The sequence below is a fragment of the Symphalangus syndactylus genome, chromosome 14 (genome assembly GCF_028878055.3).
Source record: "Symphalangus syndactylus isolate Jambi chromosome 14, NHGRI_mSymSyn1-v2.1_pri, whole genome shotgun sequence".
NCBI lineage: Eukaryota > Metazoa > Chordata > Mammalia > Primates > Hylobatidae > Symphalangus > Symphalangus syndactylus.
Genome location: NC_072436.2, coordinates 99,019,289 through 99,091,377, shown reverse-complemented (window position 1 = coordinate 99,091,377; position 72,089 = coordinate 99,019,289). Strand labels below are relative to the sequence as shown.

Here is a 72,089-nt window from a genome sequence, read left to right as displayed (position 1 = left end):
AGAAAAGGAGGAAAGAAAGAGAGAAAGAGCAAGAAGGAAAGATATGCAGCATATTTTCTTCCCAGCAGCACAAACCTACATCACTGTCTTTTTTTTTTTTCTACCAGAGAAATCAGAGCTCAGATCATTTGAGGCAGGGGAGTCAATGTCAAATGCTTTCTATTTACAGACAGAGAAATTGAGACTCAGAGAGGTTAAGGGATTTGGAAAGGTCACATGGCAGGTTTTCTCTACCTGATAACTCTTTCTCTCTCTCCTTCCCCCTCTCTCCATCTCCCTCTGACATCCCTTTTGAGACAATAACTGATGTGATTCCTAATCTACACTAAATGAACTATTCCTTAGCAACTATCTTCATCAGACTACAGGTCCCTGCTTCCAGCCATTCTACGAAAGAACTAGCAGTTATAAAATCCAGGCTTATCAGAACAAAACACACCAAACAGAACACAGCAAGGTTTCTAAACAGAGATTTAAGGTGCTTGCACAATATCCTGAAAAAAAAAAAAAATCTAAGCCTGAAAAAAGTAGACCAAATGCAAATAATAACCTAAATAATAAAACACTGAGGCTGTCTCCTGCAGCTTTCTGCCATGAAATGATTCATCCTGAGAAAGGGCTAGGAATGTCCCTGCAGGGCTCCACAGGCTGGGCCACATCTCATTTACCTTAACTCCTCCAAATCCTAGTTACCCTTTAAAACCTCCCAGCTTCTTATGACAGTTCTTACTCTTTTTTCCACCCACTGCAGGTTTTGGAAGCTGACTCTTTGCCAGCACTGTGACGTTTTAGCCCAAAGACTTCTTGGAACCTAAGACCTCATGGGGAAGAGTGTGGAATTCAGAATGTAGAGTGACAGTGGCTTCTGACCTTTTAGTCTGACCATAGCTGAGGAACACAGCTTTGGCTGGGGTCCCACTCTTCAGGAAGCACATGAACGAACTGGACAGCAGAAGATAAGTCCAGTGGAGATAACGCACCTCATCATGTAAAGGGCAACTGGTTAGAGAAGTCTTAGGGAGGAATATGAAAGCTGTTTTCAACAATCTGAAAGCCCAGTAAGATTTTCAGGTTCCAGAAACATTACACACTGAGCTAACATACGTAGCAAAAAAAAAAAAAAAAGAAAAAAAATTGTAAATATAGCTAAGCTCATAAAAATCAAGTAAAATTGGCCGGGTGTGGTGGTTCACACCCGTAATCCCAGCACTCTGGGAGGCCAAGGCAGGTAGATCACTTGAGGCCAGGAGTTCAAGACCAGCCTGGCCAACATGGTGAAACCTCATCTCTACTAAAAATACAAAAAAATTAGCCAGATGTGGTGGAGCACACCTGTAATCCCAGCTACTCAGGAGGCTAAGGCACAAGAATCGCTTGAACCCAGGAGGTGGAGGTTGCAGTGAACCAAGATCATGCCACTGCACTCCAGCCTGAGCAACAGAGCAAGACTCTGTCTCCAAATAAATAAATAAAGTAAAATCTCTAGGTGCCAGAAATTAAAAAGAAAACTCCTAGTCAGAGTGGAAAACCTTAGCTGATGTCTTGATGGTCCAAGATTATATTTATCCGAATATAGGTCCTAATGTCTAGAGGCTAGAGTTTGGATGGCCCACGAAACTTCAAATCCATACCAAACACAAGTGTGTTCTACAAATTTACACTGCTTACCTGTTACATTGGTCAGGGTTCTCCAGAGAAATAGAACCAATAGGACAAAGAGATGAGGGGAGGGAGAGGTGGGGGTAGAAGGATGGGGAGAGAGATTGATTTTAAGAGATTAGCTCATGCAATTGTCGGGGCTGGCAAATCCACAATCTTCAGGACAAGCCATCAAATTAGAGACCCAGGGAAGAGATAATATCATAGCTCAAGTCCAAAGGCAGCCTAGAGACAGAATTCCTTCTTTTCCTTTTCAGGCCTTCAAGTGACTGGATGAGGCTCATCCACATTATGGTTGGTAATCTGCTCTACTCAATGCCAACGGATTTAAATGTTAATCACACCTTTAAAAAATTGTCTTCACAGCAACACCTAGCTAGGTGTTTGACCAAAAACTGGGTACCATGGCCTAGCCAAGTTGATGCATAAAATTAGCCCTCACAACCTAGTGTTTGAATCCCAAATCAAAAAATTCTTCTTATATTCTTAATATAAGAATTTGTCCGTAACAGTCTCCCTGGGGCACATAGAGAAATTCTAGAAGAATAGAAAACTTCTCTACAGAAGATCCTCTCTATCCCAAGGGGGAAAGCAGCTAAAGATGAATTCACAACCAAAAATTACAACCCACCTGAGGAAAGGAACCATAAAAAAGATTAGAAGATGAATAAGAGGATTATCACCTCAAGAATTTAAAATAAAATGATCTGAAATAAAGAATAGAAACCATAAAGTACAAATAGAATATTGTTTCTAAAAAAAGATAAACTTGAAAAAGTAACTTCTAGATCTTCTGTAAATAAAAGATACAGTCAAAGGATCAATTAAATAGCAGATTAGACAAAACTGAAGGAGAGGCTTAGTAAACCAAAAATGGATCTTGGAAAATTTTCCAGAATGTAACATTAAACAATTAAAAAAGAAGAAAATAGAGGACATAAAGGATAGAATGTGAAGGTCCAACCTACATCTAATATGAATGCTAGAGGGATAAATTGGACAGAAGGAAGGGGAAGAAATATTCAGAGGTAATGGCTGAGAATCCTTACATTAATGAAAAGTGTAGAGCTTCAACTGAAGAAGCTCTTGGAATTCTGAGCAAGATAAATAAGTAGAAAATTACACCGAGGCTCATTATAGTGAAACTTCAGAATATGACTGACAGAAAAATTATAAAAGCATCAGGAGGCCGGGTGTGGTGGCTCACACCTGTAATCTCAGCACTTTGGGAGGCTGAAGCAGGTGGATCATGAGGTCAGGAGATTAAGACCATCCTGGCTAACACGGTGAAACCCTGTCTCTACTAAAAATACAAAAAATTAGCCAGGCATGGTGGCGGATGCCTATAGTCCTAGCTACTCAGGAGGCTGAGGCAAGAGAATGGTGTGAACCCGGGAGGCAAAGCTTGCAATGAGCCGAGACCATGCCACTGCACTCCACTCCAGCCTGGGCGACAGAGTGAGACTCCGTCTCAAAAAAAAAAAAGCATCAGGAATTAAAGAGAGATCATTCATAAGAAAAAAAAATAGACTGAGCATCAGCAAACAGAGACCAATAGAATAATTTTTCTGTGCTGAAAAAAAAAAACAACTATCATTGTAGAATGCCTAGCCAAGGCCAACTATCATTCAAGAGTGGGGATTTTTTAAAAATCACATCTTCAAAAAAAGACAAGAGAATTTATCACTTCTAGAAGAAAATTGAGCTGAGAGGAAGGAATAGGGTGGAAGAATCAGTGGTAAGTGAAGAAATGGATGAACATGTGGGTAAATCTAAACAAGAATTGACTGCAAAATAGCAATAAAATACTATTTTCTGATTTTTGTGGCATTTAAAGACAAAGTGGGGCTGAGCACAGTGGCTCATGCCTGTAATCCCAACACTTTGGGAGGCCAAAGGAGGAGGATCACTTGAGGCCAAAAGTTGGAGAACAGCCCTGGCAACATAACAAGACCCTGTCACTACAAAAATAAAAAAATGAAAATAACAAAATTAGCCAGGTGTGGTGGTGTGTGCCTGTAGTCCCAGCTACTCAGGAGGCTGAGGCAGGAGGATCACTTGAGCCCAGGAATTCGAGGCTGCAATGAACTATGATCGTGCCACTGCAAACCAGCCTGGGCAACAGAACAAGACCCTATCTCATAAATCAAAACAAACAAACAAGACAAAGTGGACCTAAAATGCTAAATACTAATAACATAAAACTTAGGATGGAGTAATTAGAATAAGAGCATCCTAAGGATATACAGAGTCTAATTAATTGTAAAACTGTTATAGTAATATGCATGAATTATATATACTTACAGCAGCTCACACAGTATATAGTCTCTCTTTAATAGAATCTTGATTTTTCACCAGGCAGCACAGTGCCCAACTAAAAATACACACCTTCCCAGATTCCCTTGAGGCTGAGGTAGCAATGTATTGCAGTTCTGGACAATGAAATAAAAACAGAAGCCTACTGGTTGACTTCCAGAAAGAATGCTTTGCCCTTTACCCATTACCCTTTCCTCTTCTTTCTACCTAAAATAAGGACAAAATGCTTGGAGGAACAACAGACACCCTGCGACCATGAAGACAGGACAAAGTCACACACTAAGAGTAAGAGAAAAGGATAATTAAATTCAAAAAAAAACCTGGGTGCTTGATGATATCCTTAAAGATGTGTACTAGCTCTGAACTTTTTACTCCAGTCTTCTCGTTTCAAAATCAACCCCCAGATGTTTAATCCACTGTTTTCTATGATGTGCAGCCAAGTGTAAACCTAAATTGCACAGTGTGATATAGTAAAAATAAGTATTTGATCTTTGTCCCTCCTGACACACATCTCCTAAAATTCTTAGCATCTATGGAGTGGTGAGTATCTTTTGTATGTTAAGAAGAGGACTGGTAGTTGAGAGCATGTGGATAGATTCAGGAGTCTTGGTCACCTGAAAGACCAAGGCATGATTAGAGGTTTGAAACTTTCAGCCCCACTCCACCCACAGCCTCCAGGGAGGAGAGAGGGGCTGAAGGTTGAGTTCAACCACCAATGGCCAATGATTTCATTAATCCTGCCTACATCATGAAACTCCCATTAAAAACTCCTACACGAAGGGGTTCAGTGAGTTTCAGAGTTGGCAAACGCATCCATGTGCTGGGAAGGTGGCAGACCCCGACTTCACATGGACAGAAGTCTTGTGCTTGGGACCCTGCTGGACATTGTCCTTTGTGCCTCTTCATCTGGCCATTCATCTGCTCCTCTACCCAAAAGAAAACTAACAGTCAGCAAAGTATCTTCCAGAGTCCTGTGAGCCCTTCCAGACAATTACTGAACCTGAAATGGGAGGGTGGTGGGAACCCACAACTTTGTAGCCAAGTCAGACAGAAGTGGTAGTATCTTGGGCACCCAATTTGTAATAGGCATCTGAAGTGAAGGGAGGCTTGTGAGACTGAGCCTGTAAACCTGTGGAGTCTGACATTAACTTCAGTCAGTAAGTGTCAGAATTGAACTGAATTGTAGGACACCCAGCTGGTGCCCAGAGAGTTGGAAACAGTTGTGAGCATGGGGAAAAAAAACCACCCATTTGGTGTCAGAAGTGTTCTAAGTAAAAACAGTTTAAAATTGGTAGCATTCACAGAATGTTAAAAAATTTAGGGATAACCACTCAAAGGAGAGAATTCAAATGTATGTAACTGTTAAAACAGTAAGAGAAAAAAATAGAAAATTGTCAATATACTAACAGAAAGAAAAAAGAAACAAAAGAAGCTAAGAGATTAAAACAAAAACATTAAGATATCAGTATATACCAGTCATAATTGTGTTCTAATAATAAATGTAGTAAATGTAAAGAATTAAAATTACTTGTTAAAGGAAACACCAAGATCAAATAAGAAATTCGGCCTTTTGTTTTCTCTAGTAAACTCACTTAAAACATAATAACACAGAATTATTGAAATGAGATCAGAAAAAATATACCAAGTGATCATTATCCAAAAAAAGTGATAGTAAGTAAAGTATCTTCCAAAGTTCTGTGAGCCTTTCTAGCCAATTATTGAACCTGAAATGGGAGGGTGGTAGGAACCCACAACTTTGAAGCCAAGCGGTGAAACAATAATAAAGTCAGAAAAAATAAAGAAAACAATTACAAAATGATAAAAAGAAGAATTCTCCAGAATTTATCCAGAAAAATAAAACAACCCTAAACATGAATATACCTAATAACATAGCCAAAAATAAAAGAAAAACTAACAGATTTACCACCATGGTGAGGGATTTCCAGGGGGATGGGAACAGGCTTATTGTCCTGGGTAGATGTGAAAGTAGGCTGAGACAAGTGAGTGGAAGTTATGAAGGGGAAGGACTTTGACTCAATCTGTGGAGGGACTTCTATAACTTTCAGAGCTGTCCAAAATTGAAATTGGCTGCCTTGGGAGGGAGGGAGAATTCCAAAAACATGGTTTTCTAAGTACAATCTGTATGGCTACTCAATGAGACTATTATCCAAATATTCAAATATCAGACACTTAGCCCCATGAGGGCAGGAACCATGACGCTTTGTCCACCACTATGTACTTGTTGTCTGAAGCAGAGCCTGGCACAGAACAGGTGTTCTTAAGTGTCCACTGTACGAATTTACTATCCAGACAAGAAAATGGAGAAAACCACCTCTAGAGAGTGGCTTCTAATTCAGTGATTCAGTGATTCTTATCTACCCCTTCCTCTGCTGTTTGTCCTCATTCCAGTCTGAGGCCCAGGGTCACCACAAACCCAGGAGACCTGAGGCCAGGCCTGAGAGGCACAAGCAGGCTGAGGAATGGACAGAAGAGCAACAGAGAAGCCTAGAGGATGAAAGCCAACTCTGCAAAGAGCTTCCAGGAGTTTTCCTGCCACAGAAATTCCACTTGGCCACAGAAATGGCCCTGGCCCTGGGCCTGGAGAGAGGTGGCGATGAGCTGCTCGTGGCAATGACTTTCAGTCAACATGTCTTGCCTGTGCTTCCAAGGGTGGAGATGCGACTGTGAGTAGGTCACTGGGTCAGGCAGGTCACAAACCAAGCTCCTCCTACACAGTGAGTTCACGGAGACAGAGAGAAGGAAGGGAAGGAGGTTCTCAGCTCTACTGATTCCTTAGGTCAAGGAAGGACAGGGTCCCTGTACTTGGGGACCCTCCAGTCTGATGGGAAGATACAAGTCAACCCTCTTATAGCCGTAGAATGAATGCCACCTACAGCTCCTCCCTTCAGGAAGGAAATCCAGTCTGATGGAAGAGACCTGGCCCCTGTTGTATCATTCTTGCCTTCTCACCTATGTCACACAACAAAGTGAAGGAGGTGGCAGGCCCAGGGATAGGTCCATTTCTGTGGTGAATGGAGGCTTTCAGGGAACATTCCCACAGCCCTGCTGTCAAGGGCCCCTTCCCCTTCCTCCCTCCCCGCCACGATGCCTTACCCACTGGAATGAATCCTGAGCTCTGAGCCTATTCCTAACAGGAATGCTGACCCCTTTGTCACATCCCGCTTTCCTTCCAACTCTGTTTTTTGTTCTTTTTCCCATCCAGACTCCCCCTCCCCGACTTGCCATTTCCCAAGCTCACCCCGGGGAGACCAGACTCAACGGCCCACTGGTGATCTTGTTTTACATGAGACATTTCCAAAAAAGACCAAAAAATCCTTTCCAGGAAAATGCCATTTTTAAAATTCAGCTCCAGACACTGAGGCAACATTAGGAAAACAAAGGACTTGGCAGAAAGGTTTTCTGCATGGAGACTTTCTCTTGAAAATACCTTTTCCAAATTGCCTCCAGTGGGGATGACTCCAAGGGTCACTTCTGGAGCACCCAGGCAATTGCAGACAGAGTGACTTCTGGTTGGTACACTGTCCCAGGTCTTTCCTTACCTGATACCACCCTGGGATCTTCCAGGCTTAAACAAGGAGCCCCTTCCAAGGGTCCCCAAAGGAAGCAGCTGTCTCTGAGGGTCAAGAAATAATGCTGCTTCCTTCCTCCAGAGGGGACTCCTCAGCCCCTCTCTTGCCACCATCACTAAGCGGGGGGGGGCCCAGGTTAGGAGCTGGAGGGACATAGTGTGCTTAGTGGAGAGCTTGTCTTCTCTTATCATCCAAGTGAGAGGAATACACAGCTTCCCCTGGGGCACACATGGTGGTGTTCCCCTTTTTTGCATGTATCAGGTATAATTAATCAGGTTGACATCACATATGTAATAATAATGGCCATTATTTATTAAACACTCCCAATGTGTCCACCAGTAACCTATTCTTTATGTTTGTTTTACCTCATTTAATCCTGGTAACAATTGTCATGGACTGAATTGTATCTACCCACTCCCCACCACTCAACAAGACTCATATGTTGAAGTCCTAACCCCCAGTACCTCTGAATGACTGTGTTTGGAGATACATCCTTAAAACAGGTAATTAAGTTAAAGTGAATCCTAATTAGGGTGGGCCCTAATCCAATAGGATTGGTGTCCTTATAGAAGAGGAAATGTGAACATCGTTAGGCACATGGTGGGAGGCAAGGACATAGCGAGAAGGCAGCCATCCGCAAGCCAAGGAGAGGGGCCTCAGAAGAAACCAAACCTGCCAGTACCTTGATACTGGACTTCCTGCCTCCAGAACTATGAGAAAATTAATTTCTGTTGTTTAAGCCATCCAGTCCACAGTATTTTGTTATGGCAGCCTTAGCAAACTAATACAACACCCATACAATCAATCTTACCATTTTACAGAGGACAAAACAGTCTCGAGAGGGTATATAACTTTCCTAGCTAGCACATAGCAGAGCTGAAAATGCATAATCAACTGCGTGACTCTGGAACACAAGCTCTTAGAATTGGATCCTCTGCTTCTCCTCTGTGTTCTACTATGCATGTGCATGATCCATTTACTTATTGCTACAAAACAAACCATCCACAACTTACTGGCTGAAAACAACAACACTTATTTTGCTCATGAATCAGCAATTTAGGCAGGGCTTGTTGAAAACAGCTCGTCCCTGCTCCACTTGGTATCAGCTGGGACAACTTCAAGGATGATCTGACAATTGATGCTGGCTGTTAGCTGGGACCTTAGGTGGGGCTGCTGGTCCAAAATTTCATGTGGACTCTCTAGGTAGCCTGAGCTTCCTCCTAACATAGCAACTGGTTTCAAAGGCAAGCATCCCGGGAGACACAGCCAGGCAGAAGCTTCTCTAAACAGCCTGAGCAGACACACAGGATCACTTTCGCCACATTCTCTTCCTTAGAAGCAAGTCACTGAGGCTGGTCCATGTTCAAGGGGAGAGGAATTCAATGCTACCTCTTAGTGGGAGGAACATCAAGGAATTTGCAGACATGTTTCAAAACCATTACAATGCATGTGCCATTGACATGCTTGAACATATCTTATATCAAGTGTTTATTTACCAGCAGCACAGTATCATTGAAAGGACATCAGACTGGAAGTCCAAAGTCCTGAACAAGAGCCTATCAGCTGTGTGGGGCTGGAATTTCAACACCCATCTATGAAAAAAGCAGTACCTGCTTGTTCACTCCGTTCAGTCACCCTCCTGTGGGTGGAAATGAGGTCACTTAACCCCATTCCAGTCTCTAAAACAAATACTAATCCCAGTCAGAAGGTTAGTTAGAATGCTGCTCCTGGGGCACTTTATTTGACTCTCAGTTATGATAGCCTGGGTTCTCCCTGTCTCTGTGCCTGAGCCCCTGTCTTAGAAATGTAGCAGTCTATGTGTGGAGCACATCCTCAGGACTAGGCACTGTCACTGGTGCTTTATGTTTGCTACCTCATTCAGCTATTTCAACCCTATGAAGGAGGTTTCTTTATGCCCATTTGACAAATGAAGAAACTGAAGTTCAGGACAGGTAAGTTATTTGCCCAAAAGTTAGTAAAGGGCAGAGCCAGAACTATGAGTTGTGCTGTGGCCAGCTCTGTCTCCTCCAGGATCTGCTGTCCTGCCCCTGGACTGCCTGCCAGGATATCTGATGGCTTCTGGGTTGTCTGTACCTCTGCTGCTCTTGCCTTTTAGGGCCTCACCATACTTCTTGTTGAACCTTATCCCTGTCCCCTTCATGAACGACTCACTGGACTTCTACCATCCTGCGTTCATCCTCCTGATCTAACTCCATATCCCTGCCCTCTGCATCTGCCCCAGCCTATGGTGCCCAACTGCACAGTGTCCCGGCATGGCTAGAGAGCAAGATCAAGCAAGAGAGCATCACCAGTGAAAAACAAAAGCTCTGGAGTCAGACCAATCTAGATCCAAATGGTGGAGTGAGCTCCACCGTTTCTTATTTGTGTATAAAAATAATGACACCCATGTTGCCTCGTTGTGAGGATTCTCAGTGAGTTAATACAAGTATAGGGCTTCGCATAGTGCCTGGCACCTAGCAAATGCTTAGTAAATATTAGTTATCTTTGCTGTTATTATCAATAATGCTTGTAAAAGATCCGCTAGAGAGCCTAGCATATGGTAGGCATTCAAAAAATGATAGCTGTTAATCTCATTGTTTAAGTCCTGGAAAAGCTACAGGAATTCAAAGAAGGGCCAGATAACAAGGTAGCAGAGACAGAAAACAGGCTGCCCAAGTAACTGCGCAGATCTGCAGATCTGTCTAATCCTAGAGCTTGGGTATGACTGGCGTTGATTAAGTGGAAACGCCTCCCTACAGAACTCCCATCTTCTTCTGCCTCGATTAGGAGATGACAAGAGCTTCCTGAGCTTGGAAGCCCTTGGGAAGAGGAATTTCAACAAGGAAAATCAGAAACACCCTGTCTGTGCTACAACTGCCCAGGATCCTCTGCTGTGGCAACATATATCACTGGCCACCCCATTGTGCCGTGTTCATCTAGTTGTCCTATAGGTCTGTGGTTTCACAGGCTTCATCTGAGCCTGCAAGTTCTCAGAAAGTGGATGAATGTGGTCAGAATATGTTTCAGCCTCCCAGCCTCAAACCCACTCCAGGTTGAGATGTCAACAAAAACAGCAAGCAGGTGGGTAGAAAGCAACCATCAGATTTATAAAAGAGCCATCAGATAACCACACACACACACTCACACTTGTGAGCATTTGAGAGCTGCAGTGCTGTTGCCCTCTTTCATCTTATTTTTCCTGCTGCTACCTTCCCAGGATCCTCACAACTAGATCCACCAATGCTCACAGCTCCTGAGTCAATGCTAACTGAGCTGGAGGGTATGTAAAGTTAGAGCAGATACAACGGCTTGGAATAATGTCACCAGCTCAGTTACAACTACTTGGCTCCTGTGTTCCTCCTGATTTTCCTTCAAGCCAGATGATCAATGAGGTGACAGGTATTTCCCCCAGACCACTCTCATTTCCCTTTTCCAATCATACATGGATCTGGTGCCCTCAGGAATGACCTCTAAGAACCCACATTCCTGCACCATGTTGCCTCTGAGCCTGAGCTCTCCTCTCCCCTCTCCTGGGCCCATTGTGATACAATCAGGCTCTTCTGTCCCTACTTTTGCCTAGGACCCAGTTCTCCGCGTATAAGTCAGGCATTGCTGTGATAATACTATGTAATAAACAATCCAGTAATCTTAGTGGCTTATAAAAACAAACATTTATTTTCCTCACTCACAATCTGTGGGTTGGATAGAAGGGCTGTGATTCAGGTGGTGAGTTGGGTACAGATCAGTTCCATATCTCTCTCCTGGAAGCAGCAGCTACCTGGGACAGGCTCTTCTCATTACATATGGAAGCAGCACACAAAGGAGCTAGTGGAAGCTTTCCATGACTCTTAAGGCCTCAATTCAGAACTGTCTCGTTGTCACATCCATCCATATTTCCATTAGCCAAAGCAAGGTAACTGGCCAAGCCCACAGTTGACGGCATGGGAATATAGGCTCTACCTCCTCTAGTAGGGTGTATGCAAAGCCATATGGCAAAGGGCATGGGTATATAATTCTATTGCAGGGAGGGAGTGGAGAATTGGAAATAATCATTCAGTCTCCAACATTTCTTAACCTAGAACTCAGTTACAAGCTCACCTGAGGGAATATACATCTTTTACTTGCCTGCTGGGCCTTCTGCCCCTGATCCCAGCCCGCTGGCCTAGGATGTGACTCTGAGTGAAGAGGCCTCTCACATGGAGACCCCACCCACTTGGCTGCCAGTCCTTGGCTGTCACCAGCATCATTTACTCTGATCCACCTACCTGACTGTTCCTCTGGAATTCTTGAAGAAGCCTACCAGCCTAATTAGCTCCTCAGCCCTTATCTATACTGGCCTCAGGAGGGGCTAGAACCAAGAACTCGAAAACTGGAAAACCACTGGGGAACCAAGCAGTTTCTCCCACTCTCTCACTCTGCACTTCTGCTTCCTTCTCACTGTGGGCATCAGCTTTCTCTGCTCCTCAATGGATAGTGGAATAGGGCCTGCTCTAGGCCTGGAGCCACTTTTGGCACCATCACCAGGATAAACAGAATTCCAGTGTCCCATTTCCAGAGTCCCAGAGAAAGACCCCAGTCAACCATGGCTGGTATCATGACATAGAAACATGGTTGCCCACCCCTCTAGATGGAGGAGAAAAGAAGTGTGAGCTGCCAGACGGTAAGAAAAGCATGGAAACCAGAGGTTTCAGGCTGTAGTCTTCTGAGCTGACTCTGGCCAGAGATGTGTTTTGTTTGGCCCAAGGGATTTTTTTAATGTTTCGAATTACTTGACAAAAGTTAGAAATTGAGAGTTCACATATGAATCCAAATACTTTTTTCTTAAAAAAAAAAAACTGAAAGGTCTCAATTGGAAAGGAGTGTGAGGGGCCTTATGGGTCCTGATGCTGTTCTGTTCCCCGATCTATGATCTATTCATGAAAAATTTATCAAGCCATATACTTAAAATAGATCCACTTTTCTATTTGTACATTACACCTTATTTAAGTTTTAAGAATTTAGAAGGTCTATAATGATATCACATTCCAGCAAGGAATAAGTCCTCTGGAGCTGAGTAGTTTTCCATACCACCATACCCCTCACTACTCCCCATTCTCTTCCTATCACTGAGGCCGAGGGTCAGTAGTCACTCATCATCGTCCTAGACTATGATTTTCTTATAACAGAGTTGGGAAGAAAGTAACTTTTATATGGACATTCATATATATATCCATAACTCAAGCAAAAGGACAGACACAAAAGAGCATCAAAGAGAGCTATGTGTTTGCATGTTTGCAAAAAAAAATAGCTTTTTATTTTTGGAGAAGTTAAAAACATTCTTCCAAGTTTGACATGCAAATGAAATGTGTCAGTATCAAAAGAATTCAAACAAAAAAGCTGTGAGGCTGGTAGGGAAACTTAACGATCTAAAATAAAGGACTGACATTTTAACATGTTTTATTTTTCAAAGCAAATAAAACAAATGACACAACTGTGAAATGAAGTTATGGAGGAGAAAATATTGCTCATGCATTGAAACCTTTTATGAATGGTGAGTTTACAAAAGAGAATCTACTGAGGATAGAGAAATTCATACCTTGAACAAAAACAAGTATTTGCAAATGGAAGACTAAACAGAAACGCTGGTTGCTCAACAAGATGACGACATGGCTGAGAACTTACAGGACAGGTTGTGTGAAAAAGTTAAATCATTTGTGGCATTTCCTAGTGAAGCTTATGAGAGCCCAGTTAAAATAATACCACCCAGTCAGCTATATTTATTTATGGTTCCAAAGAGATTTCAATGTGATTGGAGAACTTTTGGGCATGGTGTCCATCACAGGCACAATTTCAGGAAATTACTTAGCTTTGTGTGTTGAGAAGCCTTGAAAAATTTAAAGCAGACAGGTCAAAATTAGTAAGCCTGGTTACAAAACAGAGCTCCTGAGATGATCAGCATTAACACTGACCCTGTTATGAATCTTAAATCTAAGGTGGCCAATTTTGCACAATTATGGAAACTTAATAATTCACCAGGAATTGCCTTGTGCTAAAAAGTTAAAATAGAACACATATCACGGGCCTAGTGAATGGGACTTACTCCCATGGCTAAAAGCATAAAGAGTTCAGTGCTTTGCCCGATAAAGTGGCTATGCACTAGTCATAACATTCGTCTGTTCTAATAAATAAAGGGTAGTTAGTGTGTAATGTCGGAGTCTTTCATGGGTGGGAGAGGAGGAACAGCTGAAAAGTTATTAACTTGTTCATATCATCCAACAAAAATACCCCAGCTCACCAGCAAAGATTGGATCAAAGTATATGCCTTTTCAGTAAATATTGCAAGCCATCTAACCCTTTTGGGTATCTCTTTAAGAATCATCACAAATATGCAAATGGACTATTCAGTTTTCTCATTCTTAGTGAAATTATATCTTAGGGAAACTCATTTGGCAAAGAATCATCTGGCTTATTTTCCTATGCTGAAATCAGTTTTCAAAAATGAAAGAGGTCTCTTCAACTGCTCTCTAAAAAGTGTGGAGCTGAAGACAGGATAAGATTCCAAAAAGTTCCTAATTTTATGAAAACGATCTTTCTCAATATTGTGCCATAAATGCAATTTTTTGAACGCACCTTTCTCAATATTGTAATATAAATGGAACTTTTTGAACCACAATTCATTCCCTAAAACTAAATTTTGCAACATTAGAATGCCAGAATTCTACAAATATCTCAGGAGTGGTTACCCTAAATATAAAAACCATCATACAAATATTCTATCAATGCTCAGCCATGAACAGCTGTTTTCCATTATGAAACTAAATAAAACGATTGCTCTCAGTTAAAAGATTCAAGGTTGAATTCTATACAGCACATCACAACATGAAATGCAAGACTCAACATTGACATGTTGGGGTAAAAGAAAAAGTGTCACATTTCTGGTTCTAAAGCAAAGAAGTAATGAGGTATGAAAGAAAAAAATTAATAATTACATATTTCTTTTTTTAATGTTACGTTTTTCAATTTCAAACTTAATATATAATCTCCAACATCATACATGTTTATATTATATTATGTACTTATGCCCTAGTCAAGTAAAAATGAAAGTTTGATTACATTTCTGGCTGTTGATTTTTCTTAAACCCAATCCACTTTACTCATTTTTGTTGCCATTCTGAATTCTGTAAGAATCTGAGTTTACAACCTCTGGTGTACACTCTACATGTATGTTATTTTCTAGGAAAAAAAATTCTCATTGAAAAATAACACATGCTCAGTTGCTCAATGATGAAAACAGAAAATCTAGAATAGAAAGAGAAGACTGTCTTACCATATGACCATATGAGAGTGTTTATCCAAAAAATTCATTTATAGAATATATAATTTTTTTTGAGACAGAGTCTCACTCTTATCACCCGGGCTGAAGTGCAGTGGTGCAATCTCAGCTCACTGCAACCTCTGCCTCCAGGGTTCAAGTGATTCTCCTGCCTCAGCTTCCTGAGTAGCTGAGATTACAGGCACACGCCACCACGCCCAGCTAATTTTTTTCTATTTTTAGTAGAGACAAGGTTTCACCATGTTGGCCAGGCTGGTCTGGAACTCCTGACCTCAGGTGATCTGCCCACCTTGACCTCCCAAACTGTTGGGATTACAGGAATGAGCCACTGCGCCTGGCCTAGAATATGTAAATGTTTAATTAAACATGCTATAACACTATACAGAAAGTTTCACAGATTTCTAGTTTTAAGTGTGCTAGGAGTAGAAATGTTAGTGATAAAGTTATCCTATAATGTACTTGTAATATAACTATCTTAGCTTCTTTGCTATTATTGCATATGTATGTTATTTCCCATTTTTAAATCATTAGTCTTGATATCTAGCCTGGCTCCATCTCCATCTTTTTCTTTCCTGTAGCCATGTTATGACTCAAAGTCTTGTGCCCAGTAACTGAGTTTCTTTCCACTTACACCTTCCAGTAAAGGCTGGCATTGGTTCAAGTTGGAGTTTGGTAATCCTCTGAGGGAACTGAAAATGGTTCAAACATGTGGGCCCTTCTTGAGCCCAACCTCCTCTAGCACTTCCATTTTTCTGGATCCTTAGTTCTTGTTGCTCAGAGAGTGACAGGTTTATTCTGTTTGATGAGAGGGGTCTCTGACTGGTTCATTCACCTATATGGACCTCCTTGAAGGGAAAACAGAGCTATTCCAGCAAGATAAAATCTAATCTAAGTCAGGAATTCTTAAATATGGTTACAGAGAGCACCTCATTGAGGTTTAGACCAACAGCCAACTGCAGCCTAACCAGCCCAGATATCACTGTATTTTCCTTGAGCTTTTATCTCCTGACTGCCCCCATCGCCAACCCCCTGCTCACCATTATTTGTACTCATCATATATGTCTAGAAATCCTCGTGGTCCTAAAAGAAATAGAGGTATAGATAGGAGGCCTCCAATCTGATGAGGGAGGCAATCCCATTTGGGGAGGCAGTCCCATTTGTGTAATTACGAAGTCATTTACATCCATGGGGATCCCTAGTTTGACAGGGAGGTAGGCCCCACCATTAGGGAGCCTCAGGTGTGATGAAAGAAATCCAGTTTGCTGTGGTGATCAAAGGCTCTCAGAGAACTTGCTGATGGCTTCAAGTGGGCAGGTCAGCCTGTGGAAATAAGCAAGAATTTGCAAAGGGAGAGAGAAGACCTTCAGACTAACTGCTCAGGCTGGGGCTCCAGGACTGCAGAATGGAAAGATGAAGAAAAATATATCTTATCTCAGCTGAACAAAGGATGTCATGAGCTTACCAGGGCAAAACTCTGTAGAATTATCTTTTCTAAAAAATGATAGACCAGGCATGGTGGCTCACATGTGTAATCCCAGCACTTCGGGAGGCTGAGGCAGGTGGACCTCTTGAGCCTGGGAGTTCAAGACCAGCTTGGGCAACACGACAAAACCCTATCTCTACCAAAAACAAATACAAAATTTAGTGGGCATGGTGACGTGCGGCTGCACTCCCAGCTACTCAAGAGGCCAAGGTGGGAAGATCGCTTGAGCCCGAGAGGTGGAGGTTGCCATAAGCCGAGGTTGTGCCATGGCACTCCAGCCTGGGCAACAGAGTGAAACCTTGTCTTGAAAAAAAATTAAAGAGATTAAATAAATAATTAAAAAATGATAAAGATCCGAATTAAATAGCGTAACAGTACGTTTTTAAGTGAAAGAAAAGTCAAGACTGTCCCATGGCAAAAGAGCAGATGCATTCACCTTCTGTTACTCTTGAGACTTTACCAAAATACATTTTAAAAGGTATAAATCCTTAATGGGGAAGAAAATGGAAGGAGTCCTTCAGCAGAAGACAAGTTTCAACCCATTTCTAGAAATCTTAAAACCAATAAGAGAGAATTAGCTGACAAAGCAAAGTAGCTGGCAGAATAGAAATCCTGATCTCCTAGAAGCTTCCTAGAAGGAGCTGTAGCTGCCCCACCTGGCCCTACCCTGGAGAGGGTCTGACTCAAAGACAATAGACAAGGTGGGTGATGAAAGTGAGAATAAGTGGGAGATTAATTCAAAATACGTATACAGCATGGTAAGGGCACTCTAACCACATCCACGACCTCAGCTGTCAGAATGGTTTGCAACCAGGCTCTGAATGCTAAGGCCAGAGATGGGAGAGGCAAAGAGAGAAAAGGACAGAGGGGAGGGGAAGAAGGGAAGAAGTCTCCTCCAAGGAAATTTCATCGTCTTGGAGAATAGGGACAACAAGGGTTATTGGTGGTACACCAGAGTAAAGAAAGCCCCAATATCCTGGCTTTCAGAAGCCCACAGCAAGATGGCCAGCCCCTCAGCCCCAGCCCCTATCTTCCTCTCACCAAAGCCTTCCAGTGACCACCCATAAACACAGAGCTCTCAAATATATTTCCCAGTCCCTCATTCTCAACAACCCAGGACCCCAGACACTGAGGAAAGCCTGCAACATAAAAGAGCTATAGAGAGCTAGCTCCTCATCCATCAGAGCCAAAATCAGCAGATAATGCCTGAACTGGATAAATGAAGGAAGAATGGTATACACACATTATTTAGATATGCTTTAGAACTAAAAACAGAAACAGATCAAAGCAGATGTCTCTTAGTAGCAGAACAGGAGGTGGAGGGGTGGGATTGGAAGGGAAGGCGACTGTTGCTTTGCATTATAAGCTCTTCAGTAGTATTTGGTTTGATTTTTTTAACTTTTAAAATATTTTTAAGGAAAGGTCACACTGTAAAACTATTGCCAAAAAAGGAATCATGAAAATAACTCATTGCTATATAATCTTAACTTTTTGTTCCTGAGTTTTTTCAAGCAACCAGTGCAAACAGAGATTCTCTAGCAGTTTCTTCATGCATGTCCATATCAGGCAGTAAGTGCCTTATGTTTTAAGGAATTGTTATAGAGAAGGAACCAGATTAAATTACCCCTAAAGTTTTCCTTTTTGTTTGCCAGTTAAATCAAGGAGAAAGACTAAGATCTACTGGAGAGGATGTGGAGAAATAGGAACACTTTTACACTGTTGGTGGGACTGTAAACTAGTTCAACCATTGTGGAAGTCAGTGTGGCGATTCCTCAGGGATCTAGAACTAGAAATACCATTTGACCCAGCCATCCCATTACTGGGTATATACCCAAAGGACTATAAATCATGCTGCTATAAAGACACATGCACACGTATGTTTATTGCGGCACTATTCACAATAGCAAAGACTTGGAACCAACCCAAATGTCCAACAATGATAGACTGGATTAAGAAAATGTGGCACATATACACCATGGAATACTATGCAGCCATAAAAAAGGATGAGTTCATATCCTTTGTAGGGACATGGATGAAACTGGAAAACATCATTCTCAGTAAACTATCGCAAGGACAAAAAACCAAACACCACATGTTCTCACTCATAGGTGGGAATTGAACAATGAGAACTCATGGACACAGGAAGGGGAACATCACACTCCGGGGACTGTTGTGGGGTGGGGGGAGCGGGGAGGGACAGCATTAGGAGATATACCTCATGCTAAACGACGAGTTAATGGGTGCAGGAAATCAACGTGGCACATGGATACATATGTAACAAACCTGCACATTGTGCACATGTACCCTAAAACCTAAAGTGTAATAAAAAAAAAAAAAAAGATCTAAAAGATCAGGTAAGTCTTCCATCGCCTCCAATATTTCTTGAGCATACACTGTGTATTAAGCAATGTTCTAGATGCTGGAAGACCAGGACAAGTTACTGTCCCAGAACTAACATTCTAGTGGGAAATAAGAGGCAGAAGACTATAGACAAAAAACAAGGCAATACTAGATAGTATCAAGAGTTAAGCCGAGGATTGAACTGGTTTAGTGACAGAAAATGGTTTAGTGTAGATGATCAGGTTGGTTGGCCTCTTTGAAGGATAACAGTGACATTTAAGCTGAAGTCTAAATGAAAGGAAAGAACCAGGTTTATAGAGACTGGAGTGGGAGGGTGAGTGGTATTTCAAGTAGAAAAGTTCCAAGTGGGCCAGGCGCAGTGCCTCACACCTATAAGCTCAACACTAAGGTGTCTGCATAAAGCCTTGGGATTATAGATAAAATGTTATCTCAGGAGTTTGAGATCAGCCTGGGCAACATAGCGAGACCCCATCTCTACTAAAAATTTAAAAATTAGCTGGCTGTGGTGGTGCGTGCCTGTAGTCCCAGCTACTCGGGAGGCTGAGGTGGGAGGATCACTTGAGCCCTGGGAGGTGGAGGCTGCAGTAAGTTGTGATTGCACCACTGCACTCCAGCCTGGGTGACAGAGAGAGACCCTGTCTCGAAGGAAAAAAAAAAAAAATCCAAGTGAAAGTGCTCCTGCAAGTGAAAGAAGGAAAAACCTCCATTTCCTATGATACGTATTTATGTATTCTAAGAACTGAAAGAAGGCCATCATGACTGACCTTAGCAGGTAAGAGGGTATGAGAAGGAATAATGATAAGGTAGATAATACAAAGACCAGATCATGTTGAGTTTCTAAGCCATAGCAAGGAGCTGGGTTTTATTATAAACATAACAAAGTCTTTGAAGACATTTACACCACAGAGGGACTTGATCTGATCTGTTTTTAAACTATTTCTGGGATGGTTTCAGTCCAGTTATTTGATATGTCTTTAATGATTAAGCAAATAAAGAGGGTTAAGGTAAACTCAAATCAAGTTAGAATGACTTCTGTGTTAGGAAGACAAGATTTCATTCATTCATCATTCATTCATTTGGAACTATTTCTTGATCATTTGCTAGTTGCCCAGCATTATGCTCAGAGTCAGAGATAATACAAGTCTTTGTCCTCAAGGAGGTTGCAGGGACAACTGGCATGGAAAAATCTTATTGAATCTGATACTCAGCTGGGATAAAGTTTGGGATGAGGAGATGCAAGATTTTCCTTCTCTAAGAAAGTTATCAGGCCATCTGGATTTGATAGGACTCAAGAAGGGATGCCTCCTTTCTCTGTCCTCAAGAAAAAAATGTAGTAAGCTTGCAAAGATGACCTCCCTCTATCCATGACTTTTGATACACCCTCCTACCCTGACTCAGGACTGGCCTTGTGACTCGCTTTGGCTGATGGAACAATGGCAAACGTTACCTAAACAGAGACTTGAAAAGCACTTGCACATTGAGGCTTGCTCTTTTTTGATACTCTTGGGAAACTTACAGCTACTGCCCTGTGAACAAGCCCAGGCTAGCCTGAACAATGAGAACATGTGGCCAAGTGTTCTCCGTTACTCCAGCTGACATAGAGCCAACCACCAGACGCGAGTGTGAGGCCACTCTAGACTGTCCATCCCCAACCAGGACAGTCTGCACCAGACAATCTACCTAGCCTATCCCCAGAATAGTAAGAAACAGTATTCTGTTAAGTCAGTACATTTTGGGAGTAGTTTGTTATACAGCAAAAGCTAGCTGATACAAGAATGCAGAAAAGCCCATTCATTTCTCCCAAAAAAAGTTTCTCAAATCACGTATTTCAGGCAAAGACTGGCTCCTCTTTGTCAATGACTTCTGAAAACTGTCCGTTTTTTTTTTCTAACATTTCATAACATCTATTGATTCTTCCTTTGGACACTCACCTACCTTAGGAGAAAAAAAAAAAACTGACAGCTCTGGCCAAGATCAGAGCTGGTCCTATCAGAGGTATGTACAAATGAATTAGAACAGGTACAGCGGAACCCAAGATAAGCATGTGATGGCAAAGTGAGAGGGGCTGCACTGCAAATGTTGAACTGGGATAGACAAGAGTATAACAAGGAAGACACCAGGGCAGAAAACACCCTAAGCAGCTTTGCTCTGAACTCTCCCCTCTGCAAGAACTCTTCACCCAGCCCAGGGATCGGCAACTCAATGGAGAGCCGGTAAGCACAGTAAGAGTTTACAGCTTCCTTCCTCAAAAGCTTCCAAGATAAACAAAATAAACACCAGTTGGTCTCAGCTGGTTGCACGTTGGCCTGCCTGGAGGAGGGGGATGCCAGAGATAGCTTCTTGAGGTTGCTTCCAGCATTGCATTCTAGGAAATAGACAATTACGAACAACATGGATTTTATTATCGTGACATCTCTAAGGTCTCTGCATAAAGCCTATATTTAAAAATATAAACATGTAAGTGAAAAAATGTCAGGGGAATAAATATTTGTCTTAAAAGAAACCATCTGTTTCAAATTTTTATTTAAAAAAAAACCCAACATGTGTTTTATTTTAAATTTGTATGTGTGTTGTTATCCTTAGGTTAAGTATTAGGTAAATAGACAGAAGCATTGAGAATCCATTTTCCAGCAAATTTTGGTTAGAAATCCTCACACACGTGACTCGGGAGATAATTTGGGGGCTAATTGGAGCTTTGTGGGCAGCCAACTCTTTGCAGACCTCTCCCCGCATGCAGTCCCTGTTTGATAGGGATGAGGATTTCCCTGGCACTAGGGTTTGTTTTGGACAAGACGGCATTTTACACCTCTGGGACTCAGTCAACACAACACAACACAACGCAGGCTGCTCCGAGGCCAACCCCGTTGCACACCCAGATGTGGGTGCAGCCAGCGGGGCAGAACCACAGAGCCCACTTCTGTTTGGGCCTGAGTTGTGGCCACAAAGCTCAGTCCATTTGGGTAAAAATCCTGTTTGATGGTGGTAGCTAGGTGGCAGGGGTGGAGTGTCAGGAAAATCTTCCCAAGGAAATGACTGAGCTGGTACTGGTGGGTGAACAGGGGAGAGGCATGGAAGAGGTCAGTCCTGAAAGAGGGTGCAGCATGGAATAATGCTGGGGTCTGGGGTATTTGGGGAAAGGCATCAAGCTCGGTGACTGCGGAGAAGGACATGAGATGGAGAGTGGCAGCAGATGAAGCTGAGTGGTGGCTGGAAACAGGAAACGGCTCTCACTTTTTTGACTGTTCTTCATCACTTCCCCATTGGTTCCAGGCAATTCTGGTGGGGCCGTCAAGCTCTCCATTCAGAGCACCATCCCACCCCACCCCTGACACAGCCATCGGCCCAAGAGTGCTCATGGCCTGGTTAGGGCCACACGGAGCCATCTTCATGGAGATTAGTGGGGATCTGCGAGAAACTGCTTTCCCTTTCCTTCTGCGATCATGGGCTAAAAGCATCCAGTAAGGCATCTTTCTCTTTCCCACAAACTTCTGAAGAGTTCCTGTTTGTGGATTAAGACTAGCATAGTAAAAGCAAAGGGGAGGGAAAGGGGGAGGGAGAAAAGGAGGGGGAGTGGGGGAGGGATTAATATTATTTGAGGTCCTAAGTCTAGCTTCGCCTAACCAGGATGTTTCTGGTTTTACTAAAGCTGGTCAGGATTGGTTTTCCAAGAAATGATTGACTAACACAGTTGGAGTCAAAGTTAAACTTGCAATAAAAGGCAGACAACTTTACCTACAGGCAACAGTCCAGGGGTTTCCTGCAGTTGAAAGAGATAACTACTCACCAAAATATATGCTCCCACCTCCTAACTAGGAAATAGATGCCCAGCTAAGAATTACATTACCAGCCCCAGACCCTCCCTTGCAACTATATGTGGCCTGTGACTTTCACTCACCAGTGGAATGTGAGCAGACGTTCTGAGTCATTTCCAGACCAAGACTTTAAAAGTGGCCCTGCCTTCTCTATACTCTCTTTACCCTTCTGCCTGCATAGGGAGGATGATGAGAGGTCCTGCAGGATAATGACACTACAGCACAATTTCCATCAAAAAGGAAATAAACTTCTTTTGCATTTGAGCCGTTAATACGGTATTGGATCTAGTCATTACAGCAGCCAGGGTTAGCCTAGATGAAGTGGTACATCCCCTTCAACATTCTGGAAGCTGCTTGCAGTTCCAGAAGCCCACTGCCTACTAAATCGCTCTCCATTGCCAATTATCCAGAGCAGTGACCCCTACTGCTGAAATCCACCACCACAAAATCTGTTAGTTTCATGTATTTATTGGGCACCTACTACATTCTAGGTTAGGTAGTAGTGTTTGTGGTTATGATGATGAATTAGATAAGCCACATTTCTCCGACTTTAAGTCACCATCAATTGTGAGACATATTATTTTATGTACCACTAAAACAAAAATTATGGAACACTGAGAAATATATTGCCAATTAAACTATGATGACAGGCCATCAAAAGCTATAGTGATTTCAGAAATGTAAACGTGGAGGGAAAATAGATATCTTAAAACTGATAAAATACAGTATTTCTTACCTTCAGGTAGCTGAAGGTCTTGTGGAATAGGCAGATAAGCAAATAAATATAAACCACACATACAAATACTTTAGCAAGTATATAGATGGTTCATCTAGAAAGAAGTAATCAACTTGGCTTTAGAAATGGAGACAGCTTCACAAGGTGATGTTTGCACTGAATTTTGAAAGAGGAAGAGGGAAGGCAATTGCCAGGACAGGTTTTCCCCTTTGCAAGCAGGTCTTCTAGGTTCCCTCTCCACACCTTCAGAGAGGCATACATGCATCCCCAGGAACTATGATGGTTTAGCAGAAACTCAAAACACTATAGCAATAAATTCCAACCAGACGGCTTCATTTTCTGGATAAATGGAAGCTAATCCTTTAGGTGCCAAGACATCATTTTAATGGGATATTTTTTAATGGAAAACCTTCCAAAGTGTACCATAGTAAACCTTTGGCATCTGCAAGGAATACATCAGGGGGTCTTGGTGACCCTCCAAATTCACAAATACAGCTAAACCTGGACAGACTCCTGGCTTGCTCAAGGATCACATTTACAGGAAAAGCCACAGGTGTCCACTGTGTAGCCTGGCACCACACACCATCCCCCCTTCCCCTGACTCTACACTTTTGCCTCTTGCTTGATGAGCAATTATATGTAACCGGTATATTGACCACGCATGACTTATGATGTAATCAAAGCACAATTTTATTTTCATCTCCCATTATCCCTTTAAACCTGATTCCACATGGGTAGTCTTTCTCTATTGCTGAATAAAACCTCCTGCAGGTCCAGAAGATCCTGCATGGGGTTTTATTCAGCAGTAGAGAAAGATGGAACTTTTTGGTTCAGTCCTGTGTCATTGACACGCTAAGTCACTTGAAGTGAAAAACAACAGTCCCAATGTGGTGACCTGAATGGCCATTCTGTGCAATAATTAAACTTTCCTACTTAATTGAACAACATGCCCTCCTCCCTACCCACAGCCGCACTTTGCTTTAGGCTGGAAGCCTGTGGTGAGAAGGGAGGAGGGAGTTGGCCTGTCTGCCTCCTGTCTTTTAATCACACACAGACCCCGTGGGGAGGGAGTCACAGCACTGTAACAGCTCTCAGCAGAGAAATCTCATTTCTAATCCATTCTCCCTTTTCAGTGCCTCAACCATTTTATTTTCTCAAGGGGGATACAGCAGTGTCAAGTTCACTTTCCTTTGTACATTCTGCAAGTGGTGATCTAACTTTGTCATTTCACAACTGTTGTACCTTAGTGTCTCTGTCCACTTTCTTAACATCCCATGAAATATATTATGATGGACTGAATGTTTGTGTTCCCTCAAAATTTATATGTTGAACTCCAATGAGATGGTATTTGGAGATGGGGCCTTTGGGAGGTAATTAGGGTTAAATGGGGGTGGGGCTCTTGTGATGGGATTAGTACCCTTATAAAGGATCCCTCCCTCCCTCTCTCCCTCCCATGTGAGCACACAGTGAGAATGTGGTCACCTGCAGTACAGGAGAGGACTCTCACCAGAGCCAGACCAGGCCAGCACCCTGACCTCGGTCTTCCAGCCTCCTACACAGTGAGAACATCGATTTCTGTTGTTAGACATCCAGTCTATCATAGTTTATTATGGCAACCACAGGTGACTAATACAATTACTAAGCAGAGCCTGCAGTGAAATAATTTTACAGATCTTTCTCTCTATTCTTTCTCTAGTTTTTGTGCTGGGCACATAGTAGGCATTCAAAAATATTTATTAAATGAATAAGTGAACGTATGGCACAATGGCAGAATCACTCACTTCAAAAGTCCAAGCCACTGCAAAATGCCACATTCCATTCTCTGCATGTGTGTGTGATTTTATTTGTTTTTAAATATGTAAGTAATACATAGGCTGGGCACAGTGGCTCACACTTGTAATTCCAGCACTTTGGGAGGCCAAGGCAGGAGGATTGCTCAAGCTCAGGAGTTGAAGACCAGCCTCGGCAGCATGGCAAAACCCCACATCTACAAAAAAATACCAAAAAATTAGCCAGGTGTGGTGGTGTGCGCTTGTAGTTCCAGCTACTCAGGAGGCTGAGGTGGGAGGATCACTTGAGCCCAGGAAGCTAAGAGAGCAGTAAACTGTAATCACATCACCGCACTGCAGCCTGGGCAATAAGCCAGATCCCATCTCAAAAAAAAGTAATACATGAACACATTCTTGTGTGTTTTAAGTTAAACAACATACAAGCAATACACTAATCCATTCTTGTATATGTGTGCATGTGTGTTAAGTTAAACAACATAGAACTAGGTAGAAGAAAGTTCCCATTGACCAGTATCTTCCCCAGACCACCATACTTCCCTACCAAGAAAGGACACACATACAGTTAATGTGACCTGTTTCTTATAGACCTTTGTCTTTGCAGCTCTGTGCCTGTAGACCTGTATTACATGGTGTCATGCCAGGTGTGTGGTACTGCAACTTGCACTTTGCACTTCCTCTTATATCTCACAGATATCTCTATGCCAGTGTTTCCCCCATTCTTTCAAGTGCAGAGACAAACCATGGTTATTTAAATCTATCCACATGGATGGCTATTTCAGGTGTTTCTACATTTCCTCTCATATAACATTGCAAAATATATCCTTTCCCATGCCTCCTGGGCACCTGTACGAGTGCTTCACTAAGACCAACATTTCTAAGTTAATACCTAGCTTTAGATGATTTGCGCATTGACATTTTTGATAGCTTCTGCCACGTGGCCATCCTGGAGGCAGGGTCAGTTTACTCTTTACCAAGAATTGTCCCCACCTCATGGGATATTTTAAACCTTCCTAAATTCTTACCAATCTGTTATTAGGAAAACATCTCATTGTTAACTTTCAGTTCACCAATCACTAGTCATCTGTTTCTACTATGACTTGCCCATTGCTATTCTGTGTCTGCTCTTTTAATCTGGTTGGTTGTCTTAACTGTCCATTTCTAGAAACTCATTTTGTAATTATTATTCCTTTGTCTGTTATATATGTTACAAATGCTCTCTTCCAGATACTCATTTGTCTTGTAATTTTGTTTGTGGTGTCTTTTTTTGTACAGAAGTTTTTATTTTTCTGTAGTCAAAAATAACAAGTATTTCTTTTGTGGTTTCCTTTGCTACTTCCAAGATTAATGCAATATTCATCTATATTTTCTTCAGATCTTTTGAAGTTGTTTTTTAAATTTAGCACTTTATTCCATCTGGAATGCATTTTTATGTACGAGAAAATAGGAAGCCAACTATTTTTTCTAAATTTCCAGTAGTCCCAATCTCATTTATGGAATAACCTATCCTTTCCTCCACTTATTGGCAATGCCACATTTATCATATACTAAATTGCTATATGTACATACATGAGTAATATTTCACTCTAATTTATCCAAAACATCTCTTCTTTAATTCTTTCACTAGCACCAGGAGTTGGCTTTTAGGGAGGATCTATTTCTCACATACACACGTACATAGAAAATTGTTTTTACTTCCATGATGAAAGACAGAATGCAAGTGCTGGAGGCCATTAATAAGGGGTTCTTTCCCCACCCTGGGTTTGCACTGTTACCAAATCAAATCCATGTTGCAGTGGAGTGTCAAATTCTTACACGTCAAGGAGCATGCAAGCTTCAGATGCAGCTATCCCACCTCGGACTACTATTACACTCAACTCTAAGAGCATATTGGATGATGTGCAACAGTTGTTGACCTGAAGTGAACCCTGACTCAGGCCGCTACTTAGAACTTGGACCATTAATGTCTGCCCAGAACCAGTTCTGAAAAATAGCAGTGATCATTCATGTCAGTAGCATTTGGCTTCTAACTATAAAACATGTCCAGACACGTATTACAGGGATGTGTTCTGGAATCATTTCTTTCTAGGTTGTCTCCTAATGATGTTTTGGACATCCTGGATGCCAATCCCGACCCCCGCTGCAAAGCAAAAAGACAGACGTTCTTGTATAGAGAGATGACGCCTTATTATCTTAAATTAGAAGTGACCTGAAAATAAATTTGCCATGTTAGCCAATTATTTTCAGACGGAAAGCCCATAGATCTGTCCTAAAACTAAATATGTTATCTCTGATAGGCTCCACATTTTAACTGATTTATAAATAATGACCCAATACAAGTTACTTCATTCAGTTACTTGGCACTAACATAGAGTTTGTCTTGGATGGGATCCTGACAGTAGCATTGCCCAAAGCCAGGCATTCTTGGGTGCTTTGCCAAGATTTTATTTGGCTGTGGCAAGGGTCTAATTAATACCAATCTTAAATATTCTGAGGCATGGGCACTACTTCAGCCATGTTAAATGAGGTAGACTTTGGGAGCCTTATTTGCTCATTCATTTACACACTGGAGTGGACCAAAGCAACTTCAGAAGAGAATCCTTGTCTTGCTGGTGGACACTGATGGAGGGCTCAGCTCCCAAAGGCATATCAACCTCACCCCAGCTTGATTGTCATATGCACAACTTGATTGATGTGGTACTCAAATGGCAACAAAGAACATCATCCTTCGAGTTCATCTAGAGAGTACGGTTGTATGCCCCACTACTAAATATTTATGTAAAAGCCCTGCTTAAAAATAACACTATTTCAGAGAAGACCACTTGAAGAACAAGCAGTTCATCTGTTCTTCCAGATTTTCTAACACCAATCCCTGGATCCCACCAGAGCAAGGGAAACATGGATACCTGGAGTACATCATATCGGCCCCAGAAGAATTACTGTTGCTGAACTGTTTTTGGTGTGATGTAATCAGCGTTTTTTAAAATGTCATTACAAGAAACAGTCCCACGAAAAGCATCATTATATATGGGGCCACATCACAGTGCTATCACAGGGTTTTCAATACCCTCAGGGGTAATTCCATCTGAATTTAGTACTAAAAATAGTAGCATTTCTTCTGGGCAACTCGCTTACCTATCTGTGGCATGGTTTTCTAGAGGGTGCTCTGAGGAACAATGGGATAAAAGGTAGTTAATTTCTGTCCCATGAAAGGGGCATTCCATAATCAAAAATAATTTTAAATCTCTAGGGAAAAAACAGTCATTGTTTGGTTATTTACCATAGGACTTCTCTGAGTTGCTAATATGCATTATGTAATATTACTAAGTGTAATGTTTACTTGGGGACTAGGGATATTCATAACAAACCACCATCTTTGTGTTGGGCCCTAACCATTGAAGCTGACCTAAGTATCTCTATGCCAAAATTGGCCTTCTCTCCCCAACCCTGAGACCCCTAACTTGTCCCGGCCAGTTCCCCTTCAGCCTGGTACTGAGGTCTTAGAGGTCCTGAAATGTGACACTGTGACTGGTGGGTCTACTCTCTGGCTCCCACCCCACTCCTCCTCCACCCACCTCTACCCTGTCCTGGGCACATACCCCAGGAGAAATATCCGGGTCTTCGGCAGCTTTGCTACTCACCCAGACTGCCTTTGCTCTCATCTCACAGAACGTCTGCTGCCAGCCCTCTTTCCACCGCTTTCACTCTTTGGGGCTTTCCAATTCTCTTTTCTTTTTTGTTGCCTGGTCTCGAGAAATTTGCCTGGTTATTTCTGGAAAATTTCTCAAGACCTTGAAGAAAAACGCTAGGGTTTTGTAGATATCACTCTATAGTCACGATTCTGCTTTCCTTCTGTTCAAGGAATAAACTAATCAGAGATGACATGGTTTGGCCCTGTGTCCTCACCCAAATCTCATCTCGAATTGTAATTCCCATGTGTCAAGGGACGGACCTGGTGGGAGGTGACTGGATCATGTGGGTGGTTTTCCCCATGCTGTTCTTGTGAGTTCTCACGAGATCTGAGGGTTTTATAAGTGGCAGTTTCCCCTGGTCTTCTCTCTCCTGCCACCTTGTGAAGAAAGTGTCTGCTTCCCCTTCTTCCATGATTGTAAGATTCCTGAGGCCTCCCAAGCCATGTGGAACTATGAGGCAATTAAACCTCTTTCCTTTATAAATTACCCAGTATTAGGGAGGTTCTTTATAGCAGTGTGAAAACAGACTAATACAGAGGGCATATTGTCCTCTCAGAGTATTTATCTTTTATTTTGTGGGCCTCTGTGTTTCCTGGTTGCTGGTTACTAGAGCTCCATGGCTGCCACTTTGCAGATGAAGAGACTATCTCTTCCCACTCCCACCAACCCATCCTCTTCTGGATCCACAGCTAAGGCAGATGCCTTAAGTTTCTAGAAAACTGCATTCTGGATATGGCAGAGACTATTGCTTACCAATTCCCCTCTTTCTTAGCAAAAGCAGCCCTAGTTTTTAGCATCTGACTACCCAGAATAAATATTGCATTTCCCAGACTCTTTTGCAATCAGGAGTGAATATGTGACTAAGTTTTAGCATGAAATGAAGTGCAGCTGGCATTTGTAACTTCCAGCAAGTGTCCTCTAAGGTTTGCCTTTCTTAATCTGTCCTTTCTGCTGGTTGGAAGGTGAATATGATGGCTGGAGCTCTTGTAGTCACTTTAAACCATGAGGTAGCTCACCATGGATGACAGAGCAGCAAAATGCAAGAAGCCTAGCTCCTTGGCAATTGTGCACAAACCATACATCCCTAGAGTTCCTAACTATGAATGCTTTTATGTGACACCTTGTTTAAGCCTCTGTTATTTGGGGCTCTTCTGTATCTCACACAGCCATACTTTGTCCTAAAATACCAGGTAACTGGGGTTTTACTAGAACTGGAAAGAATCTAGGATTCAGAGTCTAAAGTTGAAGGGACCCTCAAGAGAGGAAACCTTTCAGTTGTCAAAAACAAAGAGAACATGTAGAACAGAAAGTGGAAGGTAGAGCCACTGGAAGACTAGGAGTACCTGGTCAGAGATGTGCTTGAGGACTCTGCTACTCCAAGCATAGTCCCTGCATCAGCAGCATTGGGATCTCCTGGGAATTTGTTAAAAATGCAGAATCTCAGGCCCCATCCCAGACTTAATGAATCAGAATCTTCATTTTAACAAGTTCCCCAGGTGATTCATATGCACACTGAAATGTAAGAAGCATTGCTTTAGAGGGGTTTTAATATCACACAGAAACACAAGTCAAAGCCACAGTTCCTATTCATCACAAAGAACTGGATCTATGCAGAAATTTTGGAAAGAATGATGCCATTAGAAAAACTCTTTCCATACTCAAAGTTATAGCAGAGAAGCTGGCTGACCATCCCAAGGTGTGGGTAGGGGGAAAAAAAGAGAGTTAATGAAAGAAATTGAAGGACCTAGTTTGCATATACTAGTATAAAACCCAAATTCTCATACTTTTTACCAGGAATAGAAGCCCACAGCCTAAATCTAAAGAAAAATTGGCCTAGGGTACAGTAATATGCACCTGTAGTCCCAGCTACTTGGGAGGCTGAGACAGGAGGATCACTTAAGCCCAGGAGGTCGAGGCTAGCCTGGGCATCATAATGAGATCCCATCTCTTTTTTAAGATGGTCTAGAAAAGAGACTTTTATAATGCAGAAACTACAGCAGAGGGAGGCCTCATGTCTTGGAGAATACACAGGACTCCACATAAGATAATTCCCACTGAGGATGAGACAAAAGTTACAAAGCACATAAGGACATGATACTGCTAGTGTCAGCAAATGTTACAAATGGGAGAATTCATTCCTAAGGAATTGCCAATAATTGAGAATTCTGAAAAGGAATTTAAAATCAGTATGTCTAAAATGTTCTAAAATTAGAAGACCATAATCTATATTGCAAGCACAGAACATTATAAGAAAAGCTGGTTTGCAAAAGAACTAAAATCAAGTTGTAAAAATAAAAAACATAATTATCCTTTTTTTTTAAATCCTCAACAGGCTGTTTAAATAGCCTATTGATACAGAAGTGGAGAAAAATGGTGACTTGAAAAACAGATCTGAGAAAATCATCTAGAACACAACAAAAAGATAGCAAAGACTTTTTTAATGAGAAAGAAATTGAAAAACATGAAGAACTATTTTTTTGAGATGAAGTCTCACTCTTGTCCCCCAGGCTGGAGGGCAATGGCACGATCTCAGCTCACTACAACCTCCACCTCCTGGGTTCAAGTGATTCTCCTGCCTCAGCCTCCCGAGTAGCTGGGATTACAGGTGCCTGCCACCACGCCCAGCTAATTTTTGTATTATTAGTAGAGACGGGGTTTCACTATGTTGGCCAGGCTGGTCTCAAACTCCTGACCTCAGGCTATCCACCTGCCTCGGCTTCCCAAAGTGCTGGGATTACAGGCATGAGCCACCGTTTCTGGCAAAGAACATGTTTTAATAGCCCTGTATCTGTCAATAAGTGCTACAGAGAGACAAAGGAGAATAAGGGTGAGAGGAAATATTTGAAGAGAGGATGGCTAAGAATTTTCCAGATTTGAGAAAAGCTGATGGGCCTTGAGTTGAAAAAGCATATGGAATAAGTAAAAACAAACACACATTTAGACACATGAATGTGAAACCACAAAACATCAAGGAAAAAGATAATAGTTTTAGGCTAGGCACGGTGGCTCACACCTGTAATCTTTGCGCTTTGGGAGGCCAAGGCAGGTGGATCACCTGAGGTCAGGAGTTCAAGACCAGCCTAGCCAACATGATGAAACCCCATCTCTACTAAAAATACAAAAAATTAGCCAAGCGTGGTGGTGGACGCCTGTAATCCCAGCTACTCCAGAGGCTGAGGCAGGAGAATCGCTTTAACCCAGGAGGCTGAGGCAGGAGAATTGCTTTAACCCAGGAAGCGGAGGTTGAAGTGAGTCGAGATCGTGTTACTGCACTCCAGCCTGGGCAACAAGTGCAAAACTCCATCTCAAATAAATAAATAAAAGACAAAACAAAATTTTAAAAAAATAATAATAACAATAGTTTTAAAGATATTAGAGAGTAAAGACAGGTTATCTTCAAAGAAATATCAGATTGAAGTGGCCTTTTTATTGGCATCAAGAGCTGCTAAAAGATGATGGAATAATATCTTAAAAGTGCTAGCAAAGGAAGAAGTCAATCTGTTGTTCTATCTTCAGCGGGCCCACGTCTGAGACTGCAGACAAAGGAAAGATAATTTCAGAAAAAGATTAAGAGTTAACTAAACACAGATATTCATTGAAATAACGACTAAAGAATTACTTCAGAAAAAAGAAGATAGAGACAGGAACGCAAGATGCAATTGTGTACAAAAAAAGTATAAATACTTTGTTAAATCTAAACAGGTACAGATTCTAGAAAATAATGATAAACAGTGGGTAAAACCATGGTAGAACTAAATATTAGACCGTGGTAACATGAAAGATAGAAGCAAAAGTCAAAGCATTCTAAATTCTATATGTCGTTTAGGAACAGAATGGAAATATCAATTAACTTAAAATTTGTTTGAAAAATATGAAGTATGGCTATTAAAAATGCTAGAGAAACTACAGAAGCAATAGAAATACCATGTATAACTTCCACAGTGGAAGAGTCAAGGGAAGAAATACAAAATCTCGACATGGATACATAGTCATAGGGTGAATGTAAAAATCATGGACTGAAGGGATACACGTCAAAATCATGACAGAGGCTGCTTCCAGTCAGGCTTGGAAAGCAGTTCAGTGAAGATTTCAGCGTTATTAATAGTGGTTTTTTTGAAAAACATAATCTAAGGCAAACAATCAAAGCAAAATGTTAACATTTATTTATACCTAGCAGTGAGATACTATTGTTTTTTCTATATCTTTCTATAAGTTAAATTTCTTTTTCAATTAAAAAGTTTTTAAACGAAAGGGATATCAATCCAAAAGGATTTTGTGTTTGGTAAAGAGGTGGTGGAGGAGGGAGTAGAGAGCTGGCCTCCGCTCCATCACCCCTGCTGTGCTGGAAGGACGATGGCCAGTAGGAAGCATCTAGATGTCACAGGGAGAGGACAGACTTGAAGAGCAGCCTGCTGATAGAGGACTCCCAGACCCCATGCCTACCATGCCTCGGTCTTTGCATCTGGTTGCTTTCATACAGAGCTCTAACCATGTGGATACAACTTTCTACAACAGCTTGTGCTCACCCTACATGAAACCATCCAGTCTCACAAGGCTCCTTGAAGGCACTTGCCTCAGACACCTGCAGGTGGCATTCAGGGACCCCCAAGAGCTCATGCCGGTGTGGCAAACTCATTAGAGGCAAGTATTTGTTGGTGTAGATGGAGGATGGGGTTGGAGAAAGGGGCCTATGCTATGTGCCATACATCCTTTCTATAAAGTATCTCGTCCAATACGAGCCTCAAAAACAGCTCTTTAAGATGAGTATTATTGTCTTCCCAGAGATTACTACTTTTCCTGTGGCCACTCACCTGGTAAATTGCAAAGTTGGACCTGCCACACACGAAAAAGGCAGTTATCTCTTGAAGAGGGCAGAGGACAGCCCTCATCCCTGCCCCATCTCCTCTAAGGCCCCCAACACCACTGTTAGACCTTGCCCATCTTCCCTGCATCCCCCAAACCTCTGCCCTCTACCCTTGTCACTGAGAGACCACCTGCCACTCAAGGCCACGGAGCCTGCAGGCCCAAGTCTTCAAGGTTGGGTTGCACAACTCTGCCCGGGGTAGGCCACTGGCCCTTCACCAGCTGCGTTCACCTGCAGCCACCAAGCTGCCAGAGTTAACTTGCAATTTACCCAGCCTAGGAGTACAGTGTAAAACACAAGGCAAGGGGGTCCCCACATTTATCTCCACAATGTGAAAAGAAGTATCAAAAGATGAAGAGATAAGAACTAACATTTGTGGAATGTATGCTTTGTTCATTGTGTGGGCTGCTTTGCATATATTTTCTCATTTAATTTTCCCAACAAGGCACAAATATCATTAGCTGCACTTTAGATGTGGAAGGGAGAGAAAGTGACTTCTCTGAACATATGAGTTGTTTCTCTTATGGAAAAAGATTGAGGGATAGACCCCCAGGATCCTAAACACATGACTCCTACCCTCCTTATAGCCACCCCCAAAAAGTTCTCCAAGGTTATAAAATGCCCCAGGATGATGACAACAATAACAGTAACAACAACATAACAGTAAATATTTAGTGAGTGCTGAACATGTACCATGCATTATACCATGTCTATAAACACAATGATAACCCCCATTTCACAGAAAAAAACTGGAGATTTATAGGGATTATGAGATTTGCCCAAATTGAAGCCTATAGAAAGACAGAGGTGAAACTGCAACCCAGGTAATTTGACTTTAGAACACAAAAGTGTGACCACCGGATTAATTAGGGTTGGATCCCATGTGACAGAAAAGCCTAATATAACAGTGACTTAAATAAGACATAAGTTTCTTTCTTTCTGAATTAAAATAATGCTAGAAGCTGATGATCTAGGGCTATTTAGCAGTTTCTCAATCCTCAGGATCCAGCTTATCACTCTGTCTAATGTATGTACCTCATCCTCCTGTTCTAAGATGGATGCTAGAGTACCGGCCATCACAAATGCATTAGCAAGATAGAGAAAAAGGCAAGTGGTCAAACATTACCTGTCTTCTAAGGAGTTTCCCTAAAACCCACCAGTGCTATGCAAAGAAAAACTTTATTCTAGCTGGGCCTTTGACCGCACACTCTTATCTCGGTGAGCTGGGCTCGACCAAGTATGAACCCAGGAAAGACAGGCCTCAGGCCTAGATTAGGACAAAACAGGCCAGTGGTCTCACTGTCCCCTTTCCACGAGACCTATATCTTGCCACAGAAGCAACAAGGGAAAATAAAAAAGTTTCTAGAAGGGATGGGAAACAGAGAGAAGAAACGGACCTAACTCAGGGGCCCGGCAAACATCTCCTCCCCCTCCCACAGTGTTTTTTGTTTTTGTCTTTTTTTAACAGATGAAGTCTCACTGGGTTGCCCAGGCTGGCCTCGAACTCTTGGGCTCAAGGAATTCTCCCACCTCAGCTTCCTGAGTAGCTGGGACTACAGGCTTGTGCCATCATGCCCAGCTACCCCCAAGTGTTTAAATATGTCTTTTAGCAAAGGTGGGAAGCCTTTGCAATTTGAACCACGGTTGACTGACCCCAAATCCCATGTTCTTTCCAGTATACCACACCACCTTTTGTTTTGTTTTGTTTTTGTTTTTTTAAATCAACATTATCCTCCAGTAGTTATTCAACTAAATACAGGGCCCCATGAGATCAAGTGGCACAGATGTTTCTAGAGCTAGGGAGCTGCTCCCAGGGCCCCTGCCACCCCAGCCAAGAGCCATTCTGCATGGCAATGAGAGCTCATGTCCTGAGTCACTCAGTGACGGAGGGAAGCCTGCAGGACTTGATAACCAAGGATGACTCTACGATGAGTCACATTTGGTCCTCATTTGGGCCATGAGAAGAGGGGGACTGCTGAAGCGGGTTTTCTAATTCGCTGATGTCTGCATTTTCCTATTAACTATATCCTGTCACAGCACAACAGCCCACAAAATGGTGGCAACTTCTTTTTACTCTATAAGGGGCTCGCTTCCTCCTGCCCCAAGATCTTTTCCTGCCAGAGACAGTGAAGCAGGTTGTTTGGACCTCATCGCTTGACCTCACGGACATTTGTCCCAGAAAGACATTCGAGCTCACACCTAGTAAAGATGTCCTTCAAGTTTCGTCTTTCCTTCTGTCACTCTACATCATAGCCCCCTAGAAAACGTCCTATGGCCAATACGATAATTGGTAAGAAAGTCAATTCTTTTTTTTTTTTCTGTAATAAAACGTAACTGCTCAATGAATCTTCTCTTCCCATAACATTTACACAAAGCTGAATTGATTCAGGTAGAAATAATTCCAACAAAATGAAAGTGGGAAAAAAATAGAAATGTTCTAATGGTAAAAAGCATACTGGCCCCTTTAGAGAAGGCAAAACTTATCCTAGCACTTACCTCTAAAGGAAGTTTCTCACATGGAAGTTCCATGTTCACCTCTAGTGCTTTCCAGTCACCTGCTTCTTTGTGAATGTGATAAAATCTGTTAACCCATTCCCCAGAAAAAAGCACACACAACAATCCAACTACATTGTGCAATTTCTAGAAATTCACAGGTTCCAGAAACCCATCCATAAATCCCAAGTTAAGAATCCCAATCTAGATTATGGGTGTGAGAGGGACACTTGCCTCAAACCCTTTCCAGGTGAGAAGGAGGCAGAGAAGGGACTAAGGACTGATGGGGAACAATGTTGGCAGGAATTCCTGAGAAGTGTCTGGGTTGAAATGGGAGCCATCATATGCCTTTAAGCCTTACCAAACATTCACAATTAGAAATGTATAAACTCTTTCAATGTTTAGTTCTCTCCCTCCCCTGCTTTTTTAAATTAAAGACCTATTTTAATATAGTGAACTAATACCAAGGGCTGGTGACAAAGGGAAATTTACCTTGATGCCAATTATTCTTACAGGCTTAGAGTTGGGGTATGAACCACCAAGAAAGCGAGCCTAGAAGTACTGGGCTGCAGGCAAGATGACAAAGACTGAGAATCAAAGCACTCTAATCCTCTGAGTTCATGAACCCCTGGTACCAGGAATGAGGAAGGGCTTGGCTATCAGACAGACATGCATGTGGATGTCACTTACTGCCTCCATGGTTTGAGCAAGTCATTCCATCTAAGTCATGTGCTCAGTGTCTGGCACATTGTAGATACCAAATAAACAAGGGTTCCCTTAGAGAATTGACATGCCTAGTGATGCAATTACCTCAGTGCCCCAGGGCGATAAGGAGGCAGAATGCCCATCCTTGGGGTTCTCAAGGGTGTGCTTTGAGATTCATTAGATGCAGGGGGTGGGGGGAGGGGCAAAGTAGAAATCTCAGACTCACTCATAAAGACTCAGAACCCAGCAGCACAGCTGAGAACCGCTCTCTGAGGAGAAATTCAAGGCTGAAATGGAGGCAGCGCTTTTGTGGAAAAGGGTGAAAGAAAAGATTTTTAAATAGCCATGAAAGATGGAACAGAGAGCACCAAAACAAGGCATGGTGCTTGGAGAAGGGTTAGAGGTGATGCTACTACTGACATTTCGACCAAAGAACAATTCCTGAGTCCCATCTCCACTGCCAGGAGTCAAACCAAGTTCTGCCTGGGGTTTCTAGAGACCTCTTCAACCCACCCTTCCTCATGCCTGGTCTCACCATCCAGAAGCAGCAGTAGCTGGCTCTGCCTACCCTCAAGGATAGCAACTACCACCCAAAGTGAAATAGGTCAGCCCAGCCTTTTCTCCATATGAAATTATTTCCAGAAAGAAAAATCTGCCAAGAGATAAGTGCTGCCAAGAGTAGGGGGAAGAGATGGTGTGTTGGAGCCACATGGGACACTTCTGGCACTGCCCATACCCAAAAGATAACAGAGGAATCATATGAGGAAGGGACATCTTCCTTCACAGCCTCCGTCCCCAGACATTTATTTGGAGAGAGCATGTCTCTGTCCTCCGGAACCGAAAGGTGCTGTACTGGTCCTGCTGGTCTTCCTGAGAGAAGCCATGCAGAGACAAGCCTCTCCCCAGTTCCACTCCTCCTCCTTTCGGCACCCCTTCTCCCCACACATCAAATTAGCCTGAGAGTCCAATCCAGAATGCAAGGAAAGGAATGCAGGCAGGGAATCTCAGAGCCTCTCCCCACTGAGCTTATCTCCCTCCTCCCCCACCCCCCATCTCAGGCTTGCTCCCCCTTGGTGGAGTTCAAGGCAGGCTTATTTCCTCCAAGGTTGTCACAGACCAATTTTCTAAACTGCATGAAAACAGAAAACAAACAGAAAACCAAACCTACCAAAGCTTAAGTCTCAAGAACAGCTTGGCAGGCCTGAGCAACGTGCTAACAATTTCATGCTGTTTTAAGAGTTTCTAACTAAGCAACATGTACCAATAAGCAGATGTGCCCCGACACCAGAAGAGGAGAACATGGGCTTCTAGGGACAGAGATTTAGAAAACAGGAAAACACTCATCAAGAAACACAGCTTCCCAGCATGCGGAGCCTGGGGTTAGAAGGGAGGCTGTCTCCATTGGCCTGGACATGCCAAACTCACACTCATTAAGTTGCAGATATTTTGATCAATGCCTGCTTTGTGCAAGTCACTGTGCTGGGTACTTGGGATACCAAATAGATGCTCAGAGCCTGTGCAGGACAAAGTCAAGGGAATAAATACAATCACAACACAATGTTATGCTCTGAAATGGAGAAGAGAAGCCCAAGAGAAAAGGGCTGATTCCGGGTACTTCTTATAGAAAATTTGATTTCGTTTCTTTCAATATACACATGGAACACTTATTATATGCTTAGGATACGGAAGGGAAAAGTCAGGCATAATTCCATCTAATAGAGAAAGCAGTAGTCATCAAATAAGTGAATAAGAGCTGTAGACTGTGCCTGCAGCAGGTGACTCGAATGTTTACTCAGCACCCACTGCATGCAGGCCACTGGAGCTGGGCTCAGCATAAATGCTCACCAGCCAAGAGCCATACAACGTTTGAAGAAAGCCAGACCCACCTCTTGTTTACAGGCATATTATGGCTTGTGAATGGGTCTAAATTTCCCCATGAGATGAATCATCTCCAGGTCTCTGTCACCAGGGACCCCACCCAACTCTGAGATGACCACCGACCACTGTGGCTGGCAGAGGCCAGAGCCCTGGGCTGTAAGCTGCCCCATGGGACCATCCCCATGGAGTAGGGTGAGGGGTAACCCAGGACAGAAGGGTCCTTTAGACTTATATCCCATTAGTTTATCTTACCACCTGCTTGCAGTACACAATATTTTTTAAAGCCTTGAATTGTGAAATAACATATTCATATTGCATTTGAGGTTTAAACTTGTTAACTTGATAAATATAAACATGTAAGTTATAACATGATTTTGAAATGTAACACTCTATTTTGGCAGTTCTTCTTTTTTTAAATATACTTGGAAGTAAAAAATTAAAAGTAGCTAGCTTGGGTTGGCCTCTCCTGGCCTGAGAGGTCGCTCCAAGTCAGGAGTCCTCCTATGCCTCAGGAAGTCCCTGGTTCCTAGCAAAAAGTCCATTAGCTCAGGCTTAATGCTGTCCTAAAGCCAGTGGCCTTCTTTATGAGGGCTGTTTTTGTCACCTGTTAACTTGTTTATTGCACCAGTAGTGGAGTGGGGAGGGGAGGATGGGCATGAAGGTCACAAGTAGGTGGCAATTGCACACCTCAGGCCTGAGCCTCTCCTTGGTCATTATTTTCCCAGAATGACCTCTGGGTGGATAGAGGCTGAGGGTACAAAGCCCTCCTTGAACTAACACATGACAAGTCAGCACAAAAGAACTGCAAACAGGCCCCTAATTAATGGGTTTGCTTAGAGCTGTTTCCCTGTTTAGGGACTTCATCCCAATAATTGCAGGCTCCATAATCATTAATCAGTCACCACTACTTTTCTGGGTGCCGACCACAAGCCCAGCCCTGTTCCAACAACCGTGAGGAGAGAAGAGCAGAGAACAGGAACTCAGATTTATTAAGTGCCTGCTCTATGCCGGGCACTGTGCCAGGGGCTTTGTTTGCATAAGCTCGTAAATCCTCACAATGATCTGGAGAGGAAAGCATTATTATCCCCCTTGTACAGATGAGGAAACTGAGTCTCAAAGAAATTAACTAGCTCAAAGTCATCAGCTTGTAAGTGAGAAGCACAGTTTGAACCTGGGTCAGGCCAACTCACAAGACTTGGTTCTTGCACTCTGGAAGGTAAGAGACTAACTGTATTAGTCTGTTCTCATCCTGCTATAAAGAACTGCCCAAGACTGGGTAATTTATAAAGGAAGAGGTCTAATTGAGTCACAGTTCCACCGGGCTGGGAAGCCTCAGGAAACTTACAAACATGGCAGAAGGGGAAGCAAACATGTCCTCCTTCACATGGCAGCAGGAAGGAGAAGTGCCAAGCAAAGGGGGAAAAGCCCCTTATAAAACCATCAGATCTCATGAGAACTCATAATCCTGAGAACAGCATGGGGGTAACCACCCCCATTATTTAGTTACCTCCCACCAGGTCCCTCCCATAACATGTGGGGATAATGGGAGCTACAATTCAAGATGAGATTTGGGTGGGGACACAGCCAAACCATATCACTGTTCAAAAATGACACAAAGGGACAAGAGCTCAAGCCAGGCTGTGCAAGGCACACTCTCTGGACCATAGGAGCCTAGAGAGGGCAGGGGACAACAGGGCTGAGGTCCCAAGGGAAGACTTCTCGAAGGAAAGGCAGCACACACTAGGCTCTGAAGGGTGGAGAGGATGGCACACATTTAATAAATTGTACTCGGCACTTCCTCCAACCACTAAGTTCAGGTTTGGAAAGGACTGTGGAATTTGTGCCTCACTTGGGGCCAATAAACATTTAGTAAAATGTCCAAGGAGGACATGTAGAGACACACACACAGACACACACACACACACGCACACAGATCCACCTCGGCAGCTCCGGGTAGCACTTGGAACTGGCACAATGAGAAAGGACTTCAGCAGGCAGCAAGTTACTGGCATCAGACACCAGCAGGGATTAGGGCGAGGGCCAAACTGAAAGGAGGAGATGTGGAGCCAGCAGGTCCTGTGACCACCCTGGACCTGGAAGGTTGGCAGCTCCCTTGGAAAGTCTCATCCAAGTGCCCAATTTAGACCTTGCCCCAGAACTTGAGAAATGCCAGGGAAGAGGAGAGGAGCCAGGAAATGATGATGAAGAGCAGGGACTCACCGAGAACTGGACCCTCTCTCCTTTCCCAGTCATTCCAGCCATGGCCCCAGCTCTGAGCTCCCACTTCTCAACCCTCTAAACACACACTAGTTGGGTATTCAGACCCCTCAGCTTCATGGGAAGTAATGCACACATCACAAGCCTGTCAGGATTCACCTATCAGTCTCTCCTGGGTGCTGGCTCTGTCCACATGAATGTCTCCACCAGGCAGAGACTCAGGGCCCTCAGGCCAAGCTTGGGCCTGGTTAGAGGTAAACATATGAGAGCCAGCCAAGATCTGGCCAAAGGGGCTCATGCCAGCCCAGCCCCAACTGGGGTACATGTGCAGGCCTGGGGGAATCCCACAGGACAAGCTGTTCTTTCCTAGAGCTGGGATAAGGAAGTGAGCCTGACCCCAGGGGTCATCCAAGTCCATCTTCCATGACTCCCAGGGCCTAACGCATTGTCTGTATGACAGTCCACACAGCATATTGGCTTTGCCAATAGGCTGTGACTCTGGATTAGGTTCCAGAGTGAACTGCTGGCCTGGAGGCCCAAGTCAGTTCTTTTTCACCAGTTAGGCCGCCCAGCCTTCTGGAAAAGAGCACTGTGGTCCTGGAGAAAAGGCATGGAGGTCTGGGCCCTGGCTGAGAACCTACAAGCTAAACCCCAAAGAGTTAGCAAGGCCCAGACCCATTACCAGTCAGGACGCCTCACCTGGAGACCCACCTCTGACTCAGATGCCCCAGCCCTCAGCAAAGTCTGCATGAGAACCAACCCTCTTGGACTAGGGGACCCTGCAAATAAGAGTCAAGGAGGACTATAGTGTCCTGGAGCTGCCCCTCCCTTCACCTGGCTTCTCTCCCAATCTTCCACAGAGCCTCTCACTCTTCCTGCCCTAAATGAAGTGGCCAGAGAGGCAAAAGGCCCATTTATCATTTTTAATTAACCACCAGATACCGACATTCTCTGGAGAGCCCTCCTACACCACATCTAGGTTGCCTGTGGGAGAAGATGTTCTGGAAAGACCATCAGGAAGGAGGCACGAGAAGACAGAAAACAGAGGAGGAGACAGAAGAGCCTGGATTTCCCAAGCTAGAATCCCAGAAGAAACACGAAAACCAAGTCTGTGACCTTCACTTAAACAGCAGTGCTGTATTATTCTGGGAAGATGGTAGTGTCAGGAGGGAAGTGGGGAGGACTTCCAACAGTAGATATTCTAAGTGAGAGCTCTTCCTGGGAGGCCTGCCTGCTCTCCCAAGCCTCACCATGCCTGTGGGGCCTGACTAGCAGAGGAGCCTCACAAAGGGGTCACTCACCCTCTAGAACATCCAGAGAAAATTGGCCATGGCTCTAGAACCTGGCCCAGCCCATTTTCCAGCCTTCACGTGCCCTCCTGAGCTTTTCTCAAGGCTAATTGGTTCGGATACTGCTTCAGGACAGACCAGCACCAGCTTAGACCTTTAGAAGGATAGGCTGGAGGGACAAGCCAAGGGTACCCTTCCTGATCATCCTGCGTCTGGCTGCACATCCCCAGCTAAGTAACCAGCAGTGGTGACCTCTCCCTCCCTCCTTCTCTCATCTTGCACTTCTCTCTGGCTGTAGCTGTGCATCTCTTGCTGGCAGCTGGCTCTTCCCCACTCTCTGCCTCCCTTTCTCCAAGCCCCTTCACACTCTGAAGCCTGTGAACCCAGAAAATCTGAGACAGGTCTCAGTTAGTTTAGAAAGTTTATTTTGCCAAGGTTGAGGACGCGCCTGTGACACAGCCTCAGAAGTCCTGACGACATGTGCCCAAGGTGATCAGGGCACAGCAGAGTTTTATACATTTTAGGGAGACATGAGACAGCAATCAACATATGTAAGAAGTGCATTGGTTTGGTCTGGAAAGGTGGGACAACTTGAAGCAAAGGCAGGAAGACTCTTCCAGGTCACAGATAGGTGATACACAAATGGTTACATTCTTTTGAGTTCCTGATTAGCCTTTCCAAAGTAGGCAAATCAGATATGCATCTATCTCAGTGAGCAGAGGAGTGACTTTGAATAGAATGGGAGGCAGGTTTGCCCTAAGCAGTTTCCAGCTTGAGTTTTCCTCAGTGATTTTGGGGGCCCAAGATATTTTCCTTTCACAAGCCAGCAGGGAATGAGCTGTTCTGAGTTGAACAGAACTGGAAACTGCACTTTTGACTCTGAATGTATTTCAACGGAGCAGCCTCTGCTGAAAAGCCGGGCTCAGACACTGAACAGCCGCTTCAAGGAGATGCAATCGTTGCAACTTGTGAACCGTGCTTTCCTTTCCACCCCCTTTTCTCTACATTTGTCTGATTCACCAGCAGCTCAACACGTTGCCTCTAGCCCAATTCCCTCTGAAGAAAGTATGCAGATGATTCATCTTCTCTGAAAAAACTACCCATCCCAGGGGAGTGCCCAGCCCTCCTTTCTCTTGGGCATATACAGCCTAAATTCCCTGGCATCCCAGGGTAGTGCCAGCCTCCTTTCTCTTGGGCATATACAGCCTAAACTGGGCAAGCAACAACAGGAGAGAAGGGTACTCTAGAGGAACTCCCAGAAACCACCTCACCACCAAGGACTGCAGGTGAGCCTTGCAGAGTGAAGTTTAAAGACATTGTCCATAGGCACAGAGACAGACAGACAGACACACACACACACACACACACACACACACACACACACACACTGGGGCTAGTTTGGGGACCCTGAGCAACACCTGTAGAACACAGGTGAAGTCCATGGGTAGCTATTAGAATCCTGTTCTCAGCTGGGCACGGTGGCTCACGCCTGTAATCCCAGCACTTTGGGAAGCCAAGGCAGGCAGATCACCTGAGGTCAGGAGTTCAAGACCAGCCTGGCCGACATGGCGAAACCCCGTCTCTACTAAAAATACAAAAATTAGTCGGGCGTGGTGGCAGGCGCCTGTAATCCTAGCTACTCGGGAGGCTTAGGCAGGAGAATCGCTTGAACTCGGGAGGCAGAGGTTGCAGTGAGCCAAGATCACAACAGTACACTCCAGCCTGGGCGAAAGAGCGAGACTCAGTCTCAAAAAAAAAAAAAAAAATCCTGTTAGAATCCCGTTCCCTGTTCTACCTGGGAACGGGATTCTAACACTCACCCATAGACATAACATCACCCCAAGACGGCAAGAGCCAGCTCAAGGCCTAGAGAAAGCCCCACTCACAGGGCAGATTTTCTAATACTGAGAATTTAGGGTCATGTAGGGAAGAGGGTTGTCAGATAAAATACAGGTTACCAGGATAAAACGGAATTTCAGATAAATAATTTTCTAGAATAAGTATGTCTCAAATATTGCATAAGTCATACTTACGCTAAAAATTATTTATCTGAAATTTGAATGTAACTGGGTGCCATGGGTTTTTATTTGCTAATCCAGCAATTCTACAACTACCTGACTCCACAGTCACATTAGAAATGGTGACAGTATCACAGAGTAAAAAGAACAAAAAAATTGCAATCAACTCACCTTTTGCTTATCCCTCAGGATCTTCCTCTCGGTCCTGGCGCACCCAAGTTCTCCACCATAACCTCTCTTGCCTCCATCCCACCTGACCCCTTAGCTGCTCTGAGCTCCTGTGGCCCAGGTGTAGGCCAGTGCTTTTGTCTCTTAACTCAGCTGCATTGAGGTTGAATTTTTCAAAAGGAACTTTATTAGAAAACTAGAGGAGCATATAAATATCTGAATTCATTAAAAAAATCGTAGTTATCACATGTAAGGAGATCAAATATCAAAGCCCTGGAAGCTAAGTCTAGCCACGGCCTGCTCATTCTTTTTCTCCAACTGTTACCGGATCCACTGACTTGCAGTGAGGGATTTTAAGCTGGTTGTACCTTCAGTGAAGCTGAACCAACATTCTGGAAGAGAGGCTCCACTGGCTGCATATTAGAATCACCTAGGAATCGTTTTGCCGCCTATCCTAGACCAATTAAATCAGAATTTCTGAGAGTAGGGTTTGGGCATCGGGATATTTAAAAGCTCCCCAGGTGATTCTAATATGTATCCACGGCTGAGAACTCATGCACATTGGAATCACCTGAAAACCTGTTAAAAAACTGCTTGCCTCCCACCCTCAGAAATTCTGATCTAATTGGTATGAGGTGTGGCCTGAGCATTGGGATCTTTAAAAGCTCTCCAGATGATTTTAATGTGCAGTCAAGTTTGAAAACCCCAGCTCCTCACACTTTAATAGAGTCCAAGTCTCCTGGGGATTTTACTAAACTGGAGATGATGGGGTGGGGCCTGAGATTCTACGTGTCTAACAAGTCCCAGGTGATATGATGCTGCTGGTCTTCATACAACGCTTTGATTAGTAAGGTCCTAGATCAACGGGTCTCAAGACGGGATATACGGTGGAATTACCCGGGGAGCCTTAACAACTACCTCAGCCTGGGTCCCACCCCAGAGATTCTGATGTAATCTGGCTGAGGTGGGGCCTGGACATCAGGATTGTAAAAGCTCCCCAGGTGATTCTCATATGCAGCGAAGGTTGAGAACCTTGGCTGTAGACCCACATCTAGGCGTCATTTTACAAGTGGCTCTGTGACCCCCAGTGGGGAATACCACTCTCCACAAGCCTTTCTGACTCACCTCCGTTCCCTGCCCCAGCTGGCAGAAGATACTTTCTTCCCTTGCCTCAGAAGGCCATGCCCTCTAGTAAAAATTCCCTTTCTCCCACTCCGGGCTGAAGAAAGCTTCCAATTCCCAGCTCGGTTGCAGAAGAGAGATGATTGCCACAATACCCTGAAAGCGTTTCTGGTCAGGCCTGCCCACTTGGCCTTCCTCAACTTTACCTCTGATTACCAACCGCTCCCCCTGCTCAAGTGGCCTTCTCTAAGTCTGCCTCTGCCAGAGGAGCCACGGGCCACAGAGAAGTACACTTCACCTGCAAGTCAGTCACAAGCAAAGAAGAGAAGTTCCGTGCTTTGACAGAACACTATCAATCACAGGTGCCGAGCCGTTTTCATCACTTAGCCGTTCCCAGGCCAGTTAACATACAACCTCTCCCCTCTCCTACCTCATCCCTTTGAAATGGAGTTGTGGTGACGCACGAAACAAGATGTGGCCTGCAGAGAACCAAAAGGAAAACGTGAAATTGAGGAAATTATGACTCTATTTTGGGTGTAATTTCCATGAAATTATTTATGAATCTTCTTTTTCCCTAAGGGGTGGCCATAAATATCATCTTTAATGCATCTTCATTAGCAGCTTTCGTCCTCTGATGGGCCTGCATCTTTTGTTGGAAGTTGGATGTTGTTGGTAGAAATGTTAAGTCCACATCTTAGGTGTACGGAGTTGGTATAAAATATGAACTCTAATGTGTAGAATTTGCAGGTCGCTGAAGTGTCACAGTCTACTGAAATGGGTCTGGAATCAATAAGGTACACATCAAACTCAATTGTATTTAATTTTCATTGCTACCTAGAGGAAAGCCTTGCATAGCCCTACACGCATGAAATTAAACATGAAAGCCCATCTGAAGTGTAGAAGCGATACTTAAAATGACCTGTAAATAGAGCAAAACATGGCAGCCCAGCCCATCGCAGTATTACCATTCATTTCTCTTTCCATAGTGGAGGTGACAGCCCCCATAAGAAAATCGGAAGAGACACGAGCACATTGCAGATCTGAAGGAGAGCTAAGTGTTTTCGGTTACACACCAGCAGGGCTTCCCTCTCTGCAGAGCCCTGGAGTCTCTTCCAAGTGGAAAATCACACTCTGTCCTTCAGCCTGAAAGTGAAGAGAGAAGGCAAGTAAAACAAGGACCTCCTGAACTTGGCCAGCACCCCACCCCTGCTGCCCCCCACCCCACCCAGCTCCGTTCCTTGGCCAGTGAGATAATGGAAGGTTCAGCCCTTGCAGCTGACGTGGGGTGGGGAGCAGACACCCACTCTGGGCACTTCCAGCTGACACTGACCTTTCAGTCATGGAAACATTCCCCAGACCGACACTAATCGGGGGCACATCTGGCGTTTGGACTGCATCCATATGGGGGTTTGTGTTAGTCGAGTCAGCATGATAACCCGCTGGGGAGGGAGGGAGGGGAGAGGACACAGCAGCTGAGAGCAATCCCCATCCTTGGCTGCCTGAGGGAGAGGTGGTCATGCTGCGGCCAGTGAGTCATAGACTAGAGACCACCTAATCCCTGTCCACCCCTGCTCTCCCTGCTCCCTCCAACAGAGGACAAAACTGAATCCACCCAGAGAGCCAACTCGCCAGAGTTCCACAACTGGTCAGCAGCAGACTACGATCTCAGTGTCCCAGCTCCCACTCTATCATACTGCCCACTTTCTACACTCTCTGAAAGTGTAGTGTGTTATTTCAGGATAAAATATGTGCCAAGGTGATGAAAAGAATCCAGCTGTTTCTTCTCTTTCACTTCCTGTGATTTGTAAAAGCATAAGATGATTTTCTGAGACAGTGACAAACCACCATGGTTCACACTCATTCCACCCACCCCAATTCTTTCATCATAGCTTCTTCTCTGGATTTGGAAGAAGAGACCGCCCTTTCTGACTGGTTCACAGACTTTGTCAGAAATCAACACAATGTCTTATCTCCCATCCCTAGAACAAGCGACTGCAATTGGGAATAAGACTTCATAGTATCGAAGGTCCAGCCACACAGGTCAGGAATGACAAAGGGTCTTGGCCAGCTCTCAGACTCTGCCTTTACAAAGTCTGACACCTGTTGCAGTCACGAAATGCACTGCTAAAGAGGTAATCAAGCAAACCAAAGGCAGGATAAAAGGGGTTATGTCTCCACTCACCCACACAGAAGGCTGTCTCCAACTGCAGAAGGAAGTTCTTTCCATGGCTGCTGGAGCACCCTCCCCACTTGTGGGCACCATGGTTCAAGTCTGCCCCAGTGATCCTCTCCTGTATAAACCTCCAGGTGCAGCTTATGGAAATCAGGAATCTCATCCAGCTGCTCAAATAACAAAGAGGTTAGCAGGATCTTCTAGTATGAATAATGGTAACTGCAGAGATCTGTTCAGCCTTAACCCTTTGTTATAAACCTACAGAGAAACAAGGAAGCAACCCAGGTAAGAGCAAGACAATGGTCAATGGTCAGCTTCCCAAGGTAGGTTTCAGCTTCCACATTAACTAATCAGCTTGCAGAGCTTGCAGCACCTTCTACATCCAGCCTCCATACAAAGGGCAACTACCATCCGCCAACCAATTTAGTCCTCTTCTGGAAGAATCAGAAAGGAAAAATGTCTTCACTCCATTTCTCCTACCCTCCTCAAGATCACTTCCCTCCCCAAACCCCTCACTTCTCTTGTCTTCTCTAAGAAATATGCTTCATCCACTCCAATGGGCAGGACAGTAGTAACTGAGACAGGAGAATGACTCTCTTCCTTGCTTTAGGGAAGTTATCAGTTCCACCCTCCTCGGGAAGCTCTGTGATCTCTGAGAAGAAGCTCACAGACACCATCACTCTACCTAAGCCAGTTAGGGTCTCTGCTGGTGCCAGCCCTTTTTTCCCCACCAAGGAGTTGGTACAAAGCCATTTCATGTTCCATGCCAAACCAGTAATTCGCAACACTCATCAAAATCTGCCTCCATCCACTGACTCAGCACTCCTGCTTTCCTAGCATAGCCAACCTCCCTAACACCCTGACATCCTGGCCTTCAGCTTCACTATTTACATCACATGAGAGATTTGGGTTTCGAAACCCAATTCCCTCTGAAGAAAGTATGCAGATGATTCATTTTCTCTGAAAAAACTACCCATTTTGGCCTTGACATCCATGCCAAAAAGCTCCTGAGATGGGTCTCAGAGAGGACAGAGTGGGGGAGTCCTGTTACAATAGGAGACCACTATCTCAGTTTCCAAATGAAAAAGATGACACGCTGTTCTTGGGGCACTGCTTTGCCAGGGTGTCCTGCAGAAACCAAGGAAGCTTCCATCCCAGAGCCACTGTGGACACAGCCTTGGATCACTGTGGAGCCTCAGACCACACTGACTCCTCCCTGTCTCCGCGTCTAACCCCCTCTCACACTGAGAGATCTGACCCACCACAGACATCCCCTCTGGCCTCCCGAGTGGTTTCTTCAGCACAGCTTCCAGAGCCAAATTAAACGTTCACTCTATGTCTATAGACAAAAAGGGTTTTGACTAAACTCTGTGTTTTAGAAAGGGAGTTAAATGCTGTTAACTTTTTAGGGGTGGGCGAGAGGGATGACAAATAACAACTTGTCTGAATGTTTTACATTTCTCTCCACTGCCTCAAGAAGGTTCACAACGAGGTCATCCATGATAAGGAATAAGACCTCCCAGCCGGACTGTCCCTCAGCCCCCAGAGGACACTCCACAGAGATACGCTAACTGGACTTGGAGACTGGCTCACACTCCAGAGAAATGCGTGGAGCAGGGGTGCACGAAGTGGGGCCAAGGTCCCAGGGACAGAATGTCTAGGAGGTAGATCGGTGTGAGGGTAATCCGATGCAATTACTGTGGCAGCTCGACATTCAAGGGAGGGGGAAGAAAAGAACAGTCCCTGTCACGTAAGATGTGCAGCAGACATGGTAAGCTCCAAAATTTGAGGCTTTGGCTACTGGAAAGTTTTAGGGGGCAGAGATAAGAAGACATAATAGACTTTGAGGATTTACTACACACTAGACGCTCTATGCATTTATTTATTATCTCTTATTTATTACTTTGTGTAACTCTTATAATAATCTTATGAAAACAGAAACCCTCACATACCCATTTTACAGATGAGAAAAGTGACAATTTTGAGAGGATAGCTAAGAATAGCTAGTAAGTAAAGGAGCTGGGACCTAAACCAAAGCCTCTCTAACCAGAGTACACACTCTTTTCTTTTCCAGTGTAATTTTTTTTTTTTTATTTTACTTTAAGTTCTGGGATACATGTGCAGAAGGTACGGTTTGTTACATAGGTATATGTGTGCCATAGTGGATTGCTGCACCTATCAACCCGTCATCTAGGTTTAAGCTCCACATGCATTAGCTATTTGTCCTGATGCTCTCCCTCCCCTCCCCACACCAGACAGGCCTTGGTGTGTGATGTTCCCCTCCCTGTGTCCATATGTTCTCATTGTTCAGCTCCCACTAATGAGTGAGAACATGTGGTATTTGGTTTTCTGTTCCTGTGTTAGTTTGCTGAGGATGATGGCTTCCGGCTTCATCCATGTCCCTGCAAAGGACATGATCTCATTCCTTCTTAGGGCTGCATAGTATTCCATGGTATATATGTACCATATTTTCTTTATCCAGTCTATCATTGATGGGCATTTGTGTTGGTTCCATGCCTTTGCTATTGTAAATAGGAGTGTACACTCTTGACCACTACACTGGAGCAACAGGCCCTAGAAATAGTGACCATATTCATTAACCAATTAGAAACTAGTATGTGGAGGGTATTGGGAGGAGGCTTAAGACTCTGAAAGATAGTCTGGCTTCATTTTAACCAGGGAATTAATCATCCATTCCATGCAGCACCATTTTCAGAAAAGGCATTCCCTGGCGCTCACCCTAAGTGTTTGTATTCTATGGCTAGATAGGCCAGTGTATAACCACTCCTTTTTTCAGCACTTCTTCCAACAAAAACAAAACAGAGCATGGTGAGCTGAGCTTATTATACTCCTTCCCACAGGCCTCTGATGTCCCTTCTGTTAGTAGGATACCAATCCATGGCTCCTCACTTTCTAGGAGTCTCAGAGGAGACAGTAGGCCCTGGAGACACCCAGGATACAAAACCAGAGCAAGGTGAAGATGCTCAACTCAACTCTCCCCTCATTCTTGCCCAGAAATTTGCTCTATCTTCCCCCATTTTTTGCCCTGCCCACATTACCCACCACAATTAGACAAAAGTCCTCAAGAAGTCGGCAGAGGTGCAGGATGAGGGCAGAGGTCAGCTTTTCTCTTTCAGTTGATTGTTTTCTGATTACTTTAGACCTGGTCCAGCCAGGAAGAATCCCTCACTCTTAGCAGACAGTGGGTGGAGGGAGGTACCAGCAGACTTAGAAGTATACATGGAAGGTATTAAACCGTGATGCAAAAAGAAAGGCCTGAGAAGCTAAACCAAAGAGGGAGATGCAGTTGCACAAAGTTAGGGGATTGAAAGAGCCCCCAAGGTACCAGAAGGTCCAACATAGTAAGAATTTTAAGAGGTGATAAAGGTAACTTGCTGTCAAAAGAGGCAGATATTACTAAAGAAACAAGTGAAATTGATTACTTTCTCAAGCCACCATAAAGGTGAATGGCTACCAGATGGTCAGACAGAAATACCTGTCCACAGGCTGCCGGAGAGAAAAATAAATGCAAGAAGAAATCAGATCCTCCTCTGAGCAGGTGAGCAGGAAATTAAAATACCTGTACACTGACCACAAAGCAAGACCACACATGGTCATGAAGAGGCTGTTCGGAAGACAGCAAGAGTGTAAGTTAGCATCTATCCTGTCTGCTGGCCCACACCCAGAGAGCCTAGTCACAAACCTCCCAGTGTCAGAGGGAAAAGCCTTTGCGGAAAACCCAGCAGTGCCAACAGGAATAAAGAGGGGACAGCAGAGACCCAGGCCACTATGGGAAAACCTAGCTCACATCCTAGAAGAGTCATTGGTCCAAGTAACAATTCCTTGAGCACTTGCTATGTGCCAGGCCCTTGGCCGGGAGCTTTTTAAGTGTTTTTCTAAGTGTAGGCAGTTTCCGAAATGGCTCTCAGTGATTCTTGCCTCCCATGTAATCCCTTCCTCTAAGCGTGGGTTGGACTTAGGGACTTGCTTCTAATGAATAGAATATGTTAAGAGTGATGGGGTGTCACTTACTCGTATCAAAAAATCTCCCTGGATTTTTGCTTCGTAGATTCCCATCACTCCACTCCAGACATGCCTTTCAGATTCTGGGCATCGGTGAGTAAATCTTCTTCCTCTCTTTGAATAATCATCTTTTCTGTGGGCTTGTTGCTACATTTCTCCCAGAAGACACACACACACATACACACACACACACACACACACACAGCATGCACACACACCATTACATTAGGAGGAGGAGGGAGCTCAGCCTCCTCTTGCCATTGTCCTGCTCCTTCCCAATCAATCTCCTGCCAACCACAAATTAGCATTACACAGGAATTTACAGTGCAGCCTCCAGGGATACATAGAAGCTGCTAATCCTTAAGAAGGGGAGCTGGTACAATAGCAAGTGGCCTGTAGCCTCATCCCCGCTCATGGGGTGTTCCTGTACAGCACATCTTGCTCCTTTGTGGGCTGGCCAAGTCAACCACAGATGGTGGAGTCACTGGGCCTTGGGCAAAGAGGAGACACTGGAAATCTAAGGAGTACCAAGCTTTGCAAATGCCTGCATGACACTGTTCGATGACTCTATTTATCCCCAGCAGATGATCCCTTTGGGGTAGATTCCTTCTCAGAGCTTCCAACCTGGTCTTTTGTCAGTGCACCCTTCCATTTTCCATTTCTACTGGTTAACATTAATGAATGGCTCCAACTGGGACCAATCCAGGGCATGAAATCCCCTGGGGGGTCAAGTCTGTAGTTCCCACCTGCTCCACCCTCTCAGCAACTTGGATTAACAAAGCCGGGGTTTGTTTTGTTTTAGTTTTCTTAAGGGATTGATTTGGCCCTCTGAAGTATGATTGAAATTCCTGATCCCAAAGGAAGGCAGCCCTGCCTGGGTTCCCAGGGTCGTTTCTATCCCCAGGCACGGTCTTCAGGGACCCCAGTGGCCTCTGATCGCAACTCTGCCTGCTGAAATCCCAAGAGCTGGCTCTTGCAGCAGCCTCCTCTGAGGCTCTCTGCTCAGCTCCTGGGCCCTTATCCTGCAGCTGGGTCTGGAAACCAGAGGAGCTTGCAAGAGGCAAAGCCTCTTATCACAAACATTTCCTGCCTATTCCCGCCTGACCCCGCATACCATAGCCCTTCCCTGGCTAGTTGGGCCACCAACGCAGCCCTCACACAAAAGACTTGAAAGGCAGGGTCCCCAGACTCGTCTCTACTCCAGATTCTTCTCCATCCACACTGTCTCCTTTCTCCAGGGAGCTCACAGGCTCTTCCAGGCCACCCAAATGGTTCAGTTGCTGAAAAGCATGGAAGGAATTCAGGTGGAACCTGCAAGAAAGAGGACAAAAGGCAGGTAGGATTTCTAGTTCAAATAGAAGATATGACTCACAGCTGGAGTTGAGCCCACTTCCCAGAGGACCCCACTGTGCTATCTCTGACAAAGAGATGGAGACAGAGTTGAGAGAAAGGCCTGCACACCTGTGCATGTGTGTGTATGCATGTCCCAGGCATCCCCATGTTGTGGCCTCCCCACGTTGTACTGCAAGTGGGGCTGAAGCTGTATGGACTCTTGATGGTGTGTGCTGAAGGACCAGGAGCCAGGGCCAGAGGGTCTAGCCAGCCCAACCCAGCTGTGCTCAGCAGGTCACTGAATTCCACAGCCTGTCTCCCCTCCCCACACCTGGGGCACCCTAGTCCCACCCCTTCCCCGGGCCTACACTGGCCTTCTCTCTGCCTCCTGCCCCCAGCTCACTGTGTGGTCCAAGCCCTCTGCCACAAGAAGAGCCAAGGAGGGAGGGATGGGCCTGCGTGTTTACAGTCAAGCATAACTGAGCCTTTATTTTAAATAAATAAAACTTTTAGCTAGTTTTTATTTTCCCTTTCTTTCCAAAAGCAGTTTTGTCCCTCCTCCTCCTCCTCATCATCATCATGGCTGAGGCTTTATCTGTGGGGCCACCCAGGGAGGGGCTGTGGGAGGAGGGAGGAACAGAGGCCAGACTGACCCTGATGCTTCACATCTTCTCAGGCCGTGTGAAGTTCTCTCTCTCTCTCTCTCTCTGTCATCCTCACAGTGCCCCAAGGTTCTTATGAATTCAGGGATGTCCAGGCCTGAGGAACAGAGACTAAACAGGAAGCCTGGGCTTCATCGTCAGCATGTTGTCCATCTGTTCCCCCCAATCACAGGGTTGCCCATCCCCCATATAAAATTGCCATCCATCTGCCTTCCTCTTTGGTCTGTCATCTCTGTCTCCCCTGTTGGACCCTCATCCATCTGTCCTTCCTGTGGGACACCGTCTTTCAAGGTCTCTTTTGGGTTGTCATAAATCCGCCTTCCCCATGGGATGTTCCATCTGCCTGTTACCCCATTGACCTGTCATTCCATCTGATCCACTTGATCACCCTTTTTTGTCCATCTGTCTCCTCCCATAGGACTTACTTTTGCCCATCTGTCTCCCTGAATGGAGCCAGCAATGGTGAGTCTCTGAGGCATGGGAACAGTTGGGATTCTCTTCTGGTTTTGATCCCAGCAACCACAATGGTAGCTACCATCAATCGTCTATGTGCCATACAGTCTACATACATTATTCCCTTTTGCCCTCCAACAGCCCCGTATGTGCTTATTTCCCTATTTTACCAGAAGGAAACTGAGGTTCAGAGGGGTTAAGTGTCTTGCCCAAGGTCACACAGCTCCTAATGGGAGACACAGGGTAAAAAACCGGCTCTGCCACTATGGAATGGGGGTGAGGACACAGTCTTCTTACTCCACCCCCAGAATGTAAGACTCCCCTTCCCCTGGCCTCTCTGCACATTTAATTTACACTTTGCTGCTGGATGTTTTCAGACTGATGAAGTTTCCTCCCTGCCCTGGCTCTGCACAAAAAAGTGAGGGAAGAAAAGCAGCCAGATGTGAGAGCATTTTGAAGGTCTTTTTGGGGGGATGGAGAGTGATGTTAAATAAACATCCAATGGTATTCTTTCTGCAAAACGATCCATTTTCATGGCACCCAGGAGTTCGTCCAAGGGTCTCTGGGTCACTGGGGAAAAGTATTCCGTGTGTTTTGGCTCCATATTCTTCTGTTGGCCACAAAGAGCTAATTCTTCCAATTAATGAAATCAGCACCACTGATGGAGATGTACTGACAAATTATTTTCAAGATGAATATATTCACACCCATGGTGGGACTGATTGGCCTGAAGGATTTGCAGGCTACAGAGTGAAGGTCCCCCTGCCCACCAAAGACACTGAGGTCATTCATGGTGGCCGGGATGTTGGCCACCACCTCAAGGGACGCCTCTCTCTGCTGGAGCCATGGAGACTGGACTGGGTCGTCTGTGTGGAAGGGCTGCCTATCAATGGGCTTCTGTATGGCCTCAGCAGGTCCCCAGCACCCCCCACCCCCCACTGCCCCAGCCAAGTCCCCTTCAGGGCCTGGTCTGAAGGGCCTATTCAGCATTTAGGACTCCCTGATGGGAAGTGAAAGAGAGACAGACAGATGCTTCCGTGGAGCTGGGGAAAAGCTAGAAGCCTGGAGACAGGAAGGGAAGCTTGAAGCCACCAGGGACGAGCCCAGAGAGAAGAAAAAAGGCAGGCCGGAGGTCCTATAGGATAAGAAAGAGAAAAGGGGAGGAGGGGAGGCTGTGGGAGGGAAGAGAGAGGGTGGGAGAACCAGAGGAGGGGGAGGAGGCCGGAAGGAGGCCTCCGGGCCAAGGGAGAGATCCCAGTTGGGAGACAGACCAGAGCCAGAAAGCAGTGTGGGATTTTTAAGCCACAGATTTAATTTCCTGATGATACTTTTTTCAGGCTGATATTAGCAGCATTTTTCATTCCCCAAGCAGATCTGCCAATCATGAAAAAGTGATCCAGAGTGAGCTGGGTGATGGGCTCAGTTTGAACCTGAACAGACCCATCAGGATAGCCCAAAGTCAAGGCAATATGTCCTCTCTTTTTCTAACCACTAGAGACGAAGGACAAATTTTGCTTCTGGCTGGTCTTGGAGGACAGGGAAAGAACAGTTTCTAGGCAGTGCTGGTGAATAAGTGACAATCCAAATTCAAGGGCTAAATGATCTCTGTTAATCATCTCTTTGGTTTCTGTTTTCCTGTGTGGACCCTGACTGAATCAGTATTCTGAGCTTTGAGAGTTATAAGTTAGGAGCTAAAGAAACTGCCCGGGCACGGTGGCTCTCACCTGTAATCCCAGCACTTTGGGAGGCCGAGGCGGGCAGATTACAAGGTCAGGAGATCGAGACCATGTTGAAACCCCATCTCTACTAAAAATACAAAAGATTAGCCAGGGGCAGTGGCAGGAGCCTGTAGTCCCAGCTACTAGGGAGGCTGAGGCAAGAGAATGGCATGAACCTGGTAGGCGGAGCTTGTAGTGAGCCGAGATCGTGCCACTGCACTCCAGCCTAGGCGACAGAGCGAGACTCTGTCTCAAAAAAAAAAAAAAAAAAAGAAAAAAAAGAAACCAAAGCCCAGCTTTCTCCAGGACATCTTATACCACTACCATCAAGCCATCTTTCTAAAGCCTTATTTTCCTGCTTTAAAATCCATCTGTGCAGCCCTATGCTTACCAAATAAAGTCTACACCCTTGAACAAGAAAAGCAAGGCCCTCTAGAACCCAGCTGCTCCAAGTGTGGTCCAAGACCAGCTGCCTTGGCATCACCAGGGGCCACGCCATGGACCTGCTGAATCACCAGGCAACGCTTGTGCGGTGACAGCATGAGAAGCCCTGCTCCTTACCGCTTCCGACCCACTCCAGATAATCTCCTGCTGCTGCCATGGAGGAGGGCTACTTCCCCAGCAAACTGGAAGTATGAAAGTCTCCAAATATACCTTTCACTTATCCAGTTCTGAGTGCTGGTTCCTCACTTTCCTTCATCTTAAAGATGCTTCCCCTTGTACCCCCTTGAGGAAATCTCACCCACATTTTAAGACCCAACTCAAATGCCATCTCTTCCAAGGATCCTCCCCTTCTCACTGTCCCCTTTCCTTGCCAGAGTCTAGAACTTCTAAGGCAGTTTGTTTGAATCTCCCTTGGAGTGCTTTCTACCTTCTGTCTTGCATTTTGATTACTCATGTACTTATCAAGGGGCAGCATTGTGTAGTGTTTTGCAGCGTTTCCTGGGTTCAAATCCTTGTCCCATGGCTTCCTAACTATGACACCAAACAAGTGCTTAATCTCTTTGGACCTCAGTCTTCTCATCTGTAAAATGGGAGTAATAATGATACCTACTCATAGAGTTGTTGTAAGGATTTTAAAAATATATTTATTGAATACCTACGTGCCAAGCAATGGAGATACAAATGTGACCAAAACCATATAGTTCTGTTCTCATAGTGGATTATAGTGCTTGTAAAGTGTTTAAAACATAGGGATTACTAAATAAATTTTAGCTATTATTATGCCTTATCACATTCACCATACCTTGGGCATTTGTAAGGCAGGGAGCATGCTTTACATCTCTGTAAAGATACGTGGGTGTTATAGCCCCAACATCTAACACAGAGCTTGGCATATAGTGTGCGCTCAAAAAGTGATTGTCAGCTGACTGAGATGACCCGAAGAACAATGTTCTTAATTGCACGGGAAATGAGAGCTGTCATCCCTAAAACTCAGCGCTTACCCAACATGACAGTCTTCCCAAGGCTGACTGTTTTGTGCCCCTTTTCCTAGAACGGTAATTTGTTTAATCAATGATTGCTGTTGTTTTTCTAATAATCATTGGTTAAAAGTTCTGTTTCCTCAGTGTGGTTTCCATGCTGTTCTCTTATTGGTTTCTTTCTGTGTCCCACTCCCTGCTTCCCCTCTGAAAGCTCAATGTTATGTTTTGGGGTGGGTTTTTAGGGGAGCATATGAAATATTTCAACTGGACATAGTATTTGTTTTATTTTTAACTTCTTTGCATAACTTAATCAATTGTCTCATTAACATTCTTTTGACTCCCCCCAAAAATGGTTTCTTAAAATTCTTATTTTGTGTTTTCATCTCCAGGGGAGCACTTTGGCTGGGTTTTCTACGAAGAATGACACAATTCTTTCCATAGCTACATAGAGGCGGAATTTGAAAAACAAGAGAGTTGTATTGGCCCAACTCTATTGCCTTAGTCCTATGCCCCAAAGAATTCCTCATACACACAAGCCCCCAACTCTCCCACTGGCCACATTTCCCAATGCTGCCTTTATTAAAAATGTTCTCTTTCTGGTTAAATCCTAATGGAAAGTGAAATAAACACCATTTAAAAAGCTCTTTCAAGATGAGGGCCATTCCAGAGTCCAGTTGCCCTGACATATCACTGTTTCCTTTAGACTCAGTTGTCGTATTTTTTTTATTTCAATCAACAAGCATTTTAAATTTCCTTTCACATTTCCTTGTGGTGACCTGGTTTGGTTTATTTCTCCTTTTGTTTTTTCAAGATGGGGTCTCACTCTGTCACCCAGACTGGAGTACAGTGGCGCAATCATAGCTCACTGCAGCCTTGAATCCTGAGGTCAAGCGATACTCCCACCTCAGCCACTCAAGTAGTTGGGATTACAGGTGCCGACCACCATGCCTGCTTCTTGTTTGGTTTAGAGGCAATTCAAATATCATATGTCTCCTATGGTTCTGTCCCATCTACAATTTGCATGTCTCAATCTTCTTTTTTATTATCCACAGGCAAAATATTATTCAGTGCAAGCTCCTTCCACCCTGATAGAAAAAGATTTTCCCCTGCATTGTCTTAGCTTTAAGAAAGTGAGAAAAAGACAAGTAAAGTCACTTGTTTGGGATTTCAAAGAACTGGGAAAAAAATGGAAACTCCGGCAAGTGGGAATGTGATCTACATGGGAAAATCTCTGAGAAGACACCTGCTCTTCCATTGGTCTTTGTCTCTGAGGCTCCTGGAGCTGCAGCCTCATAGGAGTGGCTTCTTGTTGGAAACTGGGGCAAAAAAGTACAGCATTGGTAAGGACAGAGGGCTCTGTCTGTGGAAAAAGGACAATCGGTGAACTTTTGAGCCCAGGAGCAGGGCAAGGCTTCCAATGTGAGCTAGACGTCTGGAAACTCAATCTCGCCTAGAGTATCAGTTACCTCACAGACTCAGACCCTCTCCTGCATAAAGGGCGGCAGTAGCTGGGCGGGCCTCTGACATGAAACTCTCTGTTCACTTCTTAATTAACTCTAAGAAATGTACATCAGAGTCTCTTAGAAAGGGAAATTGTTCTGCCCGGTAGAAGGACAGAGGTGTCATCAAGATAAGAGTTTGAGTATGACAAAAATATCAAGAGCTTCCCAAGTCTGCCTTGGCCCAGAGAATTAAACATCCGTGGGGTCACTCTTTAGATCATGAGACCATCGCTTCCTGCCAAATTTCTGCTCAGGGCTTGTTTTCCAAAGAGAGTCATAAGAGCTACCCTTGCCCTGCCTACTGTTTTGGTAAGAAACATCCTTGGTACTCAAGCATGAAAATATGAGGAACTCTCAGATCCTGATTCTACACACTTTGGTAATTCCAGATATACACCTGAATTACAGAATCCTATTTAACATCTGGGTGTGAATTCTCTCCCCATTCACTCTGAGCCTGCCACCAGACTAGCCCTCTCTAAGCCTTTATTCATGTATTCTCCACCAGCATTTAGTATAAAACTACCAGTATGCTTGACACTACTCGAGGGACTTGAGGTACAAACAGGCCGAAGACATGCTCTATGCCCTCAAAGGGTTTATTTTCTAGCAGGGAATACAAATGTATGGATTAATAATAGCAGCTACTGTTTATTAAGCCCTTATGAAATGCTTTTTCTTTTAGTGACAACATCTCACTCTGTTACCCAAGCTGGAGAGCAATGACCATACAAAGGCATGACCATAGCTCACTATAGCCTCAAACTGCTTGGCTCAAGCAACCCTCCTGCGTCAGCCTCTTGGGTAGCTGGGACTACAGGCACACACCACTGCACCCTGCATATGATATGCTTTTGATAAACGTCGAGCTAAGTAGTTGTAGTAGACAGCCTCTAAAATAGGCCATAATGACCTTCTCCTGAAATTCACATGCTTGTGTAGCACCCTTCCACATTGACTAGGGCTGGTATAAATAATAGGATCTATGGAAATAACAGTACATGACCTCTGAGGCCAGGACATAAATGATAATGCAGCTTCCACCTTGCTCTCTCTTGGATCATTCACTCTAGGGGACTCCAGATGCTATGTGGTGAAGACACTCAGGAAGCCCTATCCTGTGGGAAGGTCCACATGGAGAGGAACTGAGGCTGCCCACCGATAGCCAGCGAGGAATTGAAACCTTCTGCCCATAGCCATGTGACTGAGTCATCTTGGAAACAGTGCCTCCAGCCACAGACAAGCCTTCAGATGACTGTAGTCCCATCTAACATCGCGACTGCATCCTCATGAGAAACCTCAAGGCAGAACCACCCAGCTAAGTGGCTCCCAAATTCCTGACCCACAGACAGGAAACAGTGTTATTGTTGGTTTAAGCCACTAGATTTGAGGGTAATTTGCCATGCAGCAATAGATAACTAACACCGTGCTTCACACTCATTTTCTATTGACTCTTCATGCCAGTCCTAGTGGGTATTTATTATTATCCCAACTTTACAAATGAGGACACTGAGATTTAGAAATGTTATAGTAAGAGGCAAAGTCATAGCTAAATAGCCAAGTCTTCTGAACTTCAAACTCTGTGTGCTTAACCTCTATGTAATAAAATGATTTTGATGCAAATGCAGAAGTCTCTACAGGGAAAAAAAGGTCACAGTGGGAGTAGTGAGCTCTACCTGGGAAGTCTGGAACTGGAGAGGGGGAGGAGGCAGGGAAGACTTGTTAGAGGATATCAGACTTGCAATGAAAAGGAAGGAAGAGCAGATGTTCACCAGGTGGGCAGCAAGGAAAAGGATTCCAGATGGAGCAGCATGAGCAGGGGCATGGAGGCACCAAATAGCCTGTGTTCAGAACCTCTGGAGTTTCCAGACCTGGAAGAACTGAGGCCTTGTGGCTTGTACATAAGGGGATACTCTTGGTTCTTGCCCAAGATTTATTCTTGCAGTCACAGGACAGAACCCTGTGCCTGCCAAATAGTTAGCACCTTTCTTACAAACTACTGTCCCAATCTCTTCTCTTGATTAACTTAAATCCTCATTCGTTCCCCATTTCTTTCCTAGGTCAGTTCTTTTTTTTTTTTTTTTTTTTTTTTTTTGAGATGGAGTCTCACTCTGTCACCAGGCTGGAGTACAGTTGTGTGATCTCAGCTCACTGCAACCTCTGCCTCCTGGGTTCAAGCGATTCTCCTGTCTCAGCCTCCCAAGTAGCTGGGGCTACAGGCACGCGCCACCACACCCAGCTAATTTTTGTATTTTTAGTAGAGACGGGGTTTCACCATGTTGGCCAGGATGGTCTCGATCTCTTGACCCTGTGATCTGCCCGCCTTGGCCTCCCAAAGTGCTGGGATTACAGGGATGAGCCACTGCGCCTGGCCGGTCAGTTCTCTTTTAAAGACCCAGCTCCCTGGCATCCCCATCAATCATACCACTGTTGTTCTTGGCAGGCAACTCTTGCTCCTTACAAAAATGTGGTTATGATGCTTATATTTGAATTCATATCTCTTATCTACTGCAAAATACCATGTAAACTTTACTTTCTTCTTTAGCAGGGTCACAAGAATGGCAAATTAGGGAGATTCATGGGACCAAGTGTATTGGATTATAGAAAGGTGCTTTTAACTTTTATTAGGTTAGTGTAAAAGTAATTGCGGTTTTTCCCATTATTTTCACTGAAAATAAACAATTACTTTTGCACTAACTAATACCTTTTCTCGTAGCAGCCTTCTGGATCCTTGGTGGATTATAAATTAGAGATGCACAGTATAAGGAATTAGTAGCTGGTTTAATAACAATATCCACACCCCACAAATATTGAACATGGGTTGATGTCAAGGTCTAGAGGACAATCTATATTGGCATGACCAATGGTTCCGCCCTCAGCCCTCTCCCAAGCAACATCTTTTAAACCAATAACTTGAATGAATATATAGAAAGCCGGTTTACCAAATTACCTAATGGTTGAAAGGGGTAGGTAGCAACCGCATGAGATGGCAGAACTAAAACTATGTCTCCCAAAAGGCTAACATGGGTCAAGTCTTACCAAGACATCTTTACCTGACATGTAAAGTCCTTTACTTGAGCTCCAAAAGTAACTGCACAAATACACAATGAAGATTTCTGATTTGGGGTAACTGTAAAAGGGAAGAACATTAAAGAGTTTCAGCTCTAGTTGAATGAAAGCGAAGACACAGCCTGCACTAGGGGAGAGGACGAGGGACAGTTGGATTCTGAAGGTTTACTGCTGAGATTCGACAGCCTCACCACCAACCCCGGGCTGTATTTAGTAACTCACACTCTACTCCATTAAATGTGTTTGGGTTTCCAGCCCCCTCCCCATGGCCCTCACCCCAGACTGAGCCAGGAGCCCTTAGAAGGTAATGAGAACACTGAGAGCTTGGGTGTCTGGGAAGAGCTTGGAAACGAGAGCGCCCGGAGCCTCTCCCAGCGCGGCCCTATCCCTGCTGATAAGGCTGAGAGCAAAGCCGGCTGACAAGTGATTGGAAACAGGAGTTCCCAAACCCTTTAACTCTTTCCTACCCTGCTGTGTGCTGAAGTCTCCATCTCCCGTGGCTTTCTCCTCTCTGTATCAGGGCTCTGTGCTCCCCCCACCAGGCTTTCCATCTACCCCTCCTTTTGTCCTGATGTGTACTGAATGCTGTCCTTCTGCCTGAAAAGCAGTCACTTTCACCACCAAAGATGCAGGCTGCCCGGACAAGTCAGCCAGTCCCTCTGGTCAAGACCCTACCAAGCTCACTTAAACGCCCACACCCGTGCTTGTCCAGAGCTGCTGTTCAGCAAGCAGCAGGAACCTACCAGGGGAATGTTGGTCCTGTTTGGTGTTTGGGGTTTCTGGGAGCAGAGACCTCACGGCAAGTCTCAGTAGTCTCAGTCCAGAGCCATTCTCAGCTGCCCCTGCTGGCTGGGGAACCCTATCAAAGGACTTCAGGGGTCACCCCCTTAAGCCAGACCTGATTTTGCTGGGTGATCCTAAAGGCCATCCAGTCACTTAGATATTGCCTGCTTCATGGACAGGCCTCTTATAGGCATAGATGACGAGGGGTCTGTCCGTGACAGTGGCCGCCAGCATGACTGAAGCTAAGAGGTCAGCTTCCCTCCTTACCCTGGGGAGGGGCATTAAGGAAAAGCCAGGCTTAAGAGCCACAGTAATTAAGTGTAAAAGAAGCTTCCTTCAGTAGAATGGAATTCAGATAAACTGCCATTATCATGCAAAGCAGCTTTGCACCTAAAAGCTCTTACTCAAACAGGCAGTTTAATTAAATCCCTAATCTCCTCTGGCCTATTTGACCCCTTCTTTCCTCCTCTTATCCCCTTACCACCTCCACCCCCTGCCTCAGCCCCACCCTCGACTTCAAGATTCCATTTAAAATACCCCACCTGTAAGCCTGTGCAAAATCTGCCCAAAAAAGGTGGGTCTGAGGTCCTTTTTAGGGTTTGGTTGCTGTGTCTTAGGGGTTAGCTCCCTGAGGCTCAGGCAGCTCTGACTTGGGTGCTGGATGCTGGCACCAAGGGTGAGCATGATGGTGATTCCCACAATGGCCATAGTCAAATGAAGTGAGGGGAGTCAGCATCACACTCCCACCCACTGGTTCCTGCTCAGCCCCAGGAAGCTGATGCCCATTTATAACCCACCTCATGCCATGAAAAGTCTGCAGTCTCCCTCTCCATAGTAAGTGTGAAGAAGCTCTAACAGGCTTGGATGTTAGGACCCTGCTGTTAAACCAGAAGAGACAGGGATGGAGAAATTGACCTGTCCATGGGCATCTCCATTTCTGAGGCTGCACTGGCGGCTGCTATGAAGCCTAGGAGGGATGCTAAACCTGTTAGTGAGATTTGCAGGGAAAAGCCTGGAGCTATGATTTGGAGTTTAGACTACCTGCTGTGGGTAGGGGGAGAGGTTAAGAGAAGGAAGACTGGAATGGGGTGGGAGGGTGACGAGGCTGAAGTGCACTGATAAAGAAAAACCTATTAGTACCTTCTGTTGTCTGCAAAGTGCTTTAGAAGTTTGTGCCTTCATTCAGGAAAAGAAAGAAAGAAAATCACGTACAGAATGCCAGGCACCATGGCATGCTTCTCTCTTCAATTTGAACCTTGTAAAGTAAATCTCCCTCCCTCCCCACTCCACACACAGGAGAAAAAAACTGTGATGCAAGGAGGTGACGTGACTTTCCCAGTGGCACACAGCTCATGACTGGCAGAGCGAGGATTCAAACACTGGCCTGCCTTCCTGAAAATTGATGATCTTTCTGCTAAACCACAGATCACCCACAAGGATTACAATGTTGGAGCAGGGATTAACCACCCAAGAATACTCATGGCATCATAGGCCAAACTCCATCTCTTCTCCCTCATGCAGCAAGAAAGTTTCCATCTCAAAACAAGCCATTTCCTCTGAGCAGGGGTCTCAGCAGGGATGAGAAAATCGGCCCTCAGCCCTGTGGATGCAGGCCAAGGGAGCTGGGCTTGTGGAGGGCTTCTTGGGGTTCAAACCCAGAGGAATACAGAGTCCCAGAGGAAACTTTTCTTTGCAGGAAAGAAGTGTCCAGGGCCGTGGTGGGGGAGGGGGCATCTGTAAGTCATATAACAAACACCAGACCTCTCCATTTTATACCTCATTCCTTTGGTGGGGGCAAGCAGTGGAGCCATCTCTATTTGGGAAACAGTGAAACTCAAATCACCATGAACCCTGCACTTTTTCTGTTAATTGTGTGAACTTCACTGTGCCTGGAGAATGCATGGACCTATATTAGAGGAAGTTATATTTCTGGAATATTACATATATATCTGTGCAATATATCAATTATATGGAATATATATATTATGAATATATTATATATAATAATATATGGGAATATATATTATTCCCATATATTATTGAAAATATATGTATTATATATAATATTATATATTATATGTTATATATATAAATTATATATAATAATATATGGGAATATATATTATTCCCATATATTAGGAATATATAATATAATCCTAATATATATTATAATGTATATTATATCTTATATTTCCTTGCATTGTGGGTTTTCTTTGCAAAGAGTAGATGCCCTTTTGGGAGGTTCCAGTAAATCTTATGAATAAATGACTGAAGCTGGCGGTGTTTGAGGGTGAGCCCCTGAGGGAGCTCCTAAGCCTTTCAGTTCTCCAGCTCTGAGCTGGTTCTGCCCAGCTGGCACTGTCAATTTGTGGCCACCTCGCTCCAAGCCAGGTATTTCCAAATGTCGTGGACTTGGAATAACAGGTGCTACTGTTTTGACTTCAGAAAGACAGCCTGGGACCAAAGAATCCTCCATAGCTTCAGGGCTGATGTGGGTGGGTTAAGAAAGCAGGATTTTGGATGAGATCTGTTACAGGGTCCTTTGTCTCTCTTATAGCAAAGAAAACTGAGAAGAATTTTAAAAGGCTGCCTTGGTCTCCAGAATCCCTCTAGAAGCAGATGGCATGTCAACAGGTTCCAGGGCAGGCTCCAGAGGCCCCAGACCTGGGAGCCTTATTGGAATGTAATTAACCTAAGTGCTGGCTGTTAGGATGAAAAGGCAGGAATGCAATTATGGAAGGAGCATGAGGTGAGCTTTCATTGATTAACCTGTCCTGTCTGATTCCATTCCCTACTGAGGTGATTTTGGGGGCCCTGAGGGTTGCCTTGTGCCCTCGGAGTTATGAGAAAGGAAAACAGTCACTGCAGAAAGTGAATACCTAAAACAGAGTTCAGGAGGCCTGTGTGGAGCCCCAAAATTGCCTGGAAAATGCACTTGTGCAAAATGCAAAATGTACATTTTCGAGGAAGAGGCTGGACACTCTTATCAAGTGCTTGAAGGGGTCTGCAGCCCCCAAAGGGTTAAGAATCTCTGTGCTAGAGGAGCGAAAGCTCAGCACAGTTGCTAGAGTAGGACCTCAGGAAAAGTACCTTCAGTTTTCAACTCCAAATGGCCATCATCCATCTGGGTTCAGTTCTGGCTCTACCACTTACCAGCAAGTCACTTAGCCTCTCTGTGCCTCAGTTTCATCTGTAAAATGGGGGACATCCCAGGATTCATAAGATAATTGAATGATATGCAAATACAAAACTTTTTTTTTTTTTTTTTTGGACAGAGTCTCGCTCTGTCACCGAGGCTGGAGTGCAGTGGCGCGATCTTGGCTCACTGCAATCTCTGCCTCCTGAGTTCAAGTGATTCTCCTGCTTCAGCTTCCTGAGTAGCTAGGATTATAGGTGCCTGCCACAATGCCCAGCTAATTTTTGTATTTTTAGTAGAGACGGGTTTCACTATGTTGGCCAGGCTGGTCTCGAACTTCTGACATCACGTGATCTGCCTGTCTCGGCCTCCCAAAGTGCTGAGATTACAGGCGTGAGCCACCATGCCGGTCAGAATACAAAACTCTTTTTATCCATCTTGCTCTGTCGCCAGGCTGGAGTGCAGTGGCATGATCTTGGTTCGCTGCAACCTCCGCCTCCCAGGTTCAAGCGATTCTCCCAACTTAGCCTCTTGAGTATCTGGGATTACAGGTGCCCACCAGCAGGTGTGGCTAATTTTGGTATTTTTAGCAGAGACGGGGTTTCACCATGTTGGCCAGGTTGGTCTCGAACTCCTGACCTCAGGTGATCTGCCCACCTCTGCCTCCCAAAGTGCTGGGATTACAGGCATGAGCCACTTTGCCCAGCCAAAACTCTTAACCCAACATCGAGCACTTGGTAAGCACTCAATAAATGGAAGCCGTTTTGATTGTGATTATCAAAGTCTAGAACATAAAGTGGACTGTGTACATGCACTCTTTAGGAGCAGTCTTTTGGCCCCAAACTAGATTCTATGGGAATTCCCAGGTAAGATGCTCCTCTAAAATGAAGTGAAGCCATGTGACCCAGCGTCTTTAAACTTTGCTTCCTCAAACCCTCCCCCAGTAGGGTACTTCTGCCCCAGAGGCACGGGGATCTGGCCACACTGTAAGACAAACTTCTGGAAGTGGGGGCATATCAAGCATCTGGGTGGTGGCAGTGCCTGGGCCTGAGCTGAAGTCTTCACCAGCGTGCCCCTTTTGGGGAAGCTTCTGACAATTTCGATTACCAAAATCTTTCTGCCTTTTGGGATAATACAGTCAAATGCTCCACTGAGACAGACTTCTGTATCTTTACAGGCCCTAGAATGAGACCAACCCAAGGCCCAGCATCTGCAGAATGTCCAATGTGGAACCAGGAAGGAAAAACTAAACCACTCCTTTTCCCTCTTCCCAACACACCCTTCTCTCCTCCCAGATCCTTGGAGCTCTCCGCACTCAGAACCTACAAGCTGCCCAGGGGTCTTCCAGACCAGCCCCAATTGCTTCCAGCCTCCTTCCTCCAGCACGCCCCTGCAGCCTTGGGCCACTGATCCTAAGCCAAAGCCTCCCCAACCTCTGGGCTCAGAAGCAGGTGTAATCCCAAATCCAGCAGGGAATTCCAGAGGTGAAGGTCATGGGAGAATCTTTAATCTTCGGTTCCCAGGAGAGAAGATACCCAAAGAGCAAGGAGCAGGAGCCAGCTCCAGGCTATACATTTGTTTATTCATCAATCATTCATTTATGCACTAATCATTCATTCCCCCCACCCATCAATCATTCATCTGCTTATTTATTCATTCAAGTGTTTGTACCTTGTCCTTGCTTTGGTTACCACAGATGTTGGTCCTCTCCTGCTTTGATCTGTCCACTGTTTCTCTGGCAGTTGCACAGCAGAAGCCTTCTCATGTCCCTTGTTGGGTACTTGGCTGAGAGGGTGTCTCCCTCTCAGAGGTGCCTGAGGAAAATCAAAGGGACAGTGCAGAGCTGTCTGCTGCCTGCAAGTTCCCTTCCATTGCAAAATCCAGCCTTCTGGCCCGTGGGTTAGTGGGAGAGATTGGGAGGGGCTGCAGAGGGGTCTCCAGGGCCAATCGAGGAATAATGGTCTGGACATCCTCACCGTGTGTGAGCTCCGGCTGTTTAAAAGAAAAAAATATATATATATATGCTGGTCCTTCTGGGAGAAAGGGGACTGCAGGAGACCCTAAGCCTCTATGCCTGGTTCTGAGGCCTGAGCTCAGCACTTTGGGAGGCCCAGAAAACATGTATGGGAAAACCTGGGGCTGGAGTTTCAGAGGCCTAAGCTGTGAGCCTTCTGACAGGTCTCCCATCTTCCATCCTTCCATCTACCTGATCCCATAAAGTCTGTTCTCAGCCAGCAGCCAGAGATCCTTTAGTAAAAGACCACGTCCTGCCTATGCTCAAAACCCTGCCCTGACTTTCAGTTCTCTCAGAGCAAAAGCCAAGGCCCCACTTGATGGGGTCCCCCTCATCTCCCACTCACTCCCTCCATTCAGCCCCTGCTGGCCCCATCCTTCCCGAACTCACCAGCCACACTCCTACCTTAGGGCTTTTGCTATAGTTGTTTCTTCTGGAACAGGCTTGACCTGGGTGACAGGCTTGAAAGTGACTCACTTTCTCACTTCCTTCAAGTCTTTGCTCAGTTGAAACCTTCCCCATAAGCCTACTATGACCCATCCTATTTAAAACTGCAAAGCACACAGGCACGCACACACACACACACACACACACACACCATTCTCAACCCCCCTTCCTCCTTAGCACTCATCACTTTCTAACATAATACATAATTTACTTATTATTTTTATGATTTATTATCTGTCTCTGCCTGCTCAAGTATAACTTCCAATAGGGTAAGGGTCTTTGTATGTTTTCTTCACTGATGTGTCCCGAGGGTGGGCCATCCCATGGATGCCTGGTGTATAGCAGGCGCTAGTAAAACATTCCTTGGATGAAAGAATGAATGAGTGAATGGGCTGTAGGAAGCTCTGAGGATGAAGCTTGTGAAGCCACAGGCTGTGGAGTTTGGGGCTTCCTGGGGGTAGAATTTAGGAGGCCCACAGTGGCTTCTATCAGCTGTGCTGAGGAGAGAGGAGCCAGGCAAATTGCCCGCTGCCAGCCTTCTCAGGGAGCAAAGGTAGGCAGCAGCATCGGTGGGGATTGCACTAACTCGAGATGCCAGCTCCATGCTGCTCTGGGGCTGGCCAGCACTCTGGATGTCATTAGCTGATTTGTTCTGCTCTGCAGAATGTACTTTTCATATTTAGGCAGAAAAAAACAGCTTTCGATCCTTGTGCCCTTTCTTCTGTGAGCTGTAGCACATGGCCTGCTTATTATGAATTAATCCTCTAAAGAGCATGTTCATTATTCTAATTTAATTGTGCTTCGTTTCAGAAAATAACTAAACCCAGTGTGGAATAAACTCCAATGCTGATCGGTTTTCAAGAAGTTAACATAAGACAAAATTCTGCTAGAGGGCAGCAGCAATTTGGAATCATTAAAGGGAACCCATGTAAATAATAAAAACAAAACTAAAATGCAGAATTAAATTAAGGAATAGGAAATTAAATTTGGGAATCTAATCTAAAATTGAGGCCTTATATGCACAGGCTTACCCTGGCTTGGCTCTTTGCTCAGGAGTGTTCAGGAGAGGAGGTTCTGCAGAGGTTCCCATGACCAGGGAAGCGGCAGCCCCTCCTGGGTGACAGTTTGCTGCTCTGGGAAGAGAGATGTGGGCTGAAGTGGGAGAAAGGGGGCTTTCCTCCCACAGGGTCAACTGTGATGAAGATGAAAGCCACATTGTCACAGCTGCATCTGGATGGCTTGTCCTGAGCCCTGGTGAGCAGTTCAGGAGAACTGCCCACAGCCAAGAGTTCGAGCTGCCATTCACTAGGAGGAAGCACAGGAAATGAGGCAGATGGTGCTGAGTGGCTGCCGGCCTGAGATGCTGGGAGTGGTCAGCCCTGGGCAAAGAAGCCGCGCCAGCCCTCCTTCACCTTTGGGCCCTGGGCACCCTCCCACAGGTGACCCAGCTCAGGACAGAGGCTGAGGGAATTTCCTCCTGCCTGGGCAGTGGCCCCTAAGCAGGGTCCTGGCCTCCCCACCGTCACCGTGAGAGCCCAGTTACAGATGGAGGAGACCCAGACTCCAGCATCATCATGGCAGGTCAGGCCTCCACCAGGCAAAATGAGAAAGGGAGGATGGGAAGGACGGGGCATGGGGATGAGGAGATAGCCAACTTATAAAGTGTCTGCAAGTCAGATGCACAGTCAGGGTCAGAGTTAGCACCATGGCTCAGGCTTCATTATGTATTGATTTTTTAGACCCTGTCCCTGGGGTATTCTTTTTCTCTCCATATTCCTACCTCCTCTGGCTCTCTTCCTCTCTCTCTCTCCCACCTCCCTCCTCAAAATGAAGAGCGCTCAGCCTTCTGAGTCAGACAGACTGATTTGGAGCCACAGTTCTTCCTCTTATTTGGTACTGGAGGGTCAACAAACTATTTTGCCTTCTTTAACTTCAGTTTCCTCATATGCAATGCTAATAATATCTGCCTCCTTGGTTTGTTACAAGGGCTAAATGCAAGAAAGCACTTGGCACAGAGCAGGTACTCAGACACTTCTGCTTTTTTATTCTGTTTCACCAGTGCTTCTTTACATGCCACTCGCTACACACACATGCACACACGTGCACACATATGCACACACAGGCTCCATCCTCTGCCAAAGGCCTTAGGCTGTGTTTCTAGAGCACCACAAGTAGTTAGAAAAAAAAAGTCCAGTCAATCAAATGCAATCAACTGCTTGCTTTGATTCACAAAGGCAAACATTCAAACAGATGGCCTTATCCCAGTATCAAAGTGAAGTTTTCCATTGCCATTTTCATTTGGAATTCTACATGGATAAATTAGCCACCTTAAAATAGATCTCTTTTTTGAAAAAAGAAGAGAATACAAACAAGCAAAAAAAAGAATCATAACTTGCTCTCATTTAATTCACATTTTGATCAAGAAACTAATGCACAAAATTGAGGACACAATGTTGATTAGTTAGTTAAACAGTGACTGCATCTAAAACTATCAAAGATGGAGACCACAAGGACAAAAAAAGGCTGAGAGTTCTGTCTTGAATTCCCTGGCTACTTTACCTTATCTTACTTTGCTAACTGCCTGCAGAGAGCATGTCAGTCTCTTGCCTATCCCCTGATTTATACCTGTAAATTGAGGCACTATGAGGCACAACCAATCTCCGTTCTCCCAGAACAAACCCAGAAACCTCAGAGCAGCCACATGGTGTGGATCCAAAATCCATGGAAGATCCACCTTCAATGTCAATGGAAAGGAAGCAGGAAAGCCACGCCCTGGCCTGAGGCTACCAGGGAGAAGGCAGGGTTATCCTGAAGGTGAGGACCAGGGCCAAGTAAGCCACAAGGTTGGCCTACACTTAGGTCCAGAGGCAAATGCTGGAAAATGACCCCTCAGCCTTTAAAAGTTAAAGAAAAAGGCATGCAAATTTCTTAGACACATAGAATTCATAACATAAGACTTATCCGGGGAGCCCACCTGTTGAGGAGCTCAGCTGATGGGGGATTAATTTCTAGAAGACTGGAGTAAGCGTGGTCAGTTAAATGGTAGTATGGACTGCACGTTTCTATCCCCGAAATTCATATGTTGAAACCCTAATTCCAAATAGGATGATATTAGGAGGTGGGGCCTTTGGGAGGTGATTCGGTTTAAATGAGGTCATGAGGATAGAGCTCCCATGATGGCATTAGTGACCTTACAAGAAGAGAAAGAGACTAGAGTCACGTGAGGTCACAGAGAAAAGACAGCCATCTGTCTTCTCGCCACGAAGAGGACCCTCACCAGATACTGGATCTGCTGGTGCCTTGATCTTGGACTTCCCAGCTTCCAAACCTGTGAGAAACAAGTGTTTGTTGTTTAAACCACCCAGTTTATGGTATTCTATTGTAGCAGCCTGAACTGATAAAGACAAATGGTTTCTGTATTTCTGATCTTCAATGAAAACCTCTGTTTCCAGAATATGAAACTGCCTGCCTGGGAGGGCTTTTGTGTGGAGGCAGTTTCCCCGTTTTACCATGAAGCCTGAAGTCATGTCTACCCAACAGAAGAGCTTTCAAGGTGGCTACACCTGAGAGGGAAACTAATTTGTTTCTCTAAAACAACTAAATTCCTTTCTATATGAAGTCCATATAGTTTGAGTTTGTGCAACCCATCCACCCAGGGATCCTTTCCCCATTGGTAACTCTAATATTATTGCTGATAACACTAGTGCAAATAGTCAACATTCATGCAGAGCTTACTCGATGCCACACATTTGTTCTAAGTACTTCATAAGAATTATTTCATTTAATCCTTACAACAACCATACAAGGTAAATATTATTATCCCCACTCTATAGATGAGGCAACTGAGGCCC

The 72,089-nt window shown here is 44.6% G+C and overlaps 1 protein-coding gene across 1 annotated transcript; it reads right to left on the bottom strand.

The window, feature by feature from the left end:
- Nucleotides 1-32,225: 32,225 nt before the first annotated feature.
- On the bottom strand, nt 32,226-68,231 carry LOC129462518 (uncharacterized). Its single transcript, XM_063617057.1, has 10 exons — nt 68,197-68,231; nt 67,449-67,591; nt 65,732-65,831; nt 61,843-61,919; nt 52,813-53,009; nt 47,685-47,842; nt 46,833-47,001; nt 33,560-33,581; nt 33,300-33,330; nt 32,226-32,281 (listed from the first exon to the last, which is right to left on the bottom strand). Exons 3-10 carry the CDS (start codon nt 65,763-65,765, stop codon nt 32,226-32,228), a joined length of 744 nt encoding a protein of 247 aa, XP_063473127.1. The 5' UTR covers nt 65,766-65,831; nt 67,449-67,591; nt 68,197-68,231.
- Between the last annotated feature and the right edge of the window lie 3,858 nt (nt 68,232-72,089).

Excerpts from the sequence above, each read along its gene's own strand:
- LOC129462518 (XM_063617057.1), bottom strand. The coding sequence starts at position 65,765 with ATGGATGATGGCCATTTGGAGTTGAAAACTGAAG. Across the intron at positions 53,010-61,842 it reads TAAAGGACTTTACATGTCAG|GTTCCACCTGAATTCCTTCC; the intron begins GTAAAGATGTCT and ends TCTTTCTTGCAG. Across the intron at positions 47,843-52,812 it reads CTAGCCAGGGAAGGGCTATG|CTGGATGAGATTCCTGATTT; the intron begins GTATGCGGGGTC and ends TTATTTGAGCAG.